The 59499-nt window shown below is 34.1% G+C and overlaps 4 protein-coding genes and 1 long non-coding RNA gene across 7 annotated transcripts; 4 read left to right on the top strand and 1 right to left on the bottom strand.

Annotated features, from left to right (window-relative positions):
* The first annotated feature begins 15276 nt into the window (after positions 1-15276).
* LOC112728457 (uncharacterized) lies at positions 15277-32184 on the top strand. 3 transcript variants are annotated; one of them, XR_011868949.1, is made up of 12 exons: positions 15277-16195; positions 16445-16544; positions 16623-16757; positions 21803-23057; positions 23149-23181; positions 23307-23406; positions 23485-23619; positions 28667-29922; positions 30014-30046; positions 30172-30271; positions 30350-30484; positions 31949-32184. It is a non-coding gene; the product is annotated as an uncharacterized lncRNA (long non-coding RNA). The 3 variants fall into 3 exon arrangements; XR_011868947.1 differs by lacking the exon at positions 23149-23181; XR_011868948.1 differs by lacking the exon at positions 23149-23181 and having other exon boundaries at positions 31935-32184.
* A 1891-nt stretch (positions 32185-34075) lies between these two features.
* LOC112728456 (auxin-binding protein T85) lies at positions 34076-37371 on the top strand. The gene is made up of 5 exons (XM_025778593.3): positions 34076-34235; positions 34984-35090; positions 35608-35811; positions 35980-36047; positions 37144-37371. Exons 1-5 carry the CDS (start codon positions 34142-34144, stop codon positions 37250-37252), a joined length of 582 nt encoding a protein of 193 aa, XP_025634378.1. The 5' UTR covers positions 34076-34141; the 3' UTR covers positions 37253-37371.
* Positions 37372-37993: 622 nt separating this feature from the next.
* Positions 37994-40043, top strand: LOC112728455 (probable galacturonosyltransferase-like 4). Its single transcript, XM_025778592.3, has 2 exons — positions 37994-38295; positions 38471-40043. The coding sequence occupies exons 1-2, from the start codon at positions 38142-38144 to the stop codon at positions 39424-39426; spliced, it is 1110 nt and encodes a 369-aa protein (XP_025634377.1). The 5' UTR covers positions 37994-38141; the 3' UTR covers positions 39427-40043.
* Positions 40044-40803: 760 nt separating this feature from the next.
* On the top strand, positions 40804-42385 carry LOC112728454 (uncharacterized). Its single transcript, XM_025778591.3, has one exon. The coding sequence runs from the start codon at positions 40912-40914 to the stop codon at positions 42238-42240; it is 1329 nt and encodes a 442-aa protein (XP_025634376.1). The 5' UTR covers positions 40804-40911; the 3' UTR covers positions 42241-42385.
* A 195-nt stretch (positions 42386-42580) lies between these two features.
* LOC112728452 (RNA demethylase ALKBH10B) lies at positions 42581-49755 on the bottom strand. Its single transcript, XM_025778590.3, has 7 exons — positions 48835-49755; positions 45474-45607; positions 45118-45235; positions 44781-44882; positions 44541-44656; positions 44142-44296; positions 42581-43471 (listed from the first exon to the last, which is right to left on the bottom strand). The coding sequence occupies exons 1-7, from the start codon at positions 49319-49321 to the stop codon at positions 42985-42987; spliced, it is 1599 nt and encodes a 532-aa protein (XP_025634375.1). The 5' UTR covers positions 49322-49755; the 3' UTR covers positions 42581-42984.
* Between the last annotated feature and the right edge of the window lie 9744 nt (positions 49756-59499).

Genomic DNA, 59499 nt, shown 5'->3' with positions numbered 1-59499 from the left:
GACTTTTTCTCGGGTGCCCGTCTGGTTTCTTTGAGACGAGGTCGGTGCCTCGGTCTCCGTGTCGTGGAAGATTCGTCTGACCGTTTAGGTCTGACGTGACTCTTCCGTATCAGTCGCGTCTGTTGCGTTCTTCGAGGCGTTACCTTTTTTCGAGGGGGTATTTATTGCAGGTTGTGCTTTTTCTTTTTTGCCCTTGTGTTTGCTTTGCTTTCTAAGGGTATTTTCGTCGTTTTGCTTCTTTCAAAAACCGTTTTGGTTTTCCTTCTTCAGTTCCCTCGTTCTGCTTTTACTTCTCTATTGCTTCTCTTTCTAGTTACAGCATTTCCCCTTCTCCATTTTCGCTTTCTGTGGTTGGTCTTCTTCTGCGGCGTCTTTCCTTCGGGTTGTCTTCCTTCGATTTATCAGGTTAGCATTTCTCCTGTTTCTTTTTGCTTCTTCTGCTTTGTTTTCTGCAGTGTTTTATTTTTGCTGAGTGTAGTTTTTAGAGTGGTTTGTGGTGTTTAGATAGTTCTGCTGGGTTTTTTAGAAAAGGGCTGGGGCGAGTGCCACCGTATAACTGGTGGTGTGCGGTGGCGGTGTTTGTTAATGGTTTTTTACCGCCGTCGTTTTCTGCCGTGAGGTTTGGCTGACGGTGGTGCTCGTCGATATTTTAGGTATGGCTCGCCGACGGACGGAGGGTGTGAGGGCTCCGGTGACCCCGGCGGGGGGTGTCCCTGACCTTTTTTCTTGGGTCACTAGTGATGTCTGGGGGACACCGTCGCGGATGACGGAGGCGGACCTCCAACGGCTCCGTGAAGAGGGGGCTGTTTGTGGGGGTGGTGATGGCGAACGCCACTACGAGCTTGCCCTCCCTGGGGTAGACGAGAGGGTTTGCTATACCAATCTTGACTCCCCGACAGTGCCGGATTGGATGTGGGTGTATGAGGCGATGTTCACCCGACTTGGTGTTCGGCTTCCTTTTTCTCCTTTTGTTCAGCAATTGTTGAATCGGTGCTCCGTGGCGCCGTCCCAGCTACATCCGAATAGCTGGGCGGCGATACGGTCTTTTGAGCTTGTTTGTGATTATTTAGAATTACCTGTTTCGGTAAACGTTTTTCTTTTCCTTTTCTTGTGCACTCTTCCGACTAAGGAGGGGAAGCATAAGAAGGGGTATGTATCCTTCCGAGCTCAGCCCCACCGTCGGGTTTTCGGTTTATATGAGGACTCCTTCCACGGTTTTAAGAGTGGGTATTTTAAAGTTCGTCCTGCGAGGGGGCATCACCCCTTTTGGTTGACGCTGGAGGGTGAGCGTCGGTTCCCCACTTACTGGAACTTTAAGGCTGGTCCGTCTGTGTTTACTCGTGTTTCGAAGGAGTTCTTGTCTTCGGAGGAGCGGGATATCGCTCTTGTCTTGTGGCAGTTATTTGGGGAGCGTCCTCTTAATCCTCGGGACGTGATGGGCGATCCGGTTGCTTGCCGGTCGTATGTTGGTGTGTGTCGCGTGTGCTTGTTCTTTATTTTTTTTATGTTTTGTTTCCCGTTTTCGTAACTTGGATTTTTTGTCCCTTGTTTCCTTTGCAGTTGAGATGGCTGGTGGTTTGACATCCTTGGCGCGTCTAAAGGCGGCGATGGCCCAGGAGGAGGGGTCGTCGTCCCCGGCTACTCCTGTTTCTAATCCTGCCGTGGAATCTCAGCCAGTTTCTCAGGAGGTGATTTCCTCGGGTGCACGGGCTGATGCTCAAGTTTCCCCTGGCCCTGCAAACTCTCCTGAAGTCGTCGTGGTGACGGCTGCTGAGGCTTCTCGGAAGAGGAAAAGGCCTGAGGACCCGAGCAGTGAAACTTTTGAGGATGAGGGTCTTGTGCCCAGTGTGATGGATCGACGTTTCGATGCCCCGGGTTTTATTGATCAGCACTTGATGCCTGGAACGGAGCCGTTTTTCGATGGCTGCGACGTTTCGTTCCAGGCCAAGTCGGTGTATCGTGCCCTCCTCCGATCTGCCGTTGTTGTTCGGAAGGCTGAGCCTGTGATGGCTCAGGTCGGTTTGCTGGACAAGAAGCTTCGTCATTCTCATGCCGAGGTAGCCAAGTTGAAGGGGGAACTTGAGGCTGCCGAGGCTGCGAGGGAGAGGGCTGTGAAGTCTTCTGAGGAGGCTGGGTCAGAGATCCTTCGACTTGCCGAGGTTGAAACTTCGCTTCTCTCTCAGTTGGCAGAGGAGCGGCAGCGGGCTTCCGATGTAGGTTCTCAGGCTGCCATGCTTCTTGCCGAGTCGGAGGCTCTAAAGGCCGAGGTTGCTGCCTTGAGGAGGGAGAAGACGGAATTGCTAGCTGATGCGAAGGACGCAATTGTGGCTACCGAGGAAACGATGAGGGCTCAAGCTTCAGTGCTGGCTCCTGGTGTGGATATGTCCGTGATGGGGGCCTTCAAGACAGTTCGTGATGGCCAGATCGTTGACCTCGAGTAGTTTTTACTTTTTATCTCTGGATTTTTTCTTGTGCTTTTGGATATTTTCGGATGGCCGGGGGCCGTGTATTTTGATTTTGGAACACTTTATTCTCGTTTTAGTGGTACTTATCGGCCGTTCGGGCCTTTTGTATGTTCCGTTTTGTTGTTTTTGGGCCGTCCGGGCCAATTATGCATTCCGTTTTAGACTATTTCGTGTGTATTTCGTTTGTTTCCCCGGACCGTCGTTTGGTCGGGTTCTTTTGTGGATATCCGCGTTTTTGGGCCTGGGGGGTGATCAGTCCCCCAGTTGCGGCTGTGTCTTTGTTCCGTTTTTGGGATACTAAAGAAAATAGAAATAGCCGTTCTAATGGAATTTTTATTGATGGTCGGGCCTCGTTAAAACCCTCCGTTGGTGGCGGGAAAGAGTACCCGAGTTTAAAACTTAGATGGGAAATAAATTCTTAGAATTTGTAAACTGGTAGGAGAAATATGAAAACAGAAATGAGGACGAGGGTGCGTCCTTTGTAGGTTGGTCTAGGCGTAGTATCGTCGCAAGTTGGCGGCGTTCCACGTTCTCGGGACTTCGTCGCCGTTGAGCCGTTCGAGTTTGTACGCTCCTTTTCCGATTACAGCCTTGATTCTATATGGTCCTTCCCAGTTGGGGGTGAGCTTCCCTTCTCCTGGGGTCGGGGGACCGATATCGTTTCGTCGTAAGACGAGGTCGTCGGCCGCGAATTCTCGCCGGATGACTCCGTGGTTGTATCTCAGGCTGATTCTTTGCTTTAGGGCTAGCTCCCTGAGATGAGTTATGCTTCTGGTTTCGTCAATGAGGTCTCGCTCTGCTTCTTCGTCGTTACCTCCTACCGTTTTCCTGGGGCTTGGGTCTCCGATTTCTACCGGGATGACCGCCTCGACGCCGTATGTTAGTCGGAAAGGTGTTTCTCCTGTTGTCGTTTGGGGTGTGGTTCCGTATGACCATAGGACCGACCCGAGTTCGTCGGCCCATAGCCCTTTGGCTTCGTCGAGCCGCTTTTTAAGTCCTTTGACGATTATTTTGTTTGCGGATTCCACCTGTCTGTTTGTCTGGGGATGTTCTACCGAGCTGAAACGGTGGGATACGCGCAGCCCCTCTAAAAATTCTCTGAATTTTTTGTCGGTGAATTGGGTTCCGTTGTCCGAGATAACGATCTCGGGGATCCCGAATCGGGTGACGATCTGACGCCAGAGGAATTTTCGGCATTGGGTTGCCGTTATGGTGGACAGAGGTTCGGCTTCGATCCATTTAGTGTAGTAGTCTACGGCGACGATGAGGTATCTGAGTTGGCCAGGTGCCGTAGGGAAGGGTCCGACGAGGTCGATGCCCCAAGTGCCGAATGGCCGCTCTGCCGATATGGTGCTGAGCTGGTGCGGTGCGGCTTGGTGGATATTGGCGTGTCTTTGGCATTTGTCGCAGTTTTTAACTATTTGCATGGAATCTCGGATGACCGTGGGCCAGAAGTAGCCTGCTCTGATGATTTTTTGGGCTAAGGTCTTGCCTCCGACGTGGTGACCGCAGCAGCCTTCGTGGATTTCTCGGAGTATGTACTCCGTGTTCTCGGGTTCGATGCATTTGAGCAGGGGTTGCGAGAATCCGCGTTTGTATAGCTGTCCTGCGACAATGGTATAGTTGGCGGCTTCCCTCTTTATTCGCTTTTCCTCTTTGGGATCTGGTGGTAGTGTTCCATCGAGGAGGTATTGTAGGATCGGGTAGGTCCAAGATCCCTGGTTCGAAATTGTTAGGTGAGCATTGGTTGTTGTTGACACGGAGGGTGTCTTAACGACTTCCTGGATTAACGATTTGTTACCGTGTCCGGGTTTGGTACTGGCCAGTTTGGAGAGTAGATCTGCTCTGGCATTTCGTTCCCTAGGGACGTGCCGTATGGTGACGTGTTCGAATCCTTCTCTTAGTTTGTTTACCCTAGCGAGGTATTGTTGGAGTAGGGGGTCTCGTGTCTGGTAGTCTCCGTTAATTTGGGAACTGACTACTTGTGAATCGGTATTTACTTCTAGGACCTTTGCTCCGACTTCCTGGACTAAGGATAGGCCTGCCAAGAGGGCCTCGTATTCTGCTTGGTTGTTTGATACTGGAAATTCGTATCGTACTGACTGTTCGATCGTGATTCCGTCTTGATTTTCGAGTATGACTCCGGCGCCTCCGTAGGTGGAGTTTGATGAGCCGTCGACATGTAGTTTCCATGATTCGGGGGTGAGCTTTCCCGGGGTCATCTCGGCGATGAAGTCGGCCATAGCTTGTGCTTTGATCGCATTCCGGGGTTCGAATTTGATCTGGAATTGAGATAGTTCAATGGACCACGCTAGCATTCTTCCAGCTAGGTCGGGTTTCTGTAACACCTGTTTGACCGCTTGGTCGGTTCGAACCGTCACGGGATGAGCTTGGAAGTATTGCCGTAGGCGTCGGGAGGCCGTAAGGAGTGTGAAAGCTAGCTTTTCTAAGCGTGAGTAGCGAGCTTCCGCGTCTTGTAGGACTTTACTTATGAAGTATACGGGTTTTTGTTCCTTTTTCTCGTTTTCACGGACGAGTGCTGCTGCGAGTGCCTCTTCCGTTATGGAGAGGTATAAGTAAAGCGTTTCCCCGGTTTGGGGTTTGGCGAGGATTGGTGGTTCCGCTAGGACCCTCTTGAAGTGTTGGAATGCTTCTTCGCACTCCGTCTCCCACTTGAAGGGGGCTTCTTTTTTCATTAGTTTGAAGAGAGGGGTCGCTTTTTGGGCCGAAGCCCCGAGAAAGCGTGATAATGCCGTTAGTCGGCCGGTAAGCCTTTGGATGTCTTTAAGGTTTTTGGGGCTCGTCATCTCGAGGATGGCACGACATTTCTCTGGGTTTGCTTCAACTCCGCGTTGCGTAATCATGAAGCCGAGAAACTTTCCTGCCTCCATTCCGAAGGCGCATTTTGCCGGGTTGAGTCGCATCTGGTGCTTTCGTAGGGTGTTCATTATGACTTTGAGGTCGTCGGTTAGTTGTTCGCCGGATTCGGTCTTGGCGAGCATGTCGTCTATGTAGACTTCTAATTTGTTACCGGATAAGTCTTGGAATATCTTGTTAACTAGTCTTTGATAGGTTGCTCCAGCGTTTTTTAGGCCGAAGGGCATTACTGTGTAACAGTACGTCCCGTCTGGGGTGATGAACGCTGTTTTCTCTTCGTCTGGTCGGTGCATCGGAATCTGGTTGTATCCGGAGTATGCGTCCATGAAGCTGAGGTATCGGTGACCGGATGCAGCGTCTACCAATCCGTCGATGTTTGGTAGGGGGAAGGCGTCCTTTGGACAAGCTTTGTTGAGGTCTGTGTAGTCGACGCACATTCGCCATTTCCCATTAGATTTTTTTACTGGTACGACATTGGCTAGCCAGGTCGTGTAGGGGAGTTCTCGGATAAAGTTGGCCTCGAGTAGGGCTTTAACTTGTTTTTTGACTTCGGTCGCTCGGTCCGGTGACATTTTTCTTCTCCTTTGTGCTACTGGTTTAGCTTTGGGATCCACGGCTAGACGGTGAGACATTAGGTCGGGGTTTATTCCCGGCATGTCGGCTGGTGTGAATGCAAACAGGTCTCTATTTTGTTTCAGGAGTTGAGAGAGCTCCTCTTTGAGGTCATATGGGAGGTTCCTATTAATGAAGGTGTATTCTTCCTTGGTTGGCCCTATTTGTAGTTTTTCCATATCCCATTCTGGCTCTGACCTGGGTTGGCTGTCTTGTCGGGCATCCAGATCGGCTAGGAATATTCCGGCCGCATCTCGGGATTTCTTCCTTAGGGCTAGGCTGGTGTTATCGCATTCGGCTGCGACTTCTCGGTCCCCGTGGATGGTGCCGACGGAGCCGTCGTCGGTTCTGAATTTCATAAGGAGGTATTTGGTAAAGATAACTGCGGAGAAGTCGTTGATTGTTTTCCTTCCGAGGATCACATTATAGGCTGTGGAGTCTTTTAGGACTACGAATTCAGATAGGATTGTCTTCTTTTGGCTGTTCGTTCCTATGGTGATGGGAAGTGTGATTGAGCCATCTGGTTTGAGGAAGTTGTCTCCGAGTCCCGTGACGCCGTGGCGGTGTGTTTGGAGGTTGTCGTTGCGGAGTCCGAGTTTATCGAAGGCTCCTCGAAAAAGGATGTTTGAGTTTGCCCCGGTGTCTACCAGTATCCTTCGTACGAGTCCTGTCCCGATTCTAGCTGAGATGACGAAAGGGGCGTCCTCGGCTGAGGTGCCGTGTTGGCAGTCCTCTGGTAAGAACGTTATCGTATTGTCGGCCGCGGAGATTGGGACTTGGTTCCTTACAACCATTACCTTGAGATCTTTCTTCATTGTTAGTTTTGACTTATTTGATACGTCCTTGCCTGTGATGACGTTTACTATGATGGTTGGATCTTCCTCTGGGCTTTCCCTGGGGGGTTGCTTTTGGGTTCTTGGGTTACGTCCTTCTTTCTCCGATGACTTGTCTCTCTCTGCGCGTCTCGGTTCTCTGATGACTTTGGCGAATTCTGGGAGTTTGCCGTCTCGTATGGCTTGTTCAAGGGCGTCTTTAAGGTCGAAACAATCTTGTGTCCTGTGACCATAACCTCGGTGGTATTCGCAGTAGAGGGTTTTGTTGCCTCCTGTCCTTTCTTTGAGTTGCCGGGCTTTCGGGATGATGCCTCGATCTGCTATTTGGTGGTATACCTCAGTAATTGGTGCTGTTAGGGGCGTGTAATTAGAGAATTTGCCTATTCTCGGTGGTCGGCTAGTCGGCCTGGGGTGGTCCCGTTGGTTCTCTTTGAGTGTTGGGTTTTGATGAGAAGCCGAATTGCCGCGCTGGGCGTTGTCGTGCTGCCGCTTGTTGGCGGCGACGACCTGGCTGACTTCTTCGTCGTTGATGTAATCTTTGGCGACGTTCTGGATCTCATGCATGGTCCATACCGGTCTGGTGGTGAGGTGTTTGCGAAAATCTTCGTTCATTAGCCCATTGGTTAGGCAAAGGCTTGCTACGGAATCCGTGAGTCCGTCGACTGTTAGGCATTCGTCGTTGAAGCGGTCGAGGTATTTTCTCGTGGATTCTTCTTGTTTTTGCGTGACCCCTAGTAAGCTGATGGGGTGTTTGGCTTTGGTGATCCTAGTAGTGAACTGGGCCATGAATTTTCGTGTAATATTGTGGAAGCTGGCTATGGATCCGTTCGGGAGGGCGTTGAACCATTTGATCGCTGGCCCGGCGAGGGTTACCGGGAAGGCTCTGCATCGGACCGCGTCGGCCGCTCCTTCTAGGTTCATTCTGGCCTCAAAAGCCGTTAGATGTTCTTGGGGATCCTTAGTTCCATCGTACTTCATATCGGTAGGTTTGTCGAAGCCTTTGGGGAGTTTTGCCCTTAGGATTCTTTCTGTGAAGGGTGTAGCTCCCATTATTATATGGTCGTTTCTCGTGCGTTTAGTATTTCGGTCCCTCCGATCTTCGTCCGAGTAATGTTGATAACTCAGATCTCGAGAAGCGCTACGGGTATGTTTCTTGTTGTATCGCCGTTCTGGCGGTTTTTCGTGTCTGTGGTCGCGTGATGAGCTGCGACCGTCTCTTCTGTCGTGTCGTCGGGTTGGCGACCTACCGCGGTGAGATCTTGATCTGGAGGTTGCATGGCTTCCGTGCTCGTTGTTGTGTTTTCCTTTATTGGTTATCTTGCCTTCGAGTTCCTGAACTCGGAGGCAAAGATCTTGGATGATCTGCGCTGCTTTGTCGCTGGCTTTCTCAGGATGTCGTCGATCCGTGATGTCGTGATCGTTTGCGTTTTGGATAGTGCTTGCTATTCTCGCTTGGTTCGTGACCTCACGGTGCTCGGGGGTTGGATTAATCGGTTGAGAGTCATCCTGGCTTGAGGGGGTTTCCTCTAGGACGTCCCCCATCGGGCCCAGCTGGCGCAGGTTTCCCACAGACGGCGCCAATGTACGAGAAGTCTCTGATACAGTTTGAAGGGTGGATCGGGAACCCGCGGGCGAAACTGGGACCGGATTGCTTGACTGGAACGATGGGGGGGTACCTGCAAAGACACTCCGACGCTCAAGTCAGAATGGATCTAAGAGGCAGAAAGTATGTGGAATGGGTGAATACCTAGGGGGACCTGGGTCCTCTTATTTATAGGTGACGGTGGATATCTTATCTTATCTTATTTGGTTAAGATAAGAGAGATATTTGGGTTGGAGGCTTTGAAGGGCCGGTGTTGGGCCTTCGTGTTGAAGCGGGTCGTCCCCGGGTAACCGGGTATGCGGGATCCGTGGGTCGGATCCGTAACAATAACCAAAATTAACCATTAATTATGTGGATAAGCAGTGATCCATGGCAAAAAGAGACGTTGGCTATACTGGGAAGGACGAAGAAGTTATTGGCGACGGAATAAGGGATGATGCACTAAAAAAAGAGAGTTTGTATGGGAGGGCAGTAGATAGCGATGACGTTGGCGCTTCTTGTCACGAACGCGACGGTGCTTGAAAGGAGTGGAATGTGCTTCAATTAACGAGAGTGGAGCTTTGATAAATCTGAAATAATAAATTATAAAATAACCCAACTATGGTTAAGATAAGGACCAATTACAATGTGACACATAATAAAGGGTAACTTACATGTTATTTTAGAGGTGGTTGGGTAACATTCACCATATATATATATATATTCCAGCAAAATGTAATAATGTAAAAAAAAAGTTTTAGAATAGAAAAGAATAAGAGATATTTTGATAAGAATTAAATGAGAGAGATAATTTTATTGAACAAATTTTTAAGAAGAAAAGATACAATTACTAATTTTTTTATTGTCAATTATATTTCTATTAAAATTAGTAGTATTAAAAAATATTTTAAATTTAATATTATCAAGAAAAAATAAAAAAATTATATAAGGACTAATTTGATTAATTTTTAAAATTTTAGGGATGAAAATAATTTACGTCTGAACTTTGAAGGACTATTTTGATTATAAATAACTTTTTTACATGTCAAGTGCCACGTGGCATGCCACGTGTCACTGATCTGACACCTAGTATGCCAGGTATCACCGATCTGACATGTCAACCAATCATCTTGTAACACGTGGCATTAGCCCTCCACGTCATCATATGTCACATGGCACTTAATGTGACATAACATCATCCAACTAACTGAAGGACTAACGTAACCAATCGTGTATCTTTCGGGGACGATTTTGATTATCTTTATCTTTCAAAGACCAAAATAAAAATTGAGTATCTTTCAGGAACGATTTTGGTTATTTACTCTATTTAATTATGACCGAATCAATCGGTTCAATCTATGATCTACTAATTATTGAATCTAATAATTCGATAATTTAACTGATTTAATTATCAGTTTGATTGTGATAATTATTAAAAAACTCATTCACTTTCGCATAAATTATCTATGAGCTCAAAAAATTTGAAATCACATCAGAATATATATAAACCTTTTTTTAGCTTTAGGACAAATAATAGTTACAATAATATATATTTCTTTATTATAGACGCACCTAAGTACTTGTTTGGATATCATTATATTGATAAAAAAATATTTTTTTTTATTTTTTAGTGTGTTTGACAAATTTTGAGTAGTAAAAGTAAAAATACTAAAAAAATCAGAAAAACATCTTTTTTGAGAAGTTGTAATTTATATATTTTTTTAAAGATTTTTTCTTTAAAAAAAGATATTTTTCATGTAATAAATAAATAAAAATATATTTTTATATTGTTATATCCAAAGATAATTGATAAATAAAAAAAAGTTTTTGGTTGAGATACCTAAACATAAAAGTACTTTTACTTTTTAACAAGATCTTTTAAAAAAATATAACTAAAAAAAATATTTTTCCTAAAAGTTTACCCTTTCCAATTAAACAGCTGAGAAACTAACTTCGATTATTGAAGAACCCAACCATATCTAGAAGAGATATACTGAGATAGTATACTTTCTCAAAGATAAATCTTCCCAAATAATCTTGTCTTCTACTTTTAGATGTAACCAAAATTTCGTAGCCTGAATCTCCCTCTTAATCTCATCCAATATGTAACAATTGGTCTCCATGCACTAAACGTTTCTGACACTAAATTTATTTACCTTAAAAACATAATACATATCGAAATATAGTTGAAATAGAATATAGAGATAATTAATTTTTGGGTTTAGCTAACACAAGATACATGATAAAATTACCAATTAATTTTTTTTTTAGAAAAATATACAAAAATTAAAATTTATTATGCATTTATTAAAAACCTAAAGAAAAAATAAATTTAAGAAATAATAATACTACATAACCAACCGATATTATTATTTTAAATTAGTATTTGACCAACAAAAATTTATATGCATATTAATCGATATTTACATATAGAACACATAATTTACACTTATATTTATTTAAATTTATACATATAAATTAACATAATTTATATTTATATCTATTAGAGTTTGTGTGTATAAATTATTAAAATTTATTTATTAAAGATAATTTGATACTTATACCAATTAAATATTGACCAAAATTTGATAAGAAAAAATAGTGGTTTAACGTTAATTGAAGAACATGCTGGTATATTTGTTTAATCTTATTTAATTAATTTTTTTGCAAAACTAAGAATGATCTAATTTGTTAGCTTTTCTGTTTTTTTTTTTTCTCGTTTTTAGAATTTTAATTTACCTTCAATTGTAAGATATCAAGAATTTCCCAATTGTCCGACATTGTGGTCTGTGGAACTCAATAAATAGTTGCTTTAAAAGCTTTTTTTTCTTCCTTCCTGGATCATGCTTCATGCTGGAAAAATGTAAAATAAAACATTTTATATTAACAAGTTTTTTTTTTGTCCTATAAATTGGACAACCCTCAATTCTAGATATACAACATATTCACACATTCCTCACACACTTACCAAATTTTTCTTCTCAATTGCAATCAATAAGATTTGAGTTTGAAACCTTTAAAGTGAAGAAGGAAAATATACCATATGAGCGCTAAAGCTCATTAGCATTGCCATTTTAACAAGTTTCAGAATTTTGAAAAAACATTGAGCATAAATTGGGCCACTTGATTGGGCTTCGATATATAAAAAACAAAATTAGGACATTTTATGAGTGTATTTTCTAGACCAAAAAGAGAAGTTAGATTTTTTTTTTGTTTTTTTTTTTTTAAAGCAAAGGAGCTCAACAAACACAAATGTATCAAGTATCAACAAACACTAACGTAATTATTAATTTTCTATATGATTTAATAAATATATATAAATAACAAAAATAAAATTATTTAAAACCGTAAATTATTTATAATTTAATTAATAAATATTAGGTTTAAATCTTGAAAATAATAAAAAATATATTTTTATATATTATATATAATAACAATATTTTAAGAAAGAAAATTATATACCGAATATTTTCATATTTTCATATTCAAGTGTAATAACCCGTGCCATGCACGTGATAAAATTGAAATTATAATTTTAAATTATTCTATTAAAATTAATTTAAATTGTAATAATTTAATTAATAAATAAATAATATGATGTGCATTGTTTGTATTTTTTTAAATATAGTATTAAATGTATTAATTCGAATGTAGCTATTAAGTGTATAAAAATTATGTTTGAATTATGAGTTCTCTAAATGAAATTATCCCGTTTAAAATATTTAAATTATGATTTCAATCATAAATTACAATTATGATTTAAAAAAATTTCTTTGATATAATATTACATTTTTTTCTCCAATTTACTATTAATATATTGATATTGCTAGTCTAAATTACAGTATTTTACTGAATCTTAACTGAAAAAAAAAATAGTTACGTATTTCTATTATTTAATTTATTTAATACACCATGTACTAATATTAACGGTATTTTTTAAAAAATATATTGATAAAAATAGATATAATATAATTACAAATATAACATAAATAAATAAAATAAATAAATAAATGCGAAACCATGTTTATCAATGTCTTTGTTAAATTTTATAAACTAGAGAATAAATTAGGTATTCGGTTGTTTGGTGATCACATAGATGATCAAGTAATTGGATTGTAAATTGATCTCATATATATTGTATATCTTATTTTTTTTCTCATTTTTGAATGAAAGTAAGAATTAAGAGAGTAAGTAATAATACATAAAGAAAAAAAAATTGCACCACAACACATAATTATTACCAAAAGAAATATTCATATTAAAATTTTACATACTGCAAATTATGAAGATCAATCACAATGTATTGGTCACTTCTCTCTATTTTTGACCATGATATAACTTTTTTTTTCTAGTCAATAATCCAATAACATCTAATTGAACAAAAAAAATTGAATTAAAAGTACCAAATTAAGGACAAATGTAATATAAGAAATTATAACTTTGTACGTGTATAAAATAATCGACTGTATGCATTATACGCGTGACTCCATCTTAAAAGATATTTTGCACGTGTGTACAGTTAGAAGATATATTTCGCATGATTTCTCAATCTCAAAAATTGATAAGACATAGACCTTCCTTTCTACCAAGTCATTCTCAAATATTTTTGTCAAATAATTCTTAATTAAACAATGAATTTTATCGTATTGCAAAATAAATTAAATATAAAAGCTATTAGCATTTACAAAACTATTAAAAAGAATTGTCTTTGACTTATGAAATGGTATACTTATAAAATTAACTTAAAATATGAAGTACAAATATTTATAAGAATTTAATTTTGATGCACTGACAGTGTAAAATAATTTTACATGTGCATTCAATTACGTAATGACACATCAATAAAAATAAATACCTTTGACATTGGCCACGTGAATGATCATCCAAAAGAACGGATGTGATTGCACGACTGTGTAAAACGCTTTACACTGTCAGTGTATCAAAATTAAACTCTATTTATAAATTGAACTTAGCATTACTTGAAAAAATTTAGTAAATGAATCAACTAATCTTATCATCTATTAGAACTGTTTCTATGTAAACCGTCTTACTCTTGTCAAATTTGAATGGGACTTTCTATGGCCTTATAATTCTTGTCTTTATTTTTCATACTTTCTCTTCGTATAATCTACTATAGATGATACTATTGATAAGATCGTAGTCAATAGTCATTAGGTATGAAAAAAAATAAAATAAAGACTATATGAAAATTATAAAATTTTTAAATGATAAACATGAAAAAGGAAATTTACTATTGCTTATTATATATACTAATAATATGTCAATAATTTAAAAAATTTACTAATAATACTAATAGTTTAAAGATAATTTTACTATAGTTATAATAAATTTAGTTATTACTCTAAATAAATAAAATAAATAATATATTTAAAAATTAAAGAAAAAAAGATTAGCAGTAATTATGTTTGAAATATTCTCATATTTTTTTCATTTTTTTACTTGTCATTTTTTTACTGCAATGTTAGATAAAAGAAACTCTAAATTTAAAATATAATAATAAATATGTCATGTGATAGAAAAATAATAAATTAAAAAGATATATATATATATATATATATATATATATATATATATATATATATAGAGGGGGTTTAATTACTCTATTGGTCTCTATAGTTTTGCGAAATCTTCAATTATGTTCCTATACTTTTTTTTTTAATTGGTCCCTGCACTAAATTTTTTTTTTTCAATTAGGTCCCTCTTAACAGTAATTACTAATTAGTTTAATTATATAGGGACCCAAATAAAAAGGAAAAAAAATATAAGGACCCAATTAAAAATAAAATTTGGTGTAAGGACTCAATTAAAAGGAAAAAAAGTTTAGGTGATAAAACTTATAGAGACCAACTGAGTAATTAAACCAAAAATTTAGTAAATGAATCAATTAATCTTATCATCTATTAGAACTATTTCTATGTAAACCGTCTTACTCTTGTCAAACTTGAATGGAACTTTTTATAGTCTTATAATTCTTGTCTTTATTTTTCATACTTTCTCTTCGTATAATCTACTATAGGTGATACTATTAATAGGATCGTAGTCAATAGTCATATTCTTTCTTCATGAATTCATTTTTCATAATACCGAAAATTATATACCAAAACTATTCGCAATATTTTCATATTCTTTCTTCATGAATTCATTTTTCCTCCAAAATGAAAGCACTATTCTCTCTTCTAAATTATTTTAGAAAAATATCTTTATTATAATTTTATTACAATATTACAATTAGTATTTAATGAATAATACATAATTATAATAATTTAGAAAAATAAAGTCCAGTAATTTATCTTCCGACTGCACACGTGTGTAGAATAACTTTTAAGAAGGAGTCATGTATAGTAAATACGGTCGATGATTGTAAAACTGTATGCTAACATTGATATAATATTATTTTAAGTATATATTTTGTAGGCATCAAAGAAAAGTGTTGAGTTATTTTTTAGTAGATTTAAATTATTTATTGTTTATTAGAGAATTTTGTGCATTAAAATTCTCTAATAATTTATTATTTATTTTGAGTTAATTTTGATATGTTTTTACTTGATAGTAAAACAACATATAAAAATTTGTTGGTGGGTCTAAGTATTATTAAGTTATTTATGGTCACATTGAGTATATATGTTTGATTTATTGATGAAAGTAGATTACTAAAACTAATTAATAACTATTTTAGAATTAATATATTTAACACTAGATTAAGAAAAAACAAATAAATCATAACATATTATATTTTTATTAATCAAATTATTATAATTTAAATTAATATTAACAAAATAATTTAAAATTATAATTTTAATCTTATCACATGCATGGGCACAGGTTAATACAAGTTTAAATAACAACTTTAATCTTATCACGTGCATGGCATGGCACGTGTAAGACCCATAATTTTCAAAAAAATATTATCATGAGTTAATTTCAATTTGTTTATTCATTAAAGACTTTATTTTTAGAAATTATTTTATTAAAAATAATTAAATCAAATTTTAAAAATTAAATTAAAAATTTTACTTAATATTATAATTATTAAATAATTTCCTATATTTAAATTAGATTTTTAATTAATACTCTATACCCCTAATTTTATTAAAATTACCTAAACTACCCTAATCCTAACTCTCTACCCCACCGTCACCCACCCCTTTCCCAAACCTAAACCTAATTGCAAGGGAAACAAAAGCAGAGAAAAAAAAGAAAAGGGAAACGGGAATAGGAAGGAAGGAAAGAAAAAGAAAAAAAAAAAAAAAAAAGAAAAGAAAGGGAGATCTGAGAAAGAAGGAAAGGGGGAGGAAGAGAGGGAGATCCGAGGGTGAGAGAGCGCCGGTGGAAGGGCGCCGGAGCGGCTAGGCCACGCCGTCGGGTCGCCTTGGCGTCGTCGGAGCAGAGACGCATGCAGAGGAGAAGCCGCCACTGCCATTCGTCCGTCCAGCCCGAGCCGTCGCCGTCGCGCAGCCGTCGTCCTCGCTAGGAAGCACGTCGCCACTGCCGTTCGTCCGTCCATCCCGAGCCGTCGCCGTCGCTGCTGGTCCGCCTTGGAGCCGCCGTCATCACCATGGAAGCCGAAGAGAGAGAGAGACGCGGTGAGAGGAGGGTCACGCCCAGCGTCGTCGCCGCCTTTCCTCCGCCGTCACCGAAGCTACTGGGCTCGCCGTCGATGCACCCATGTTGCTGCTGCGTCGCCGGAGCTTCACGCCGCTGTACTGGCCGCCGGAGAACGCAGATGAGGCCTCTGTCTTCTTGGGTTTTGATTGTTGCCAGTTACTCGATTGTACGCCGTTGTCGGAATCGGGCCAGATTTATCGGTAACCACTCCCTCCTTTCTTGAATTTGTTCCATTTTTATTTTGCTCCGCTATTCTGATTTTGCTGGTGTCTTTGCTGTCTTACCGATCAGAATGGTATTATTGCCACTAGAACGGATGCACAGGTCCCTGATTCTCCTTTGTCGCTCCATCGTTCTGTTTTTCTATAACTGTAGTGAATTCCTAACTAAAATCCTTATTGTTATCGTTGTTATATGCTTGTTGAGGGTTTTGGGTATTCACGTTTCAGGGTTGAACCATTGTAACTATAGAGCCGTGTTTGATGGTGTTATTGCGGAGAGTTTTCAGTGTAGCTAATGTCACTGCTGTTGTTTCATTCTCTTAGTACAGTAAGTGTTCTGTTCCGAAACCCTCGCGTTAGTATTCAATTATATGTTTTTGAGTTTTATGTAACTTTAATGTCTCAGGGTCGAGTTCTGTTGTAAATAGTGCTTTTTGGGCTATACGGCTGCGGGAAATAATCGGAGGCAATGCCATTCAATTTCGGAATGAGGAAAAAAGGGATTCAACGCATTTAATTATGCGGATTGCGAATAATTGAGGTAGGGATTTTTCTTAAAATCTATTTTACATTACAGAGTTGTGATAAATAGATATTGAGGCAAAAAGATATATTTCTGTGATTATATTTGTCTTATGGATGTGATGGTTTGTTGGACTGGATTATTGAGTGCTTGAGTGAAGTACGATTGTTGATAAGAAGTGGATTTGCAAAGTTATTTGCTTGACTATTAGGAAACGTGGTTTTCTTGGTTTGAAGTTAAAGCGGTTTGATTTTGAGTCGGTTTGATTTTATAAATAATTTAATGCTTGAGCTGGTTTGACTTTAAAAAGAGTTTTATTATTGGAATTGGTCTGGTTTGAAAATAATTTGATACTGGAATTGGTTGAATTTTGGGAAGTGATTGAGATTTGGAAATGGTTTGAGAAATGTTTGGATGGGACCCAAAAAGGGTGGCAGTATCCGAGTTTTAGAGGAGATGCTGCCGAAATTTTATAAAATTAGAAGCTTCATTGAAAGTAGTTACTTTAAAAAAAAGTTTTAAGTATTATATGATTTAAAACTACCTCATTCATCAAAGGAAGAGTTATGTTTTGGATATTGGAAATTGTTAGTGAACGGAATGGAAAGAAGGATGATTGAGAATTTTCTCTGAATTGAAATATGGTTTTTGAATGAATTTGAAAGTGAGATTTGGATCGATGAATGATTATGATGTTGAGAATGTTGAGATATGATATTTGAATTATTCATATGGCTTATGAATTTGAAATATCTGAGATACGAGGTTCCCTGGATTAAGTGCCGTGGCTTGCCACCACGTGTACCAGGTTGAAAACTCGATACTCTGTTGACCCTACGACGTAAGTGTGACCGGGCACTATATAAATTCCCGGGAATGTTACCCCCATTGAGCAATATTGATTATTTGAGAAAAAACTATGCATAGACTCTTGGGGATGCACGTCGGGGGACAGTCTAAGGACAATTCAGACTTGTCGGGTTGGCTGGATAACCGACAGATGAGCCTCATCAGCCATAGGACAGGCATGCATCATATGCATTTGCATGCTTTGCTTGGGTTTGAACTTGTTTTGGTTTGCCTAATTGCTAAACTGTTCTTAACTGCTACTTGAACTATATGCTGTCACTGCTACCTACTTGTGCTTTCCTTGTCTGTCTTGCCTGTGTTTGTCCTGGCGTGTTACATTTGAGAATAAACTTTGGTGCTGAATTAATGATTGTGTTGTTTTAATTGCGTGGTTGGTTTCTGATTGAGATTTTCTTATAAGAAAGGAAAGCTTTCGGATTTCGAAAAGATTAAACACTATTTCTTTGAAAAGGTTTTGATCGGTTATTTACTGGTTTTTAAAGGATTCATAAGACATTGATCATCACTGAGCTTAAAAACAATTTTCTTGTTAAATATCTTCTTATGACAACTTTGAACTCCGTGGTGAGACCATGTGGTTAGGTTCTCACCCCCTACAGCTTTACCTTTTCAGGAACCAGATGAGGAAGCTTTATGGAAAGTTATACTGCGTTTGATTTATATATGTTGTTGTATTAATTAGATTATTTTCTTCCCTCGTCTTTGTTATTACAAGTTTGTAAGAGGGATAGGAGTTGTATGTTTTATATGTATATATTATGAGTTATTATGTAAGGAGTCTTGTATATGAATCTATGTCTACTTGTATTTTTCTTAAGACAAAGTATTTATTTCCGATTTTCAAAGAAATCAGCGATACAGTGTCGAGTCACAGGCTCCTATTTTAATATTTAGTATGTAAAGTAGTCGTAATACTTCTTACTATCAGAGTAGCGCAGCCGGAAGCGTGACTTCTGATAGTGAGGGTGTTACATTATGGTATCAGAGCGGTCTTTCCTATAGAGCCTCGGGAATGGACTGATTATGCTTCAATTGCATACTCTGAGAGTCTGTCATGTAGTAGGTCTTGTTTAAATAACGAGAATTAGAGCTTTAAGCACATGACGGTCTATTGATTAATGCCATTAGTCTTGCATTGCATAATTTCTGGTATTAAGTTTGGCCGGCTTAACACTAGTAAATTATGTATATGGAAGCACCAATGGGATATCATAGACATTATGCTAGTTATAGAAAATGCGAATCGCGGGTTTTGGGAACGTTAGGAGTCAATTCTTGAGGTTACTCGGTTAGGTGTCTTGAACTCTGCGAATATCACATATCTTATTCCTGCTTTGTGTGCTCTAAGGTTCTTATCTGCAATACTTTTCTTGGAAAGTGATCAGATTATCTTTCAATCCTACTCTCTTGTTCACGTACGCTCTTGTTTGATCCTGACTGTATATGCCTGTTTAAAACCCTTGGCGTATTTACCTTCTTTATTTAGGCACTTCCTCTTGAATCATGTACTCTTTGATATACATTTGAATCTGTTTTGATGCAGTACACCTTTTTAAGTTCTTATTCCGAGCCCCTTATAAACAAATTGTGATTTAGTTTTCTTCGTATTTGACGATAATTACAGCCATTCTTCAAATCTTAACAAAACCGCTTTTGATTTGATATATATACTTCTCTATATAAGCTTGAAAGTTTCTTATACAGTTTAAAACTAATTGTTTCCAATACCCCGCTTGTTCATTCACTAATTTATGGAAATATATTTACTTTAAATACAATTTGATTCTCTAATAACTTTATTACAGTTTTTACGAATATCTTTATTTGATTATGTATTTAAGTATTCTTCAAAAAAAAAAAAAAAAAAAGATTTTTGCCTCTTTTCTGTTGATTTTTATTTGACAGTTATTTTAAAGTTGGCATGAGCTATTTTAAATGAAGTTTTGAAAAGCTTCCTTATTTAGATTTGTCTGTTTGCAACGCACCACTTATTTCTCTTTATGAATTTTATACCCTTTGATTCAAGCTTGAATTTGTTTCAGATAAAGAGTGATCTCAAAATTTTGAAGAATATTGTCATTGACCTGAGCTGTCTTTATTTCTGGACTTTGTATTCTATTTCAGTCGGAACTTATTTCGATCAATATATTATCTTTTCTTTTATTCTTTCTATCAAAATTTCTTAAATTAGATTCTTTCTTAAGATATGATTTGAATTTTTAGTTTTATATTTTACATTTTATGCGTATTCTACTCTAACCATATTCATTAGCTAACTTGTAGATTCTTGATATCACGGCTTCTAATTTTGCGTTTCTATACATAGAAAACATAATTCTTCGATAAGCTTCGAACTCGTTTTGTTACATCATACCTTATGGCATTCTTTTGAGATTCTGTTTGGATCTTTCTGAAGAAGTTGATTGATATGTCCTTTGCCTGATTTTATTCGCAACCAATTTTTAAATTTTTGATGAGAATCGTTCTTACTTTTACATGCACTTCTCTACATGAACCTCAAAATTTCTTTATATGGTTTAAACCTACATATTTGCAATATACGTTTACTCTAGATTTCACTTTTGATTCTTTTACTGATTTATAGAAGATTTCACTTTTGATTCTTTACTTAAATGTAATTTGATTCTTACCAATTTTGTTGCCATTGTTATGCGTATCTTTGTTAGTTATATACCTAAATATCTTCCAAGACTCTTGAAAGAAGACTTTTGTTCTTGTTCCAAATAACCATTCATTTTACAATCCTCACATAACATATTTCAACATGAATATATTTTGATGTAACACATATTTATATTCTTCTTGGTTCTTCTAAAAAAAAAAAAAAAAAAAAGATTAATTCATATCTTTTCTTTTTCAAAGGTAAAATAATTCCTCCTTATGTTTTTCCGTTTCTCTGTGGACATGTTATTCGGTTATGTTCTTAAACATTCTCTTGAATTCGGTAAACGAAGCCATTAACTTTGATCATTTTCCTCTTGTAAATCTTATACTTTGATTCAGCTTGACTTTAATTCTGATAGATGTAAAATTTTTCTCTCATTGTCTCCATTGAAGTTCTTTGATTCAGACTTCCTAGGAAAATTGTAAATTGACTCTCCTTCTGGAACATTTCATTGTTATTGCGTATTTTTGTTAAATTACGATTCTAATTATCCTTTTGACTTCATACAAACGTTGTCCTTGTCATTTGATTTGCTCTTCCTAGGTTTTGTATCCCTCTAAGTAAACTCGAGTTTTCCGGTGACTCCTAGACATAGATAACAATATGTTAGTTTGTTAGTATACAGCTTGTTAACGCAGGAGATGAATTTAGTGAGTTTGAAAATGTCACGGGTTATGGCGTTTGATTTTGCACTGATGTGTTTGAGCACGTGTCAGGTTGCTAAGTATTCGAACTAAGATCGATTATTTACATTGCCGCTTAATAATGAATGAGTTTAAAACCTTGATTGAGTTTGTTGGAAGTCTAAGATAATAATTGAACGTGGATAAAGATGAGAATTCAAAAGGAACGAAAGTTGCAAAGTTTTCATATAAGATAAAGTGTGTTTACGAAAATTTTTACCTCAGATTTCTCTGTTCTAAATAGAGTTTGACTTTTATCTGTGGTATAACTTTTATACACGTTTGAATATGAACTTCAAGAATTTTTGAACAAGCATTTGACTTTCTCCCAAGTTTTATGATTACCTTTGGTTAAGTTGTGTACCTAACTATCTTCCTAAAATAATTGAGAAAATATTTTTGCTCTTAGTCCAACTGATGTTTACTTTGTTTTAAAAATTCTACATAACCTGTTTCAACATGAAATTTATTAAAGTAATGCCATATTTATACTTTTGTTATTCTTTACAAGGTGTTTGTTGCGCACCTTTTCTTTAAGAACATAAAATAGTTTTTGAAAAGTTTTATACTCTTCATGAGCAATGCATTCGAAAATATTTTAATCCTACTCTTGAGTCTTGTAAGTTTCGTTTTCGGTTTTAGGCATTCTCCTTTTGTAAACATTACACTTCTTTGACTCAACCTAATTTTGTTCAAGCTACCGAACTACCTTTTCTTTTATCATTCCTATCAGACTTCTTTTATTCAGATATTATTTTTAAGGTTACCAAAATGATTTCTTTCCTAACACTCTTCATTGCTTATATATCCTTGTTTACTTGTAGTTTCGAATAGTTGAATCTCTGAAGTTGGTATAACATCAATATACGGACGTTAAGCACATCGTTTTGACCGCGGCTTGTTTTATAACATTTTGCCGCGTTACTTTACCATCACATGTTTGAAACATATCATCTTGTACATTAAGCCTATCTTGTAATTCCTGTTTCACATCACACTTATACCCTTTATATTTTTATGCCATATAAAAATCATGGTATTTGAAACTATATATATATACACACTGAGAACTTTTTGCCTTTTCTTTAAATGAGTTCAAGAGTAAAATTATATGAAATCTCTTTTAATTTATATCAATTTTTGAGGACGAAAATTTTTATAAGGTTGGTAGGATGTAAGACCCATAATTTTCAAAAAAATATTATCATGAGTTAATTTCAATTTGTTTATTCATTAAAGACTTTATTTTTAGAAATTATTTTATTAAAAATAATTAAATTAAAAATTTTACTTAATATTATAATTATTAAATAATTTCCTATATTTAAATTAGATTTTTAATTAATACTCTATACCCCTAATTTTATTAAAATTACCTAAACTACCCTAATCCTAACTCTCTACCCCACCGTCACCCACCCCTTTCCCAAACCTAAACCTAATTGCAAGGGAAACAAAAGCAGAGAAAAAAAAAGAAAAGGGAAACGGGAATAGGAAGGAAGGAAAGAAAAAGAAAAAAAAAAAAAAGAAAAGAAAGGGAGATCTGAGAAAGAAGGAAAGGGGGAGGAAGAGAGGGAGATCCGAGGGTGAGAGAGCGCCGGTGGAAGGGCGCCGGAGCGGCTAGGCCACGCCGTCGGGTTGCCTTGGCGTCGTCGGAGCAGAGACGCATGCAGAGGAGAAGCCGCCACTGCCATTCGTCCGTCCAGCCCGAGCCGTCGCCGTCGCGCAGCCGTCGTCCTCGCTAGGAAGCACGTCGCCACTGCCGTTCGTCCGTCCATCCCGAGCCGTCGCCGTCGCTGCTGGTCCGCCTTGGAGCCGCCGTCATCACCATGGAAGCCGAAGAGAGAGAGAGACGCGGTGAGAGGAGGGTCACGCCCAGCGTCGTCGCCGCCTTTCCTCCGCCGTCACCGAAGCTACTGGGCTCGCCGTCGATGCACCCATGTTGCTGCTGCGTCGCCGGAGCTTCACGCCGCTGTACTGGCCGCCGGAGAACGCAGATGAGGCCTCTGTCTTCTTGGGTTTTGATTGTTGCCAGTTACTCGATTGTACGCCGTTGTCGGAATCGGGCCAGATTTATCGGTAACCACTCCCTCCTTTCTTGAATTTGTTCCATTTTTATTTTGCTCCGCTATTCTGATTTTGCTGGTGTCTTTGCTGTCTTACCGATCAGAATGGTATTATTGCCACTAGAACGGATGCACAGGTCCCTGATTCTCCTTTGTCGCTCCATCGTTCTGTTTTTCTATAACTGTAGTGAATTCCTAACTAAAATCCTTATTGTTATCGTTGTTATATGCTTGTTGAGGGTTTTGGGTATTCACGTTTCAGGGTTGAACCATTGTAACTATAGAGCCGTGTTTGATGGTGTTATTGCGGAGAGTTTTCAGTGTAGCTAATGTCACTGCTGTTGTTTCATTCTCTTAGTACAGTAAGTGTTCTGTTCCGAAACCCTCGCGTTAGTATTCAATTATATGTTTTTGAGTTTTATGTAACTTTAATGTCTCAGGGTCGAGTTCTGTTGTAAATAGTGCTTTTTGGGCTATACGGCTGCGGGAAATAATCGGAGGCAATGCCATTCAATTTCGGAATGAGGAAAAAAGGGATTCAACGCATTTAATTATGCGGATTGCGAATAATTGAGGTAGGGATTTTTCTTAAAATCTATTTTACATTACAGAGTTGTGATAAATAGATATTGAGGCAAAAAGATATATTTCTGTGATTATATTTGTCTTATGGATGTGATGGTTTGTTGGACTGGATTATTGAGTGCTTGAGTGAAGTACGATTGTTGATAAGAAGTGGATTTGCAAAGTTATTTGCTTGACTATTAGGAAACGTGGTTTTCTTGGTTTGAAGTTAAAGCGGTTTGATTTTGAGTCGGTTTGATTTTATAAATAATTTAATGCTTGAGCTGGTTTGACTTTAAAAAGAGTTTTATTATTGGAATTGGTCTGGTTTGAAAATAATTTGATACTGGAATTGGTTGAATTTTGGGAAGTGATTGAGATTTGGAAATGGTTTGAGAAATGTTTGGATGGGACCCAAAAAGGGTGGCAGTATCCGAATTTTAGAGGAGATGCTGCCGAAATTTTATAAAATTAGAAGCTTCATTGAAAGTAGTTACTTTAAAAAAAAGTTTTAAGTATTATATGATTTAAAACTACCTCATTCATCAAAGGAAGAGTTATGTTTTGGATATTGGAAATTGTTAGTGAACGGAATGGAAAGAAGGATGATTGAGAATTTTCTCTGAATTGAAATATGGTTTTTGAATGAATTTGAAAGTGAGATTTGGATCGATGAATGATTATGATGTTGAGAATGTTGAGATATGATCTTTGAATTATTCATATGGCTTATGAATTTGAAATATCTGAGATACGAGGTTCCCTGGATTAAGTGCCGTGGCTTGCCACCACGTGTACCAGGTTGAAAACTCGATACTCTGTTGACCCTACGACGTAAGTGTGACCGGGCACTATATAAATTCCCGGGAATGTTACCCCCATTGAGCAATATTGATTATTTGAGAAAAAACTATGCATAGACTCTTGGGGATGCACGTCGGGGGACAGTCTAAGGACAATTCAGACTTGTCGGGTTGGCTGGATAACCGACAGATGAGCCTCATCAGCCATAGGACAGGCATGCATCATATGCATTTGCATGCTTTGCTTGGGTTTGAACTTGTTTTGGTTTGCCTAATTGCTAAACTGTTCTTAACTGCTACTTGAACTATATGCTGTCACTGCTACCTACTTGTGCTTTCCTTGTCTGTCTTGCCTGTGTTTGTCCTGGCGTGTTACATTTGAGAATAAACTTTGGTGCTGAATTAATGATTGTGTTGTTTTAATTGCGTGGTTGGTTTCTGATTGAGATTTTCTTATAAGAAAGGAAAGCTTTCGGATTTCGAAAAGATTAAACACTATTTCTTTGAAAAGGTTTTGATCGGTTATTTACTGGTTTTTAAAGGATTCATAAGACATTGATCATCACTGAGCTTAAAAACAATTTTCTTGTTAAATATCTTCTTATGACAACTTTGAACTCCGTGGTGAGACCATGTGGTTAGGTTCTCACCCCCTACAGCTTTACCTTTTCAGGAACCAGATGAGGAAGCTTTATGGAAAGTTATACTGCGTTTGATTTATATATGTTGTTGTATTAATTAGATTATTTTCTTCCCTCGTCTTTGTTATTACAAGTTTGTAAGAGGGATAGGAGTTGTATGTTTTATATGTATATATTATGAGTTATTATGTAAGGAGTCTTGTATATGAATCTATGTCTACTTGTATTTTTCTTAAGACAAAGTATTTATTTCCGATTTTCAAAGAAATCAGCGATACAGTGTCGAGTCACAGGCTCCTATTTTAATATTTAGTATGTAAAGTAGTCGTAATACTTCTTACTATCAGAGTAGCGCAGCCGGAAGCGTGACTTCTGATAGTGAGGGTGTTACATTATGGTATCAGAGCGGTCTTTCCTATAGAGCCTCGGGAATGGACTGATTATGCTTCAATTGCATACTCTGAGAGTCTGTCATGTAGTAGGTCTTGTTTAAATAACGAGAATTAGAGCTTTAAGCACATGACGGTCTATTGATTAATGCCATTAGTCTTGCATTGCATAATTTCTGGTATTAAGTTTGGCCGGCTTAACACTAGTAAATTATGTATATGGAAGCACCAATGGGATATCATAGACATTATGCTAGTTATAGAAAATGCGAATCGCGGGTTTTGGGAACGTTAGGAGTCAATTCTTGAGGTTACTCGGTTAGGTGTCTTGAACTCTGCGAATATCACATATCTTATTCCTGCTTTGTGTGCTCTAAGGTTCTTATCTGCAATACTTTTCTTGGAAAGTGATCAGATTATCTTTCAATCCTACTCTCTTGTTCACGTACGCTCTTGTTTGATCCTGACTGTATATGCCTGTTTAAAACCCTTGGCGTATTTACCTTCTTTATTTAGGCACTTCCTCTTGAATCATGTACTCTTTGATATACATTTGAATCTGTTTTGATGCAGTACACCTTTTTAAGTTCTTATTCCGAGCCCCTTATAAACAAATTGTGATTTAGTTTTCTTCGTATTTGACGATAATTACAGCCATTCTTCAAATCTTAACAAAACCGCTTTTGATTTGATATATATACTTCTCTATATAAGCTTGAAAGTTTCTTATACAGTTTAAAACTAATTGTTTCCAATACCCCGCTTGTTCATTCACTGATTTATGGAAATATATTTACTTTAAATACAATTTGATTCTCTAATAACTTTATTACAGTTTTTACGAATATCTTTATTTGATTATGTATTTAAGTATTCTTCAAAAAAAAAAAAAAAAAAAAAGATTTTTGCCTCTTTTCTGTTGATTTTTATTTGACAGTTATTTTAAAGTTGGCATGAGCTATTTTAAATGAAGTTTTGAAAAGCTTCCTTATTTAGATTTGTCTGTTTGCAACGCACCACTTATTTCTCTTTATGAATTTTATACCCTTTGATTCAAGCTTGAATTTGTTTCAGATAAAGAGTGATCTCAAAATTTTGAAGAATATTGTCATTGACCTGAGCTGTCTTTATTTCTGGACTTTGTATTCTATTTCAGTCGGAACTTATTTCGATCAATATATTATCTTTTCTTTTATTCTTTCTATCAAAATTTCTTAAATTAGATTCTTTCTTAAGATATGATTTGAATTTTTAGTTTTATATTTTACATTTTATGCGTATTCTACTCTAACCATATTCATTAGCTAACTTGTAGATTCTTGATATCACGGCTTCTAATTTTGCGTTTCTATACATAGAAAACATAATTCTTCGATAAGCTTCGAACTCGTTTTGTTACATCATACCTTATGGCATTCTTTTGAGATTCTGTTTGGATCTTTCTGAAGAAGTTGATTGATATGTCCTTTGCCTGATTTTATTCGCAACCAATTTTTAAATTTTTGATGAGAATCGTTCTTACTTTTACATGCACTTCTCTACATGAACCTCAAAATTTCTTTATATGGTTTAAACCTACATATTTGCAATATACGTTTACTCTAGATTTCACTTTTGATTCTTTTACTGATTTATAGAAGATTTCACTTTTGATTCTTTACTTAAATGTAATTTGATTCTTACCAATTTTGTTGCCATTGTTATGCGTATCTTTGTTAGTTATATACCTAAATATCTTCCAAGACTCTTGAAAGAAGACTTTTGTTCTTGTTCCAAATAACCATTCATTTTACAATCCTCACATAACATATTTCAACATGAATATATTTTGATGTAACACATATTTATATTCTTCTTGGTTCTTCTAAAAAAAAAAAAAAAAAAAAGATTAATTCATATCTTTTCTTTTTCAAAGGTAAAATAATTCCTCCTTATGTTTTTCCGTTTCTCTGTGGACATGTTATTCGGTTATGTTCTTAAACATTCTCTTGAATTCGGTAAACGAAGCCATTAACTTTGATCATTTTCCTCTTGTAAATCTTATACTTTGATTCAGCTTGACTTTAATTCTGATAGATGTAAAATTTTTCTCTCATTGTCTCCATTGAAGTTCTTTGATTCAGACTTCCTAGGAAAATTGTAAATTGACTCTCCTTCTGGAACATTTCATTGTTATTGCGTATTTTTGTTAAATTACGATTCTAATTATCCTTTTGACTTCATACAAACGTTGTCCTTGTCATTTGATTTGCTCTTCCTAGGTTTTGTATCCCTCTAAGTAAACTCGAGTTTTCCGGTGACTCCTAGACATAGATAACAATATGTTAGTTTGTTAGTATACAGCTTGTTAACGCAGGAGATGAATTTAGTGAGTTTGAAAATGTCACGGGTTATGGCGTTTGATTTTGCACTGATGTGTTTGAGCACGTGTCAGGTTGCTAAGTATTCGAACTAAGATCGATTATTTACATTGCCGCTTAATAATGAATGAGTTTAAAACCTTGATTGAGTTTGTTGGAAGTCTAAGATAATAATTGAACGTGGATAAAGATGAGAATTCAAAAGGAACGAAAGTTGCAAAGTTTTCATATAAGATAAAGTGTGTTTACGAAAATTTTTACCTCAGATTTCTCTGTTCTAAATAGAGTTTGACTTTTATCTGTGGTATAACTTTTATACACGTTTGAATATGAACTTCAAGAATTTTTGAACAAGCATTTGACTTTCTCCCAAGTTTTATGATTACCTTTGGTTAAGTTGTGTACCTAACTATCTTCCTAAAATAATTGAGAAAATATTTTTGCTCTTAGTCCAACTGATGTTTACTTTGTTTTAAAAATTCTACATAACCTGTTTCAACATGAAATTTATTAAAGTAATGCCATATTTATACTTTTGTTATTCTTTACAAGGTGTTTGTTGCGCACCTTTTCTTTAAGAACATAAAATAGTTTTTGAAAAGTTTTATACTCTTCATGAGCAATGCATTCGAAAATATTTTAATCCTACTCTTGAGTCTTGTAAGTTTCGTTTTCGGTTTTAGGCATTCTCCTTTTGTAAACATTACACTTCTTTGACTCAACCTAATTTTGTTCAAGCTACCGAACTACCTTTTCTTTTATCATTCCTATCAGACTTCTTTTATTCAGATATTATTTTTAAGGTTACCAAAATGATTTCTTTCCTAACACTCTTCATTGCTTATATATCCTTGTTTACTTGTAGTTTCGAATAGTTGAATCTCTGAAGTTGGTATAACATCAATATACGGACGTTAAGCACATCGTTTTGACCGCGGCTTGTTTTATAACATTTTGCCGCGTTACTTTACCATCACATGTTTGAAACATATCATCTTGTACATTAAGCCTATCTTGTAATTCCTGTTTCACATCACACTTATACCCTTTATATTTTTATGCCATATAAAAATCATGGTATTTGAAACTATATATATATACACACTGAGAACTTTTTGCCTTTTCTTTAAATGAGTTCAAGAGTAAAATTATATGAAATCTCTTTTAATTTATATCAATTTTTGAGGACGAAAATTTTTATAAGGTTGGTAGGATGTAAGACCCATAATTTTCAAAAAAATATTATCATGAGTTAATTTCAATTTGTTTATTCATTAAAGACTTTATTTTTAGAAATTATTTTATTAAAAATAATTAAATTAAAAATTTTACTTAATATTATAATTATTAAATAATTTCCTATATTTAAATTAGATTTTTAATTAATACTCTATACCCCTAATTTTATTAAAATTACCTAAACCACCCTAATCCTAACTCTCTACCCCACCGTCACCCACCCCTTTCCCAAACCTAAACCTAATTGCAAGGGAAACAAAAGCAGAGAAAAAAAAAGAAAAGGGAAACGGGAATAGGAAGGAAGGAAAGAAAAAGAAAAAAAAAAAAAAAGAAAAGAAAGGGAGATCTGAGAAAGAAGGAAAGGGGGAGGAAGAGAGGGAGATCCGAGGGTGAGAGAGCGCCGGTGGAAGGGCGCCGGAGCGGCTAGGCCACGCCGTCGGGTCGCCTTGGCGTCGTCGGAGCAGAGACGCATGCAGAGGAGAAGCCGCCACTGCCATTCGTCCGTCCAGCCCGAGCCGTCGCCGTCGCGCAGCCGTCGTCCTCGCTAGGAAGCACGTCGCCACTGCCGTTCGTCCGTCCATCCCGAGCCGTCGCCGTCGCTGCTGGTCCGCCTTGGAGCCGCCGTCATCACCATGGAAGCCGAAGAGAGAGAGAGACGCGGTGAGAGGAGGGTCACGCCCAGCGTCGTCGCCGCCTTTCCTCCGCCGTCACCGAAGCTACTGGGCTCGCCGTCGATGCACCCATGTTGCTGCTGCGTCGCCGGAGCTTCACGCCGCTGTACTGGCCGCCGGAGAACGCAGATGAGGCCTCTGTCTTCTTGGGTTTTGATTGTTGCCAGTTACTCGATTGTACGCCGTTGTCGGAATCGGGCCAGATTTATCGGTAACCACTCCCTCCTTTCTTGAATTTGTTCCATTTTTATTTTGCTCCGCTATTCTGATTTTGCTGGTGTCTTTGCTGTCTTACCGATCAGAATGGTATTATTGCCACTAGAACGGATGCACAGGTCCCTGATTCTCCTTTGTCGCTCCATCGTTCTGTTTTTCTATAACTGTAGTGAATTCCTAACTAAAATCCTTATTGTTATCGTTGTTATATGCTTGTTGAGGGTTTTGGGTATTCACGTTTCAGGGTTGAACCATTGTAACTATAGAGCCGTGTTTGATGGTGTTATTGCGGAGAGTTTTCAGTGTAGCTAATGTCACTGCTGTTGTTTCATTCTCTTAGTACAGTAAGTGTTCTGTTCCGAAACCCTCGCGTTAGTATTCAATTATATGTTTTTGAGTTTTATGTAACTTTAATGTCTCAGGGTCGAGTTCTGTTGTAAATAGTGCTTTTTGGGCTATACGGCTGCGGGAAATAATCGGAGGCAATGCCATTCAATTTCGGAATGAGGAAAAAAGGGATTCAACGCATTTAATTATGCGGATTGCGAATAATTGAGGTAGGGATTTTTCTTAAAATCTATTTTACATTACAGAGTTGTGATAAATAGATATTGAGGCAAAAAGATATATTTCTGTGATTATATTTGTCTTATGGATGTGATGGTTTGTTGGACTGGATTATTGAGTGCTTGAGTGAAGTACGATTGTTGATAAGAAGTGGATTTGCAAAGTTATTTGCTTGACTATTAGGAAACGTGGTTTTCTTGGTTTGAAGTTAAAGCGGTTTGATTTTGAGTCGGTTTGATTTTATAAATAATTTAATGCTTGAGCTGGTTTGACTTTAAAAAGAGTTTTATTATTGGAATTGGTCTGGTTTGAAAATAATTTGATACTGGAATTGGTTGAATTTTGGGAAGTGATTGAGATTTGGAAATGGTTTGAGAAATGTTTGGATGGGACCCAAAAAGGGTGGCAGTATCCGAATTTTAGAGGAGATGCTGCCGAAATTTTATAAAATTAGAAGCTTCATTGAAAGTAGTTACTTTAAAAAAAGTTTTAAGTATTATATGATTTAAAACTACCTCATTCATCAAAGGAAGAGTTATGTTTTGGATATTGGAAATTGTTAGTGAACGGAATGGAAAGAAGGATGATTGAGAATTTTCTCTGAATTGAAATATGGTTTTTGAATGAATTTGAAAGTGAGATTTGGATCGATGAATGATTATGATGTTGAGAATGTTGAGATATGATCTTTGAATTATTCATATGGCTTATGAATTTGAAATATCTGAGATACGAGGTTCCCTGGATTAAGTGCCGTGGCTTGCCACCACGTGTACCAGGTTGAAAACTCGATACTCTGTTGACCCTACGACGTAAGTGTGACCGGGCACTATATAAATTCCCGGGAATGTTACCCCCATTGAGCAATATTGATTATTTGAGAAAAAACTATGCATAGACTCTTGGGGATGCACGTCGGGGGACAGTCTAAGGACAATTCAGACTTGTCGGGTTGGCTGGATAACCGACAGATGAGCCTCATCAGCCATAGGACAGGCATGCATCATATGCATTTGCATGCTTTGCTTGGGTTTGAACTTGTTTTGGTTTGCCTAATTGCTAAACTGTTCTTAACTGCTACTTGAACTATATGCTGTCACTGCTACCTACTTGTGCTTTCCTTGTCTGTCTTGCCTGTGTTTGTCCTGGCGTGTTACATTTGAGAATAAACTTTGGTGCTGAATTAATGATTGTGTTGTTTTAATTGCGTGGTTGGTTTCTGATTGAGATTTTCTTATAAGAAAGGAAAGCTTTCGGATTTCGAAAAGATTAAACACTATTTCTTTGAAAAGGTTTTGATCGGTTATTTACTGGTTTTTAAAGGATTCATAAGACATTGATCATCACTGAGCTTAAAAACAATTTTCTTGTTAAATATCTTCTTATGACAACTTTGAACTCCGTGGTGAGACCATGTGGTTAGGTTCTCACCCCCTACAGCTTTACCTTTTCAGGAACCAGATGAGGAAGCTTTATGGAAAGTTATACTGCGTTTGATTTATATATGTTGTTGTATTAATTAGATTATTTTCTTCCCTCGTCTTTGTTATTACAAGTTTGTAAGAGGGATAGGAGTTGTATGTTTTATATGTATATATTATGAGTTATTATGTAAGGAGTCTTGTATATGAATCTATGTCTACTTGTATTTTTCTTAAGACAAAGTATTTATTTCCGATTTTCAAAGAAATCAGCGATACAGTGTCGAGTCACAGGCTCCTATTTTAATATTTAGTATGTAAAGTAGTCGTAATACTTCTTACTATCAGAGTAGCGCAGCCGGAAGCGTGACTTCTGATAGTGAGGGTGTTACAGCACGGGTTAATTGTTCTTCATTTTGAGCTGATTTTAATATTTTTTTACTTCACAGTAAACCAACATATAAAATTTTATTGGTAGATTTAAGTATTACTAGATTATTTATAGTTATATTGAGTATATATGCCTGATTTATTGAAAAAAGTAGATTAAATAACTATTTTATAGTTAATACAATTAACACTATATTAAAAAAAGAAAAACAACGCATACAAGTTATTCTTTTATTAATTAAATTATTATAATTAAAATGAAATTTAACATAACAACTTAAAATTATAATTTCAATCTTATCACGTGCATGGCACGGATGATTAAACTTGTTATACAGTATAGATGAGTAAGATGACAAAAACAATCCAGCCCAAGAAAGAAAGAAAGAAAAAAAGAATACTATTTAAGAAAAACCTAAAGAAAAAATAAATTTAAGAAATAATAATACTACATAACCAACCGATATTATTATTTTAAATTAGTATTTGACCAACAAAAATTTATATGCATATTAATCGATATTTACATATAGAACACATAATTTACATTTATATTTATTTAAATTTATACATATAAATTAACATAATTTATATTTATATCTATTAGAGTTTGTGTGTATAAATTATTAAAATTTATTTATTAAAGATAATTTGATACTTATACCAATTAAATATTGACCAAAATTTGATAAGAAAAAATAGTGGTTTAACGTTAATTGAAGAACATGCTGGTATATTTGTTTAATCTTATTTAATTAATTTTTTTGCAAAACTAAGAATGATCTAATTTGTTAGCTTTCCTGTTTTTTTTTTTTTTTCTCGTTTTTAGAATTTTAATTTACCTTCAATTGTAAGATATCAAGAATTTCCCAATTGTCCGACATTGTGGTCTGTGGAACTCAATAAATAGTTGCTTTAAAAGCTTTTTTTTCTTCCTTCCTGGATCATGCTTCATGCTGGAAAAATGTAAAATAAAACATTTTATATTAACAAGTTTTTTTTTTTTTGTTCCATAGATTGGACAACCCTCAATTTTAGATATACAACATATCCACACATTCCTCACACACTTACCAAATTTTTCTTCTCAATTGCAATCAATAAGATTTGAGTTTGAAACCTTTAAAGTGAAGAAGGAAAATATACCATATGAGCGCTAAAGCTCATTAGCATTGCCATTTTAACAAGTTTCAGAATTTTGAAAAAACATTGAGCATAAATTGGGCCACTTGATTGGGCTTCGATATATAAAAAACAAAATTAGGACATTTTATGAGTGTATTTTCTAGACCAAAAAGAGAAGTTAGATTTTTTTTTTGTTTTTTTTTTTAAAGCAAAGGAGCTCAACAAACACAAATGTATCAAGTATCAACAAACACTAACGTAATTATTAATTTTCTATATGATTTAATAAATATATATAAATAACAAAAATAAAATTATTTAAAACCGTAAATTATTTATAATTTAATTAATAAATATTAGGTTTAAATCTTGAAAATAATAAAAAATATATTTTTATATATTATATATAATAACAATATTTTAAGAAAGAAAATTATATACCGAATATTTTCATATTCTCATAGATATAGCTAGACATAGTCTAGATTATAATATATATAATTATATAGTAGTATAGATGAGTAAGATGACAAAAAGAATCCAGCCCAAGAAAGAAAAAAAAAAAAAAAGAATACTATAAAAATCACGTTTTGTGAAAAAAAAAAAACTACTATAAAAAATCACGTGACTTGCACGTGCACTATAGCTTAAACAAATCTTAAGAGGTGGAGTGGTGGTTACTCTAGTTTGCTTTGCAGAAACTGAGAGAAAATGCTGGCATGTTCCATGAATCTGACTCGATTGTTGCTGACCCTTTTCTCTTTCTCTGCAATTGCTCGAGTTTCTTCTCAATGCTCTATCACCGGTTAGTTTCAGTTGTTACTCATGTTTAGTTCATCGTTACCGTTATCCTCTGTTGTGATGCCTTTTGAACTTTGATGTGAACTTAATAGCTTGCTCTTTTTGCTTTGCATACCATGTGTTTGATGATTGGACTTGACACGCCTATAGTTGAAAATTTTGATGGCTAGCTTGATTTTTTTGTTATAAAGGCTTTAAAAATTTTCATATATGATTAATCTCTTATGTAATTTTGAATAATTCATTTCAAAGTGCAAACTAGCATTTTTTTTGTGTGGATTCTATCAAATGGGTCGTGTGATACTCTTTTTAAGCATAATTAGATATAATACACCCATTTGCAGATATGACTTTTCATCTTCATTTGTTCACTCCCACAATTTTTTTTTTATTTTGAATGATGATTATCATAATATCATGTTTTGGATAAGAAAATGATTTGTTAAAATTGATAGAGGGGTTGTGATGCCAGTCTGCTTAGTTTCTTAGACCATTCCCCCCCCCCCCCCCCCCCCCTCTTCCCCTTTTATTTCTGAATGAGTATGATGTAGTATTAGTATCCTTTTTTCCCCCTTTGCTTTTTTAGCTAAATATCCTTCTAAGTACTAAATTAATTAAACAGCATATATTTTCAATGTCTTTCAAATTTTAAAAAGCAATGGATTATTTGGTCATTTATTAATTAGGAGGATATTTAGAAGGATCCCTGAAGAGGATTAATCATTTCTTTTTCCAAATCTACAAATGTGTAGGGCTACCACTTGTGCGAAATATCAGTGAGATTCCTCAAGATAACTATGCCCGGCCTGGTCTTTCTCATATGACGGTTGCAGGTTCATTGTTGCATGGAATGAAAGAGGTAACTTAGGAATTTCATTTCCATTTTATTGAAGTCCATAAAATTGTATTTAACAAAAAAGTCATATATCAACAGTAAAGAAGTTATTTAAAATAGAAATTTTAAGGCAAACAACAACTACAACAACAAAGCCTTATGCAACTAGGTTAGGTCAACGTCATGGATCGAACAACATAATTGCGTCGTGTCTTAAGCCATCGCTAAACTCAGCCCCTTTATGCTTAAATGTCTTTTTAAGGCAAACATGCTATCAAATTTCTTCCATGCTAGGTTTCAAGTATTAAATGTGAACATAGTATTTAACTTGATGATTGTGCCTTCTTATTTATTGGAACTTAAGATTTCATGTTAAAAAATTTGTCATAAACTTATAACTTCTAATTAGACAAAAACTGGATTTTTACTATTTCTTAGGCCAAAACCAGTCATTATATGGTATTGACTCCGGTTTTGCATCCACCCGTGTGGTAGAGTGGTAGATTATAACATGTCAGCTTGCTGCAATTTTCTTGAACAGGTTGAAGTATGGCTTCAAACATTTGCGCCAAGATCACACACACCAATTCATAGGCATTCATGTGAAGAGGTTTTTGTTGTCCTCAAAGGGAGTGGCACTCTCTATCTTGCATCAGATTCAAATGGAAAATACCCTGGAAAACCAAAGGAGCACTTTGTCTTTCAGAATAGCACATTCCATATTCCTATTAATGATGTTCATCAGGTAAATCATTTACACAAACTCTGATGTTTGTCCAGGTTAATTTTGTTTTTTTTTTTGGGGGGGGGGGGGGGTGAAGAAACTAAGATTCAGCTTTTTATGTGCTGCATGAGGATCATATCATAAAATAGATGTAGATACAATAATAATTATGAAGAAACTACATTGCAGCTTTGGAATACCAATGAGCAGGAGGATTTACAAGTGCTTGTTGTGATATCTCGTCCTCCAGTTAAAGTGTATGTGACTTATGTTACCCTTCTTCTTCATGTCTCCTATTGAGTTGGTAGTGGTAAATTTAGTGTTTAATTGTTAATATGCATTTGAAAAGAGTTTTACATTCATTCAATCAGGTCCTTGCATTTGTAAGAGTTTTACATTCATTTAATCCGATTGGCAATACATGATTGATTATCTATCTAAGCGCTTTTTTTTTTTTTTCTTTTTGGCATTGACAATGCATACAAATCAAATCATGCTAAATATGGAAAAATAATGAAGCTTTCTTTTCATATTGATAAGTGCATATGCATTCTTCTTGTTGAGTAGCTTAGTATGCGGTGTCCTCGATAATGAAGACACTTGCACTACATGGCTATGCTTTTTCTACTCTGTGTTGGCTTCTTCTCATGCTTCTTCTATGCTAAAGGCTTTTTTTTTTTGGAAACAAATACAATATCAACGATGGAATGGATATTGTCACTCTTTTTCCTACAAATTCATGCAAACATACAATGCAAAATATCATATGTGGAGTGGCATTATCAAAAATGGGAGTGGAATCATCATTTCCCTATCACAGAAACCATATTTACTGGATTCCCACATTGTCTTTCTGTATGTTTGGTTGGAGGTTCAATTTAGGTGGAAATTTCATGGACTATCTATGTTACACCTCAAACGCATTCATGAAAATCTCTACCTCATTTTTATCCCCCAACAGAAAATGTTCCTAGGATGTGTTTGTAAGTTGGGATTTTCTAGAGAAAGGGAGAGAATGAAGGAGCCTGATGAGTAAAATGAACTTCACTTTACTCATCAAGTCATTCATTTCCCTCCTTCACCTTTTAATGTGAAGTTTATTTAACAACTCCATATGCTTAGGTTCCTTTTTAATAATACCATATTGCGGAGATAATGCATCATATAAATTGAAACGGAATAGGAACCATTTCATATCTTGCGATGATCTTTATACTATACTAAATCATTCTGGTGACAGATGATTGTTGATGACTCGGCTCAAATTTTATACTTATTATGATTTGAGTTTATTCTTTTGCACTGTATCCATCATACTTATTAATCATTATGATTGTTTTGGTTCTTGATTAGGTTCATATATGAGGACTGGTCCATGCCTCACTCTGCAGCAAGGTTAAAATTCCCTTATTATTGGGATGAGAAATGTTATCAAGCACCTAATCAAAAAGATGAACTATAGTTCATAGTCACAATTTTTTGTTAAGTACTTTTTTTCATCTAATAGTTCAAAATTGATATGACTCTGTTGTTCAGTTTTATGTGAATATTTTTATCAAGATAGACTTCAATGCTTTGCTATCTTTAGCTGTTAGTTACATTGGCAACATTAACCAGTGATGTTTTTAGCTAACATTTGCTTAAGTGCAAACAAATAGTAGAACTTTTTTTGGATTAAAAAAAAAAAAGATGACGACTCTAAGCGCGATTCAGATCACAATTTTTGTTTCTTTTTCACCATTAAAGAGGTCTTTTTATCAAAAGGAAAAGTAACAATTAATATTTAAAGAATTGGAATGAAAATCATACCTTAAAAAAAAGAGAGAGAGAGAGAGAGAGTAACAACTAACAAGTAATATATTTATTAAGAGAATACTAAAAACCATTTCTCATTAACAAGAAAAACAACCATTTGGAGCTAATAACCCAAAATTTGAGCGGTAGGGACATAAATCCTTAGCCAAGAAACCTATTAGTCTATTTTCATCACCTATTTTAGCAAAAATTAAGGATAACAAAAAGATTCTATTGAACAAATATTTTTTGTAAACACTATAACAAATTATAACAGCTTATTCCCCCATAGTTGATAGTATAAACCCTTTCATATTATTTATTTTCCGAAGATCATTCCCTTCCCTACAATCTCACCAACCACCTAATCCAAACCCTCCTAATTCTGTTATCCCTACCAAAGCAAACCAATTCTAATCTCCCTCCTAAAAACACCAAACCCCTTTGTCTCAAGCTAGCACATACGTGCAACCCATAATGGCTCCAACTCTCTCACCTCCTTAGACAGCTTGAGGTGACTTCCACCGTTTGCACCCATCAACATAGAAAAAGACAGGATGGCCTTTAGGAACAACACACCAATTCTTGGCCTCCTGTCTTTGCCTTTCCCTTTGCTTTTGTTTCTTGTTACCACCACCCCCCAGCATGCTATTATCTCCGCCGTCATTGCCGCCACCACCACCACCACCACTACCTCCACTGATAACTCAGGTAGTATATTTCTAGAGACAAATTATACGTGCATGCATGCAACATGCATGCATGTTGACAAAATGTCTTGTTAGATTTTTAGATTTTTTTTTTTCTCAAAATATTTTGTTCGTATAATTATATTGCCTTATTTGTTTTTGGGTATCTAAATTTTCTGGATTCGTCACTGCTACAGGTGTCCACTTTGACGTGATTAAGAAGATTGTACCAGACATTCCTTCGTTCAGGGAAGCCCCAGAATTTCGCAATGGCGACACATGCAACCAAGATAGGATCCACATTTCCATGACATTGGACTCAAACTACCTGAGGGGCACCATGGCAGCAGTCCTCTCCATTTTGCAACATTCTGCATGCCCAGAAAACGTTGAGTTCCATTTCCTATGGTCAAGGTTTGAACCCCAAGTGTTTTTTAGCATCAAATCCACCTTCCCTTACCTCAAATTCAAGATATATCGCTTTGAAGCCAACAGGGTACGTGGAAAGATATCGAAATCCATTCGCCAAGCGTTGGATCAACCTCTAAACTATGCAAGAATTTACCTATCAGACATACTCCCTGGCTATGTTAAAAGGGTAATCTACCTTGACTCAGATATTGTGGTTGTGGATGACATTGCCAAGCTTTGGGAGGTTGACTTGGAAGGCAAGGTACTCGCTGCGCCGGAGTATTGCCATGCGAATTTCACAGAGTACTTCACAGACTTGTTCTGGAATGATCCTGTTCTATCAAAGACATTTGAAGGAAGGAAGCCTTGCTACTTCAACACCGGGGTTATGGTGATGGATGTTGATCAATGGAGGGAAGGAAAGTACACACAAAAGGTGGAGGAGTGGATGGCGGTTCAAAAGCAAAAGAGGATATACCATTTAGGATCATTGCCACCATTTCTTCTTGTTTTGGCTGGAGAATTGAAGAGTGTAGATCATAGGTGGAACCAACATGGGTTAGGAGGGGACAACCTTGAAGGTAAATGTAGGAGCCTCCATCCTGGCCCTATTAGTTTGCTTCATTGGAGTGGGAAAGGTAAGCCTTGGTTGAGATTGGATTCAAGAAAGCCTTGTACTGTGGATCATTTGTGGGCACCCTATGATCTCTATCGTCCAAATATTCATCACTTTGAAGAATGAATCATGAAAATGCATTCGGGTCATGAAGGGGATAGAGATGGATATGAATTCATCACTTATGCCAAGTAATTTGTATTTCCATTATATTAATTTGTCACTATATTACTGTACACCAAAAATCAGCCACCAAATAATCATTCTTATAGAATTTCTGTTAGAATTCGAAGTCCAAGGTCATTGAAATTATGTAAAACAACGCTATATATTCAAATATATGATGGTTGATTTTTGGTGTGCAGATAATTGTTTTTATTAACCTGGCATAAGTGAAAGTAAATAAGGTTTTTAAGCGGTTTGGTGTGGAAACTAAAAGGGGAGAAGGAAGATCAAGGCTTTGTCATTCAAAGGAATACAAAAGGCAATAGAGTATTTTGAGAAGTGTTGGTTCTGTTTTGGTTTTTTTTTTTTTTAATGTTTTATTTTTTCCTTTTTTTTTTGTTTTTTCTTTTCGTAAGACTTTAATTTTGGGATGTATCAGAAACATTCCAAGCATGGGCATTAGGGTTGGATGTTGGCATCATTTGCATCAGCGACTAATATATAGTTGCAAGGTGGATGAGCCTCCCTCACTAACCTTGATGAACATGATATATCAATCAATTTTAACATTTCCTTAATGCTTTGAGAATTTTTGTAATTTTTAAACTCAACTCAGGTAGGAAATATTTTATTAGCCATTTCTTTTACATTTGACCATATATATGCATGTCCTTATCAATTTGTGTCCCAACAAGCCGATAATCATATTTAAAATCTTATTATAAAATTTATATACATTAAAAAAATAATTAACCAAATAACATAATCTCCATATACTCAATTAAAAAATTACGAGTTTGAGTCTCTTTATTTTTAGTAAAAAAAAAAAATTAAAGTTTACAAAATTTCATTGAAACGATGGCCACGAATAACTACTACTTTAAAGTTTAAGAATTTAATCTTAATCCACAACATATCTAATTATGTATAATCATGTTACTAAAAATAATTATTTTTTATATTAATCGTATAAATATTTTTTAAAAAATAAATATAACTTGATGATTATATAAAATATTTTAAATTGTCAGTAGATTAATTAAATTCAAAGTGTAAATAATTATGTTTTAAAGTTTAAATTTGCCCAATAATTTTGTGTCTTTTAGGATTTCAACAATATGGTATTCACTATTCAACTATTAACTAACATTTATAATTTGAATTTCATTTTGATGATTTTTTAATTTGTAACAAATAACAATTACTAAAAAAAGAATTGTTTCATCAAAATAATGAAATTATTGTTTTGAGTTATGCAATTTTAATAATTTTCTAATACATTAACCCTTCACAAATAATAATAATAATAAAAAAGAAATTGACATTTCAGTTTGACTATAAATAAGGTTTTGTTGACTACTGAAACACTTAGCTGGAAGTTCTTCTAGCTGACTTGTTTGTTACTTCGGACTCCAATTTCTCACTTTTCTTCCACAGATTCCTCCAATGAATTTCTTCAAATCGGTATTCTCCGACGATCCTGATCCCAATCCTAATCCCTCGCCACCACAACCCTCCCCTTCCTCCTCCGCCACCACCACCGGCGCGTGGAAATTCGGCGACCTGATCAAAACCCTAAGTTCTAAATCTGAATCGATAATCGAAACCTACCGCCGCGACCTGCACGAATTCGGAACCGGACTGAAGAAGGAGATCGAGGTAGCTCACGGTTCCGTTGGCCACGTCATCGACGAGCTCGGAACCACCGTGGCGAAAGGAACGTCTCAGATCATATCCAAAAGCAAGGACGCGATCCGAGCCGTTGATAACCAATCCGATTATTCGGATCAGAAGAGAAGTGGACGCTTCTTCAGTAGACTTGATGCTGCGGTTCGTGATATTCAGGGTGATGCTGGAACTTACTGTGATGAACCTGAGGATTTGCAAGAGTTCAACGAGTGGAAATTAGGGTTTTCCATTGATGCGAAGAATGAAGAAATGGAGAGGCTTTTGAAGGAGAATGAGGCAATGGAAGGTGTTTATAAGAGTGTTGTTCCCAAAATTGTTGATCATGATGTGTTTTGGTTAAGGTATTATTATAAAGTTTCTAGATTGAAGAAAGATGAGGATGATGTTAGGGCTAGAATTGTGAAGGGGATGAACAAAGAAGAAGAGGATTTGAGTTGGGAAGTTGATGATGATGATGATGATAATGGTAATGGTAATGGTAATAATACTGATGGGGTTGAAGCTAAACAAGAGGGTAGTGTTGGTGGTGGTGAAAGTGTAGATGAAAGAGGAAGAACGAGATTGAATATGGAAGAGGTAAAGAGTTCAGGTGAGGAAGGATTGAAGACAGAGAAAAGAGAGAATTTGTTGGAAAGTAAGGAACTTGGCAAAAGGGTAGATGAGTTTGTTGAGGGATCCGGATCCGGAGGTGTTTGGAAGGTGGGTAGCGGCGATGGTGGAGTGAAGGAAACTATTGAGGAAGGAAATGTTGATGGTGTGCCAAAGTTTGAAGTGGACAATGCTGGAAGTAATAAGATTGATGAGAAAATGGTAATGGAAAGGAAGAAGGTTGATGATGTGAAATCTACAGATAAGAATGATGGAAGTAAGCACTTGTTTCATCAGGAGGAAGAAGAGGAAGAGGAACTTGGTTGGGATGAGATTGAGGATCTTAGTAGCATTGATGAAAAGAAAATAACTCAGAGTGGTAGTACAAGCATTAGTAAGATCGATTTGCGGAAGCGACTTAGTGCTGCAGAAGAAGAGGAGGAATTGAGTTGGGACATTGAAGAAGATGAGGAGCCTGCTGCTAGTGCTAAGGCCTGAAATATTTGATTCTTTCTGTTCGTTTCTCAAGAGAAATATCAAATATGTATATGTAAGTTTCCTTATATTCTCTTTTTTATGTATTCTATATTTGTATGCTATTGAACAAAGCGTGTTATTCATGTATATAATAAATTCTAACAAACTCAGGAACTGGACATAATGATTCAAAGTAAGAAATTCACTGGGAGTATTAGTAATGTTGAAAACGTTTCCTGAATAAAATATTTCGACATGTAATTACAAGAGCTGAGAATCATAGATGGATCCAGTCTTTAAAGCAATACACGATGAAGACTAACCCTAATACAATACTGCACATATAACAACAGTAAGAAAGTAGAGAGGATCATGAAAGCTTGATTAACTTAAATTTATAATTTCTTACAAAATTCTACCCTCGAGATAATTCACACTCTTCAAATATGAAAGCTTGACTATTCTACTGAAGCTCAAAAAGAAGTAAAAGAAAAAAGAAAAAAAGAAAGTAGAGGTGTTGGACACCACTACTCGCTACTCTAGTGGAAATAAAAGGGCTAAAAGGGGTGAAGGGGAAAAAATGAAAAATTAACCAAACTTCTCTAGCTGCACTTGAGGCATGTCTAGTTTGTACAACAAAAGAAAATGCTCCAAAGTGTAGAGAGAGCAAAGAGCTAAGGCATTAGCAACGCCCTTTTTCTTGAATGCACATTACTCTGGACTTTGAAGCTGAAGGCTGCTTCAAAAAACTTGGCTTGTCTCATCCTATCCTTCAACACTTATGCTTGGCTCTGAAGTGGACTCACCAATGTGTGGTTCAACTGGTGGGGCACTTAAAGCTAGAAGCCTTCCTTTTTGTGCCCTCGGCGGAAGATGCTTTGGAGGTTTTCTTGATGGCACATTCCATGGCAAGAAAACACCGGTACCACCACCGGCAAGCTTGCGAGGGTTCAATACCATAGGGGGCACAGGGGCAGCGGCTAGCATCACCATCGGGGCACGGATCATACCCCATTTTGGCATCATCATGTCCATACCATCATAACCAGTTATAGCAGCACCATATGGGCTAGCAATGCTTGGTTGCCAAAGGGTCATTGCACCTGCAGCCATTGTTGGTGTGGTTGGTGATTGGGATTGGTTTGAGTCTGGCCTCACTCTAAAGAAGGTGATGCTGACCCTTCTGTTAGGAGATGGACACATCACATGCCTTGCCATGTCAGCACTGTTCCCTCTCATCACCAGAAGTGACCTGCAATGTTAAGTTGTTTAGTCATCTAATCACATATTGTTAATTGTCTTGAACCATACTAGTATAAGTTTAAAACATAAATAGTACTTCATATGATCATTTCAAACTTCAGTATTTCACTGCACAAGACACAGTAGGTTGCAGAAGAAAAAATGGGAAGAAATTGCATTTCTAGTTATGATTCTAACTTTCTAAAAATAATGATAATCATAGCAGCACAAAGAACAGTGTACAGGCCCTAAAATGAATGGCACCAGGACCAAAAGCTCAACGAACCATAAGGCATGAATCCATATACCACACTCCTTAACAATCAGAAGCTTTCAGCCATTTACCATTGTAGACCTTGATGCTTAGAACAAGATGCTACTCTGCTAATGTAAGTTATTATCTACTGATAATCTTGTGTACTACTGTCATTCAAGAAACTGGAAAGAAGAAGAAGAAGAAGGAGAAGCAGTCTAATTCAATAACAAGTCTATCAACATATAGTAGCATGCATCCTCTATGATTACGAAGCTTGCACTTCCCATTATTCACTTACAGTTACATGCTGTCATATAAATGTTGAAGGTACTTCTTCCTTTGTATCCAGCATTGTGACTAGAATCTTAATTAATAAATGGAAGATTTTAGGACTGCAAAGAGTATTAAGTTCTTTAATATGTACCCCATCTTCAATGAGAGCATGAGTGGACCCTTGTAGTTTCCATCATTTTCACTCATAAGGATTCGCCCAAAAGCCATAGTTGATTCAGAGAGAACAAGAGTGGAGACAGGTTGATCCAGATGTGGTGGTTTCAGGAATGGCTGAGAAAACTCCTCCTAAAAAAAAGGAAAATCATATACACATTGGCAAAAGGCTATGCCATTATTCGTTAATGCAAATAATTTGTGTTTCTGTCTTTACAAACTTTGCTCTAGGATAGAGATATTTTATGTGTTGTCTTATTGTGTGTTTCTCAGTATCTCTGTATTTTTTTCCTAGAGCAATTATGGCTTTAAAATGATTGTAGTACCTATTATTCAAAGGAGGAGTAAGAGGGAAAGGAAAGGAGGTAACATTTACCTCTTCAAAAAAGTTGATGATACACCCATTTGGCCTTTTATACTCTGGAATTAACTTCCATTGTATAAGGTGATCTATGACATGTTCAAGAAGTGCTGGAATTGGCTCTATATTGCCTGATAACAAAAATGCAGAAAAAGAAAAACAGGGTTACACAGCATCACTATAGAAGCCAAATAACATTTTTGTTAATGTAAAGAAAACCTATTATATCTTTTTTTACAAAATTTCCTTTCTTACTTTTTGTGTCCTCCTTTATCTGTCCAAATAATGGAACACCCAGCTGAATCAGCTCTCTCTTGTTTCCTTTCACTTGTTTGTTGAATAGAATGAAGGTTTCACCTACATTTAGTCAAGAACAACAGGTTAACACTCTGAAAAAATGCATACAACAAAACATCTTACATTATTATATAACCGCAACAATAAACTGAAGGAAGTAAAGAATTGAAGTACAAACTTTTGAGTTTTGATTAATACTTGACCACCAAAGAAAAAGTGACAACATAGAAATCAGCATGAAATAAAGAAACAGAACATGAGAACAAGACACACAAAAAGGTTAATGGTGTCTTACCTGAGAGTTCTCCATTCTGGCCGGCAGCATGGATCTCATTCACAAAATCTGTCAGCTTGCAAAGTTCTGAATCAGTGAAAACATCTTCATATAACTTCAAACCTTTCACAACATTAACCTGCCAAATGCATTCAGCATGTCACCAATAGAGCAATAGCTGTCTGTTTCTTACGAATTGTGCCGTTTATACACAAAAAGATGATGAAATGAGCCTCAACACAGTGTATGAAGAGATAAAAGTTCAAAAAACATTTCTCATTTCTTGCTGCATAAACTACTGGGGACATCAAACTCTCTGAAATCCACCTTAATTGAATGTATATTTTGAGATTATAATGTGAAAGAAAGTAACTTACCATGTGCCCCTTCACTGATTCCTTTGCTGAGAAACCTTTAGTTAACTTGATCTGTGATGATCTTCCTTCACATTCTTCATGATTGGAACATATGTTAATATTGTTCGTTGAACTTCCCTGCATTTCTTGAGACCCTGCACAAGGAACAAATAAAACATTGATGCAAATTTTAGTACTCAACAAAAGAGCATTATAGTGAAACACATTCCATGTATATTGAACTATAAATTAACCATGGCTAATGCACACAATCATAGAGGAGTTAGCTTTAAAACGATTGAGTAACATTATTTGAATATGCAAAAGTAAGTATCAACAAAACGTCTAACAAAATTTACAAGGAAAAAATAAGGAATTTAAGTATTGAAACAATATACTTGGACTTTGAAAAAAACATTTACAAACAGAATCTTTGTCTCATTAATCATTTCGCCAATTTGACAAACACTTTTTTGAATGTTTGACTGGTAGGAAACATTTTATTGCCGTCCTTCAACAAAGTGAGTAACATTACTTTGGTTTCCCCACACCAATGTTAGAACATTAAATACTTCCAAAAAACAAGGGGGGCAAGCAGTGCTACAAAAACAAACACATGATAACAGTAGTTAAGTTAACATCACATGACTACTGTCTTAACAAAATGCATTCGGCTGCACTAGCATGTTTCTGTATTCACCTATATTTTTTTTGGCAATGTGATATTCTGAAGAGTTAGACAGACAACAATACAGGACATTATAAGATTAATATGTTATAAAATATTCATTACTTTTGTAGTTTTATTCCCAATATTTTCGGTCTATTCAAGAGTCAAGACATTGAGACATTGGAAACAGATTTTTTTTTTTTTCATTTTGATTGTTTTAGTACATATGTATTTTTGGTGGTGAAAATAATCACCAAAATAATCCAAGTTTTCAATAAATTTGATATTTAAAATAGATTTTTACTTTTAAAATTTTGATTTTTATCCCAAAATTTACTAGGACAAGTAGAATTTCTATATGTACAATTCCTTCCAACAACTCTCCACACAATTTGCATGTAATTTTGCACGGTCGTGTGAAATTTTTCTTTTAACTTAAAATGGTCCATAAAAACTCCATGAGCCTTGTGAAAGTTACATAATAATAATAATAATAATAATAATAATAATAATAATAATAATAATAAAAGCTTTTCCATACAGTCTATACACATCTACGTAAAAGTTGTGTGAAGAGTTGGTTAGGAAGGTTAGCTAAATGAACTGCTGAAGTATAGTAGCAATATAAATATATAGATTTTTTAATATCTAAAAAAAAATTAAAACGAAAAAAAACACTACATTTGATGGACATTTATGTTGTTTTTATTACTATCAGGATTCCAAATCTCAAGAGGGTGGCTCATTGCTTATAATTCAGCAATTGAGTGACAAATGAATGAAGCATTCATTGGATCCCTCACCAGAGTAGTAGGAAGAGAGAAAAAGACAAAGTTGACCCTCCAACTGGGACAGGTCAAGCCCCATAGGCCATAGGGATTGCCACCCGAATTGGTCAAAACCCAAAACTCAAAAAACCAAAAACCCTCACCACCAACACTAACCAACCCCAAAACCCACACACCGATGACGTCACGCATTCGCTTGCTTGTGGTCCTTCCCACCCCTTGTATTAAAAAATCATTGCACATGTTTCTAGATCACTTCTTAAATTATTTTAACCTTTTATTTCAGTATTTTGGTCTTAATATTGATTACAAAATAATCAAAATAATATTTTTATAGTAAATCAAACTACTGTTACATATTCAAATAATATATTACTGTTTTAAAATATGTCAAAAAATATTATAATAAAACAGTAACATAACATTTCTTTATATTTTTTTCTTTTTCTTATTATAAAATTAATATTTTTATATATTCCACCTATCATTTTTCTGTGTCACCCCCTTAACTAACTTTGACAACGAAGGTCTCCACCAACCTCTTTCTCATTCCATGTTGCATAGGTGTTCTCACAGCTTACAGAGCCCACTTTTGAATCATACGGTTTTCTACTTTTGGTTATGATAATTTAATTTGTAGCATTAATAATTCTAAGTAATATAATTTTTAAACTTTAGTAAAGAGAAAAAGTGAATTTCACTCTCAATCAACAATTAAATGGAAAATTTGAGTCATGTGATGAGTAGATATAACATCATTGTATTTATGATACCTTTTGGCATTAACTTAATTTAAGAAATTAATAAAACTAGTAATATAGTTGAATACTTTCCTACAAAAGATATGCTAATCAGTTCTATTAAATTTAGTAATATTAATGTTGGATTTATTTACATCAAGCTTCTTAAAGAGATGTACTTCTAGATTTCTCATTGGCAAAAGTTGGCAAAATTAATTATATAAATAGTATAATTTATGTTTAAATATATTAATTATTGATTATATCAATATTCTCACTTCAATAATTATTTTACGAAGGTAGTGTCTATATGCTCAAAGTGTAATTACTTTTTATTTAGTTTAATATTATGATCTGTATTAATATTAAAATCATTCAATACAACAATAATAATGATTTTCATATTCTTAAATCATGAAATGGAACAGTCATCAGAGTTTGATATATAGGCCCCAAATGTTATACTAACTATGATTACGCAACAGAATTTGACTTCAAAGCAATAAACAAATATTTTTAAAAAAGAATTCACAAAATTGGATCTGATGTTTGAATCCATTTCTTAACTGTAGAGCAAGCAGACATATACAACAGTAATAGTTTTTTTTTTAAAAAAAAGCATCAACGAGAAAAAAAAAACAAAATAAAAGTTTGTCTTTAAAAAGGACATGCATAAAGTTTTACCCTTTCGTTTTGCTTAAACTAAAAAAGTTAGTTGTAATAATAAAAATTAGAGAAACCTTTTCACCAAAATAAAAAAGAAAAATCACTCCATCTTCTGACATTTTATTTAAAGCCAAACAGAACTAACAGGAAGAAATATGAGAATCACGAGAGAAAATGAAAAATCAACACTTAAAATCCGTGAAAATTTTCATTCAATATGCAAAGTAGAAAAAATTAAAGATTTTTTTATGAAAAAAAAGAAAAAAAAAAGGAAAAAAAATCACTGATCAAAATTCAAAACACACCACCGGGAGCTACCGAATGAATTACTTGAAAAATTCCTACGGCATTGAAAAATAAAGTGTTTTTTTTTTTCACGCTCTAATAGTAATGAGCACGTTGCTATAATTAATAATAATCACTTATTATTATTTACTGAGAAGCAAAATCACTTTTTTTTTTTTCAAAAGTGAATTAGTTAAGTTTATATCCAAACGCAGCCTTAAGTCGCAATTTACCTGAATCAGTGATTTCGCTCTTCGGAGATTCATACTCTTCGTTATGTTCGCCACCGTTCTCTTCGATTTCCGTCACCTTTTCTTCTCCGATCTTCTCCTTCTCATCGGCGATCTCACCGGCGGCGTTTTCTCCGGCGATATTTTTCTCTCGGTCTGTGACGTTTCGCAGCTCGAGCGCCACGTCAGCAATGGAGTGATACTTCTGCATCTGGAGCACCGGGATCCAGTTGAGCCTACGGCGGTGGACGGCGGAGAACAACGCATCGTAACGGCCGTCGTCGCCGGAGACGGAGCTCAATTGCGCGAGGTGAGCGCAGAGAGCGTCGATGATGGCGTTTGCGGCGGCAAATTCTCCGCGGAACCATGCGAGGATGGCGTCCTTGGCGAATGAGTCCGGAACGATGAGCGGCGCCGCCGGCGGAGAGTGGAGGTGGTTGTGGAGAGGCGCCGCCGCGGGAGCAGCTCGATCGGTTGGACCAGCCGCCATGGAAATGGTTGAAACTTGAAACGAGATTTTGAAGGTATTTTTTTTTTGGTGATCCGAGATATATGGTCCAATGGTGTTTTGGGCCGAAATCTCGGGTGACGAGATGATGGAGATTATAAGAAGAACGAGATGGTGTTTACGATGATGAGGTTTGAAGAGTGAAGGTTGTTTTTGTTGTGTGTGTGTTTTTTTAGAGAGACATGGAGATGATCATGGAAGAGAAGAGAGAAGAGAAGAATGAAAAGGAGGTTTAGGAGATGAGTTATATATGAGAGTGCTTCATTTTTAATGTTGTGTCTCTCTGTGTTTTGTGTATGGGCTTTGGAGAAATACAACTATATTTAATTTAAAAAAAATAAAAATTGTCACCATAACAAATTCAAGTCTTAATCAAATTCTCTACATATTTGCTAGCTACTAGCTAGCTAGGTGGTACAAATATAATATCTAGTAATAATTTAATTAACAACCATGTAAGAGAATTTTATTATTTTATCACAACAAAAATTTGATTATTCTGTTGTAAAATATTTTATTATTTTAGAGATTGAATATTTTATTAACAGAATAAATAATATATATAATTACTATTTTATTTACTATTTTTTGACACGTCAAATACTATATTTAACAGAGAAAATGAATAACAAATATAAAAATAAAACCTTAAAAATATTATAAAGCAAAAAAAATTGTAAAGCAATAAAATAATAAAATAATAATTATTAAATTTGTACTTTTACCATATGTAAAATTTATTATCTTAATTAAGAATATAATTATCATTTTTTTATGATTTAATTACTCTATTGATCCTTATAGTTTTATCAAATTTACAATCAGATTCTTATATTTTTTTTCTTTCAATTAAAAATGTACTTAATTTCTTACTAATATAAAAAAAATTAGAATTAACAGAATATTTTTTTATAAATTAAGAGTATATTCCAATAATTTTAATATTTTTATACGAAATGACTTAATTACAAAATGAAAAAATAATGTAAGAACCTAGTTGAAACAAAAAATATATAGAGACTTAATTATAAATTTGATAAAATTATAAGAATTATCAAAATAATTTAACTTTTTTTTATTGATTTTTTTATTTTAGAAGAGCTTAATTCTTAATTTTTACTAGGAAAAAAAAGGAAAACGCTTATATTTCATTACTATTAAAAGTTAGAAGGCATGACATGTTAATTTGAGTATAAATACTAACCATTTTCACCTACCTTACAATTATTATTATTATTATTATTATTATTATTATTATTATTATTATTATTATTATTATTAGCATCAAATAGAAAAAATTTCACAAGTATATTAAAACGTTAATTCTTCTTCCAAGTTCCAACTCTTAATTTACTTCATTTTATTTTTTGATGGGGATTATAGGGATTTTGGAGTGGGAAATGAATCGTCTGAGTGTATTATGTATGTCCACTCTTGTCCGTACAGGTTTCCTTCTGCTACCACACGCCATTTGACGTGGCAACCATCAAAACTAGTTCCTTTTTTTTTACAATTTATTTTTCTTTTTCCCTTTAATGGTTAAGCTCTTAAGCTCTAATGCTCTGTCTATGTATAGTATCGAATATTTTAGATATTTGTGTCATGTTTCCAGTCAAAAAAATATATGTATTTTAGAGATTTGTAAATTTGTTACTCAACAAATTATAGATTTACTACTTGTATGTAAACATGATTCAAATATAAGGAAGATCGAAATAAGTAGAAAATAATCAAATCCACAATGTAAATATGTAATTAAATTTATATTTTGCTAACTAGTGTCTTAATAAAAGACTAAAAAATATCGATAATACTAGAGAAATAAAAAAAAAAACAAAACTTGATAATAAATAATAAATACTAAATAAAATAAGTTTTCAATTTTTTTTATAAAAAAAAAACTAAATAAAAAAATAAGATATTCTTCGTTCTTTTTTCCTTTTTTTTTAATTTTTGGTCCACAATGTACATACACAATCAAATTTTAAAATTCTGATTAACGGACCCTTTATATTAGAAAACTATTAGTTTAATTTTTTGGGAAAAAAAAAACAAATTACGTTATTATTAATGAAAAATCTAAGAGAGAACATATATATATAATCATATCTTAAAATTTTGTATGTTCTTCAGAATACAGCCATGGCTTAGCAAAATATTAATTCGGAACCCAATGAAATGATGCATGTTCTTCCCAAATCCCAATGTTTTGTTAAGACAACATGATTTTCATCAATTATTACAATGTGGCATTATTTGCCTCTACCTAATTATTTTATAAAATTTGTGGGTGTATATAAAACCGAAATCAATAATTTTTTTTTTATATTTTAGTTTCTTTTCCTCTTCTATTATTGAAGGAGGCTATAAAAGATAACAAATCCATTCTAACTAAAATCACATGTTTTCTTTTCTTATTAAAACAAGAAAAAAGAAATTAAAGGTAGCAAACTTGAAATTCAATACTCAACTTTCCAACCAACGAGTTCACCTTTTTCCCAATTAAACAACAAAAAGAAAATCAAGATCAATATATTGGAGATTTGAGACGGCGAATTGAAATTGGCATTTAATTTATTTCATACCATATAATATAATATATAACAAGTTGGCAAGGGCGAAAAATAAATGAGATGGAGGAATAAAATAAAAAGAAAAAAGCATATGACCCCATGTGTGTGGGACCAAAAATTGAGGTCCACCATTAGTGAAGAATGGAGAGGTTGAAGGTGGTGAATTTGTGTGAATTGAAAGTGGTGGGGTTAATCTAAGAGCCTCCATTGTTGGTTGCTAACTTATAAGACCATGAAGGGAAGGTATGTGTGGGACACTAGTACAAAGAGGTAAAGCCATTAGCTAGCCACCCTTGAAGCCTTTTTCTTTTATTTTATTTTTAAACTTTTTTTTTAATGCTTGCCTAGTATCTAAGGTTTTGCAAGGATAAATAAGTCAGCTTGAGTTTGATTACGAGAACAGAATAAAACAGAATATTAAAAATAAGATATAAAAGACAGAAATATAAAAATTAGGATTTTTATATTTTATTTAATAATAAATTAAAATAAATTATAAAAATTTAATTTGTTATATTTTTTATTAAAAAATTTTAAAAAAATATAATTATAAAAATTAACAAAAATAATAAAAAATAAATTGTATCTCTTGTTAATATTTTTGTTTTTTTTGTTAGAATAAAAATAAAATACACTAATTTATTGGATATAATGTCTCTACTGTTTATACACGATTTTGTATCTTTTTGTCTCTATCTCAATGTTTTGTATCTCTAAACAAACTCAACTTTATTGACTATTTTTCATAAACATATATAAAATTTGAATTAAAATTTTAAATTCTAAACTTAATTAGTCAACTGAAAAATTTATGTGTTTTATTTTTCTAATGATCAAGAACTTCTTGTTATTTTATTTTAATTAAGAATTTATGTGTTCATAAAAAAAGCAATTAGAAAATTAAACTATGTTTTAGTTTTATATAAATGATATATATAGGACTACTTACCAGTTGGACCAAATATAGTTTGATTTTTAATAAGTAATAATATGTTCTTCCACTACATCACATCCGGCAAATAACAGCAGTTATGCAGTCAATTAGTAGCGATTTTTAACTGTTGTCGAAAAAATAACAACGGTTGATAACCCATTGGAAGATAGTATGCGGCTAAACCTTCAATAGCAATTAATAGTAACCACTGGTATAACCGCTACTAAATAATATTTTACAGTGGTATAATTTTGCGGCAGTTCTATTTGTTACGAAATCGTAAATATGACTGTCTGAATATGACAGCAATTTTTAACTGTTGTAAAATGACATCTGTTGAGAAATTCTGTTAAGATATATGTGAAAATATATGGGTAATATGTACTTCTATTTTTCATTTTTTAAGCTCTCTCAGTCTCACATGAGTTCTCTATACTCATATGCTACTAGCAATTTTGGCTTTTAAATTGGAAAAATGTGATGATTCTGATTTATACATTGGATCAATAATAATAATAATAATAATAATAATAATAATAATAATAAAGATTTATTTGAATTGGATACATAAAATTTATAGTTACTACAATTAATTATTACATGTGAGATAGATTGAGACGACTACTGTTGTTGTTGGAGTGCAATGTGCATTGTGCCATTGTGGTTGTTGGTACCTAGCTAGCATGCGCACATGCAATCTTTTAGTTCTCTTATTAAGTGATTATTACAAATATGTCACTTTAATTTACATGCATATGTTTAGTTATACTTATAGTTCGGCAGCAACATTATTAGATTATCTATTTTTTTTTTTCCTTTTCTTATTAGTTTCTTTTGTACTTATTTAGGCTCTCATATGTTTTGTTGTAAGTTCATTTAAAGTTAAAATGACTAATGTCATTTATATATATGACAATGTTTATTATAAAATTGTTTTCATTGGTATGCATGATAATGTATAACTATTATTTTACTTGTAGCATGCAAGTATTGACTATAAAATGGATGACAGTATAATTTAAATTTGAGTGGTATGGATATATATTTCGGACAAATTAGATTTTAATTAAAAAAATAAATTGTTCCAAAATTTTTAAATAAATTATTCTCTAATAAAATAAAAACATAATTTAGTCTCTAATATTTATTATTTGCTTTCATTATATTCTAAAAGTTTAAAAACAAAAAACTTTTATATCCTTTTTTGTTTTCCTTTTAATTAAAAGGGGATTCTCTGGATTTCTTTCTTAGAAAGAGGTTTGCTGTCTCTTATTCCCTTTGTTATTGCTTTTTAGTCCATAAAGTTTATCAGAATTTTGGTTTATTTGTTTAAGCTTTCCCTCAGGTAAGGTAAAGGTTGCACAATTTTGTACCATAAATTTAAAAAGTTGCCCCAATTTTTTTTATTCCATAAAAAAAAAAAAGAGAGAAGTTGCCAAATTGCTTTATGAAACTCAAAAGGGAAATATTCTTTCCACTTTGGTCTTCTTTATTTATAGAGGAGAAAAGAAAAAAAAAAGGAATACAAGAAGCTTTTTTTTTTATCAATTTATATCCTAAAAAATTATGATATACTGTCTAAGTTCTAACTACAAAATTAAATAAACAATTTGGTAGAGGAATTAAACATATATAATATTTCTTTATTTCTTGTGAAAAAAATCAGAAGACGCCAACAAGCTACTATAACTCAAATGACATAATTTCTCCATATTCACCTAAAAATTACGAATTTTAGTCTTATTTCTATCTTTGAAAAAAAAATAGAAGAGATTCGTTCACTTTTTATATGATTTTATAATTAACATGACTGTGACGATGAATGTAAACAATTCAATGATTGTTCATATATAACTTCATATATAATAGAAGGTATAACATAGTGTGATGAGTCATATATTAAATTAAAAGAATCTTGGTTTTCCACCACCTGTTGTTTTCAAATTTTTTTTTTCAAAAAACCACAAATGTATATAATATCACAAATCAATAATGATATAGAAATTTCTTCTTTTCTTTTTTTTAGTGTTGTCAAAGTTTTAGACACCAAAAAGAGGATTTGGTATTACTATAAATCACGAACAAAAATGTATATAATTATAATAATAATAAATAATAAAATGTAGTATATTATTAACCTTACAAAAATGTAATTTTTTTTATCCCACTTGGATTTTAATTCCTTCATTTTAAACTATTTGTCACGTTTCATAAATTTGATATATTTATAATGTAAAATTCAACGTATTTTTTATATAAATTGTATTCAAATATATTAAATTGTTAAATATATACTAAACTTTTAAGTAATTAATATTTTAAAATTAAAGTTGTAAAATTTTTTATTGGTAATAATGATATTTACCACTAACATTTTTTGCAGCTGTGATATCCAGTCGTCGGTGCAATGTGCAATTTTGCATTAATATAGAATTTAATTTTGATATATTTATAATATAAAAAAAATTATATAATTATTCAATTATTTTTATATATTTAATTAGATAATTTTTTAAATAATATATCTAAAGATTAGTTACTTTTATTGATGTGATAATATACTATTGATTGTTCGTATAATTTTTTTTATGCTGGGTGTATGAAAATTAAATTTAATATATGGTATCAGCATTATTTTTTATTTCAAACTGATTCATTATTATTATTATTATATAATAATTATTATTATTATTTATTCATTTATTTCACGTCACTTTATGTTTGATTGATAATGTATTATGGTGGCTTATTCGAAAGTCCAAAATTCCAAAGGGATTTTGACAATGCAATGAGCGAACATTGCATGATTGAAGAAAGGTAGTGAAATTAATTAAGAAGAAAAGAATATATATAATTATTATTATGAAAGGCATGCATGCTTTCTGGCCAATAATAACATGTAGATACGTTTTTCTGTTTCTTTAATTTACGTGACCATTGACCCAACAAAAAAGCGTTCTCTAACTGTAAGTCACAATCAAATCCTACAAATTTTGTACATGGATATAAATCTTTTATCTCTTCAGTAAACCAACAAGTCGATATATATTATAGTTCCATTCAATTATTAACAAGAAGAACAATAACAAGAAGAGAGGAGGAAAAAAAAATCAAGCAGCAATATTTAAATTTTGGGTAAGTATTGTTTTAGTTTCTAACGTTTAGGGTTGGAATCGAAATCGTCTCTCACGTAATTTTTTATTTAGAATCATCCCAAACATTTTATGTCGTATTAAAATCGTTCTTTTAATTTTTTATGAACAAAAATGCACTCCACCACCACGAGCACCTTTACCACCACCATCAGCACCTTTACCACCACTAAATACACCAAGATTCAAGAATACCAAATTAGATTAAATAACATCAAATTCAACAACAAAATCAACACACAACAACAATAAAATCAGAAAATAACAAATCAAAATTAGAAGTAGAAGCAAAGACAGAAGCAGACACAGAAATAGAAGAAGCAGAAGCAGAAAACAAAAGCCGAATCAAAAAGCAAAAGCCGAAGCAAGAAGCAGAAGAAGCAGAAAGCAGAGGCCGAAGCAAGAAGAAGCAAGAAGCAGAAGCTGAAGCAAGAAGTAGAAACGGCAAGGTGTAACGACAAAGTGCAGCGACGAGGTCAGTGGCAGTGGCGACAGTGGCGGAGTGCGACGGCGAGCTCTCTCCCTGGCTCGCGCGCGTCTCCTCTCTCCTTCGCGAGCTCTGATTCCCGATGGCGACGGCGGCAGCGGCAGCGACTCCAAGCTTCGCCGGCACCGTCCCCCTTCCTCCCTTCCCCCTCTTCCTTTCTCCTTTTCCTCTCCCCATTCGCGTACCCTTTTCCTTTCTCTCCCGCGTTCTTTTCTTTTATTTTTTTTAAAAATTTTATAATTTTTTTATTAAAGTAGGAGTGATTTAGTAATAAAATTAAAAATTTTATTAAAAATGATGATTTTAATATGAAATAAAATATTTGGGACGATTCTAAATAAAAAATGACATGAGGGACGATTTTGATTTCGATCCTAAATATTAGGATCAAAATAATACTTACCCCTTAAATTTTTATCATGAATAAAATATTCATTATTAGTTTAAAGATTTAATAAAATAAAAGTTAGATATGTAAACTAAAAGAAAAGAATATATATATTATCATAAACATTGTGTTATCATGAAAAAAAATGTGCTTTTTATAAATTTTGACCAACAGAAATTTATTTTTGCATTTTGTGTTATGGATAAAAAAAATTTTGTATCACAGTTAAGAAATTTCGGTGCTATTTTTATTTCTAATAATTTTTATTTGGTTAAGAAATTTTTTATATTACGATTAAGAAATTTCTTGTATCATGATCAAGAAATTTTAATGTTATTTTTGTTTTTGAAAACTTTTAATTATTTAAAAAATTTTATGTCTCATAGTTAAAATATTTCATATGTCGCAGTTAAGATTACAATGTTGTTTTTATTTTTGATAATTTCTAATTAGTTAAGAAATTTTTTATGTCACAGTTAAAATATTTTAGTGCTACTTTTATATTTGATAACTTCTAATTAATTAAGAATTTTTTTTTGTCACGGTTAAGAAATTTCGATGCTATTTTTTTATTTAATATTTTTTTCAAACAACTTTTCCTCTTTTTTCTCTTTCTCCATTTTTTCTTCTTCTTTTTTTTTTCATTTTCTCATTTTTTTTTGTTTTACCCTCTAAAAAAAATAAAAATAAAAAAAAGAAGAAAAATTTTAAAAAATACTACAATAAATGTGTAATTTGCATCTACGTTGTATAAGTAATTTTTGCTAAATTTAAATTAATTTAGTTAAAAAAAATACTTATACTAATTGTATCAGCATTATTGATATTGCAATACTTCTTTACAGGTATCTCAATCTTATGAACAGAGGGGCTCGTTATATATATCTCTTTTGCATTGATTAGTTGATATTGCAACAATTTGATGCTAATAATAGTGTGTGAAAATTAATTAAACCCTTATTCAATGTACAAATAGCTTGTTGCCAAAAATCTTGACGACAACATGCATGCTTTTCCTTTTCTTTATTTTTAACATTTTTGTTAGTTCATCAACATCGCTGACTTTTTAGGCTTTATTATTAGAAACTATTTCTACCTATAATTTAAAGAAACTCTGTATTATTAGATTCTTAGGTGACAAGCAGGACTGAAAGATTAAAAAAATAAAATAATGTCTCCATTATTTCATGGCTAATCAATCTCTTGACTCTTGAGAGAGCCTAAGGTAATAAACTACAAGCTGACTTTCAAGAACAAGACATATTTTAGTGAGGTGGAATATCTACCATGTCTATGACCATGGAGGTTATGGTGACGATTAATATGATTTTAGCAATGTTTTTACTAAAATTAAAATCACATTTCTTTAATTTTGGTAATATTTTTTTATTTTTATTTTTAAAATAAAAAAGTTATTAAATAATAAAAAAGTGTTATTTTAATTTTAATAATATTTTTTAAGTGTTAAAATTCTATAACTATTATAGACATCATAACTATAGACATTATAGCATGTAACTTAAAAAAAAAAAGATTAATTGGCTGTTATAAATACATATAAAGTAAAGAATATTACGCGGATTTACTATTATTTATTTACTTACTATTAAATAATATGTGAATCATTTTAAATGGAATTTAGTAATTTAACACTATATATATTACAATAACACTATTTATACACTAATACACTAAGGTAGCGTTTGCTGGAGAGACAGAGACGGAAAGACTGAGACTGAGAGACAGAGACTAAGAGACAGGGATTGAATAAATTTCAGTATTCTGTTTGGTGCAAAATGGGAGACAGAAATTGAAACAAGAATGAAACTCTAATTTAATTTGCACAAAGGGTAAAATTGGAATTAATTAATTGAAATGAAAGTATTTTAGGTATATAATGTTATTAAAGTTTCAGTCTCCATCTCTAAAAATTTCAGTCCCTTGTGTCCCTACTTTTTAGAGGTACTGAAATACTGAAATTTTAGAGATAGAGACAGAAATTTTAGTACCAGTATCTGAACTAACAAACACGATACTGAGTCTCAGTCTCTCAGTCTCTGTCTCAGTACCTCAAAACAAACGCTACCTAAATACTTTTGATTTTTATATAAAAATATTATTATTAATTAATAAAATAAAGAAAACACTATATAATTATTAAGAAAATATTGAACAAACACTACAACAAACTCAACAGATAGCGACGAAAATTTTGCGACAATAATTCATCGAAATCGCTGCAAAAAAAATATGATGGCGGTTAATGCGATGAAATATGCCGGTTGGCCGGTTGTAATATAGCAAAGCTTTAGCGGCAGTTTGACTTAAACCGCTGCAAAAAAGACATTTGTTCTATATATTCTTTGTTTTCCACATATTCATTATATATATATATTCTCTTTATCCCTGTATCTCATTAAAAATACTCTATCAACATTTATGCATATTTCTGTGTTCTTATTTTTCTGTAAATAAACGCTGTCTATAAGATATTTTAAAATACATCAACATCCCATAACAATTAATATGCATAATACATAATATTATTTTTTTTCTTAAAAAAGAAAAAAAGAAAAAGAAGGTGGGAGGCGATGCTCATGGCTCATCCCATGACGAGCTTTTTAGA

The sequence above is a fragment of the Arachis hypogaea genome, chromosome 12, assembly GCF_003086295.3.
Source record: "Arachis hypogaea cultivar Tifrunner chromosome 12, arahy.Tifrunner.gnm2.J5K5, whole genome shotgun sequence".
NCBI classification, from domain to species: Eukaryota; Viridiplantae; Streptophyta; class Magnoliopsida; order Fabales; family Fabaceae; genus Arachis; species Arachis hypogaea.
The sequence above is the reverse complement of the archived record's forward strand: the minus strand, read 5'-3'. Positions and strand labels throughout refer to the sequence as shown.

What these genes read in the sequence shown, in the direction of transcription:
- LOC112728456 (XM_025778593.3), top strand. Translation starts at nt 34,142, where the DNA reads ATGCTGGCATGTTCCATGAATCTGACTCGATTGTTGCTGACCCTTTTC. An exon ending in TTCTCAATGCTCTATCACCG is followed by an intron (nt 34,236 to 34,983) that starts GTTAGTTTCAGT and finishes ACAAATGTGTAG; the next exon opens with GGCTACCACTTGTGCGAAAT. An exon ending in TCTCGTCCTCCAGTTAAAGT is followed by an intron (nt 36,048 to 37,143) that starts GTATGTGACTTA and finishes GTTCTTGATTAG; the next exon opens with GTTCATATATGAGGACTGGT.
- LOC112728455 (XM_025778592.3), top strand. Translation starts at nt 38,142, where the DNA reads ATGGCCTTTAGGAACAACACACCAATTCTTGGCCTCCTGTCTTTGCCT. An exon ending in TACCTCCACTGATAACTCAG is followed by an intron (nt 38,296 to 38,470) that starts GTAGTATATTTC and finishes TCACTGCTACAG; the next exon opens with GTGTCCACTTTGACGTGATT.
- LOC112728454 (XM_025778591.3), top strand. Translation starts at nt 40,912, where the DNA reads ATGAATTTCTTCAAATCGGTATTCTCCGACGATCCTGATCCCAATCCT.
- LOC112728452 (XM_025778590.3), bottom strand. Translation starts at nt 49,321, where the DNA reads ATGGCGGCTGGTCCAACCGATCGAGCTGCTCCCGCGGCGGCGCCTCTC. An exon ending in GAGCGAAATCACTGATTCAG is followed by an intron (nt 45,608 to 48,834) that starts GTAAATTGCGAC and finishes TTCCTTGTGCAG; the next exon opens with GGTCTCAAGAAATGCAGGGA. An exon ending in CCAGAATGGAGAACTCTCAG is followed by an intron (nt 44,883 to 45,117) that starts GTAAGACACCAT and finishes GACTAAATGTAG; the next exon opens with GTGAAACCTTCATTCTATTC.